Genomic DNA, 72,089 nt, shown 5'->3' with positions numbered 1-72,089 from the left:
GATGATTTTTTTCAAAATTGGGTAAAAACCATAAACCTGCGGTTGCAAGCATGAAACACATGAAGAAAATTATATTAAGGTACGTCATCATCACCAAATATAAAACAGTAAAAAAGGGAAAAACTTAAATACAGCTAGATTAAAAAAACACATTATGAACAGAGGAACAAGATAAGGATTAAAACAGACTTATCACTGGAAATAACCCAAGTGAAAAGATAATGCAACACTATCTTTAAATACTTAAAGAAAAAAAAAACTGTCAAGTTGGAATTCTGTAGCTCAAAGCAAATCTGAAATAAAGCGCACACAAGAGCTGGATGAATTTATCAACAGTAGACCTGCACTACAAAAAATATTTTAAAAAAGAGAAAAAAGGCAGGCAGAAAATAGCACCTGGAAAGCTGTTCTACAAAAGAGGTGAAGAGCACTGGGGATGGAACTCTGTGCTCTTACCTGACGTAACCACATGATTAGCGCGATAGAAACGATTAACTGGCACCAAACATTCTTCCTCCCCCTCTGTAGTGAGGATAACTGCTGGCAAACTGCCATTAGCCAAGGACGGTATTTTCCCCACCCCTTCTGCATCTAGCTATGACTGTGTGGCTAGCAGCGTGATGTGTGTCACTCTAGGCCTATCAAAGATACCACGTCCTCCCTCATTCTTCTTCTGTGGCAAACTTGGCCACATGTTGATGATGGCAGGTACACTATGGAAGGAACTTGTGTAAGAAGGAATTTGGTTTGCTTCTGTTCTTTGTTCCTAGGAGGTAGCCTCTGAACCCTTGGAATTTCCAGAGTGATACGAGTATCTTTGTTATTCATGGTAGATCCCCTGTTTATACTAATGAAGACTCAGGATGGGGGCTGGTCACGCCGGAAATACCAACTGCGTGAATAAAGAGTCTGGCCTTTGAGCCATGTGATATCAGTCTAACGTCCATGAAGGGAAGGAGTGTTGGACGTTGAGTAACATGGCCAGTGGTTCCATCTATCATGCTGACATAATGAAACCCCAATCAAAACTGTGGGCCACAAGGATTGGGGGAGCATCCCTGCTTGGCAGTAGTCTGTGGAATGTCACTCATCCTTAGGCCAGGACCCTTCCAAATCTTGCCCTATGCATCTCTTCTTTATATCCTTTGGCAAAAATAAAATTGTAATTGTAAGTATAGCACTTTCCTGTGTACTGTGAGTTTTCTAGTGAATTATCAAACCTAAGAGGGGTAGTGAGAACCCCTGAGTTTGTAGCCAGCTGGTCAGAAGTAAGTGTGGCCTAGGGACCCCCAAACTTGCAGCTGGTATCTGAAATGAAAGTAGTCATGTGGGGGGACTGTCCCCTTAATCTACGAAATTCAGCTTGACTCCAGATAGTTGACGTCAAACCTATATTTTAAATGACCCCATGGAAACCTAGGCGCCTCTTCACATCGAACTGTTGTATGAATAAGAGACACACATTTTTAAAAAATTAAGCCAGTGAGTTTGGGGGATTTATGTGTTATAGCGTCTATAGTTGCCCCAACTGCATTCCAGTTAGCTCCCTCTTTCCTTCAGGTTTGTCTCAAAATTCCTCTCCTACTTCGTCTTTCTCCCTTCACCCTACAAATAATTTCAGACCCCCCACCTAACATTTCATGTCCCCCTTCACTGTTTTATTGTTTCCTTTAACCCTTATTACTATAGCAGTCCCTATAGTTTACATGCTTATCGTCTTTATTTTCTGTCTCCCTTCGGAGAATGGAAGCCCCAAGAAGGCAGAGATTTATGCCCCCATTTGTCCATGGCTTTATCGGCCGGGATTCTGACAGCACAGCCTGTAGTAGATGCTTACTGCATAAACGCATGGATCAGGAGGCAGAATGTGTTAGATGGATAAACAGGATGCAATGAGAACAGCTCACAGACTCTATTAAATTGCAATTAGCTCAAGGAGAGAAAATAAAACTTCAGATAGACTAGTGACAATAGGAATTGAAAGAAAATGGTACATGCCTGAATTAATAAGAGATAGAAACCATGGGGTTAGGTACCCATTGAGGAACCAACCACGTGTTGAGGAAGATACTAATGAAATCTTCATCTTCAACAACCAGGGGGACTGAGGAAATTGTGAAGCAGCCGATTTAGAGATGTCCAGAAATCCACTTAAGAAGAGATGATAAGCTCACTTTGGGACAAGGCATTTAAACGCCTTCCAAAATCACCTGAGCAAACCAACCAGTCCAAGAACGCTGTAGTCCTAAGGATAAAACACAGGAGTTAAAGCAGAGGAGTGTCGTGGAGGAAATGTCTAAATTAATCAGGAATATCACAGGTTTATGCCGATGAGATATGTTTTCTAACTCTTTGTGGAACAAAAAAGAAATTGGTAAACCAAACAGTTTTAATTCAGGTCCAATTTATTTCTCTGGTTTATGTCTTTTAGAGACCCACAAGCGAACACTTAGAGAGTATTAGAATGTTACTGAAACTATTATGTTAGAATATCTCAAGCATAGAAATTCACGTATTATAGACCAGCAGGGATATTTACTACCTTCAGCATCTTCAAAACTCTTGAGAATTGAATGGATCTTATCTTTATGGCTGAAAATAAACTTAGAGTACTTCATTATTGCTTCTTAATAACAAAGCCCTTTTGCAAACAAGCAGGCCGTGAGCAGAACTTAAGATGAGTAATCACATCCAAACAGTTTAGGTGATCAATCATCTTATGTATGCATAAAATATTAAACATAATGAACATGTTAGGGAGCTATCGATCTATTCCAGTCCAAGTCACAACAAAACACGAATGGCTTCTTAGTGATTGAGAGCATTGATTAGACCCTAGGGTTTATATACATGAATAAGTCGAAGGCCTTCAGTGTATGACTTCCAGTAGAGACCAGGCAACTGAACTCCTGACTGCCCAAAGATTGCAATTAGCTCTTTTTATCAAATTAATATGGAAAGACTTTTCTATAGTAGGCCATATCTTTACAACTGTCTCTATTTGCAGTGTCAATTTTATGACCTCAAAATTTATTCCATTTGCAGATCTCCACAACTATGGATAGTCTGGTTTCCATTCCAGAAATCAGTCCACCATCCAGCTTCTTTCCTCAACTTCCTTGCTCTTTTCTTTTCTCCCTTACCTTTTTTTTTTTAAAAGATTTTATTTATTTATTTGACAGAGAGAGAGACAGCCAGTGAGAGAGGGATAACAAGCAGGGGGAGCAGGAGAGGAAGAAGCAGGGTCCCAGCAGAGGAGCCTGATGCGGGGCTCGATCCCAGAACACCAGGATCACGCCCTGAGCTGAAGGCGGACACTTAACAACTGAGCCACCAGGCGCCCCTCTCCCTTACCTTTTTCTTCATCCACCTTGCCCCTTCCCTCCATGTCCCCAGGGCCATGTTGTTCACTATCTTTATCATTTCATTCATTCATGCTGTATCCTAGTCTCTCCATGTGGATGCCCCTCCTTCCTTTTCACCCAGAGAATGCCTACCCATACTTGAAAGCAGAGTTTCTCCAAGTGTGTCAGAATTACCTAAAGCACTTGAATTAAATAATTTAGGGAAAATGTCAGTTTTTACCCAAGAATTTTCATTTTTAACAAACACCCAACCAAGATCTTTCTGGGCAGGTGATGACTGCACACCCCACCCCCCGCACTGTGTTGCAGCAGATAAGCACTTGCTCATGCCATTGGCTGGTCTCAGGTACACACCTACAGTCTGACCACACACATGGGATGCTCAGTAATTGTTACATACATATTGTTAAACTTGCAAGCACGGATTTTGTGCTTTTGTAGTTAATTATCTCAGAATGGAGATGGGGGACAAAAATGCCTTGGAATTATTTGGGTTCCCCAGACCTGGTGGCTCCTTGCTCCGCATAGATAGCTGACTGTTGCCACTACCTCCATGTGCTTTTATAAGCACTGAAAACAAGCACCAGGGAGCTTCTCCACTCAACTGGGTTCTTAATTTAGAGTTTATCCTTTTACTCTTCAATGCTGATTCTACATTCAAACATAATGAAAACTACTTCATTCAGGTCTAATTATCATTTTTGTCAATACTTGAACCAGATAAGTCTGTCATATTAGCACCTCTGGTGATTCTTATGCACACAAAAGTTCAAGAATTTTTTAGGACTCCGTAGATTGTTGCAGTAATGGGCATGCATGTATTCATACCTCCCTGTAAGCATGTCTCTTTGCCGTGTGACTTTGCCATTTCTCCATCAATAATGGGATCTATTTCTCCATTTCTTGAATCTGGTCTTAGCTATGTGATTTGCTTCGGCCAATAGATAACAATAAGTGGTGCAGATTGAGGCCTTGTATATTGGAACTCACCCTCTTTTGCTTCTGGAAGTCCTTTCCCCACAGGAATCAACCCAATCTAGCCTATTAGATGAAGACAGACCACCTCAGAGAGGTTCTATCCATTTCCCAGTTGTCCCAAACCCCTACGCTTCACAGGCCCCAACTAAGGAAACTATGGCCCCAGACATAGTAGTGAGCTCATTTTAGATCATCCATTCACAGCCGAGTCAACCTAGGCCAAAAGAGCCATAGGGCTAAACCACGGATTTGTTAAGTATAATAAATATTCATTATTTTAAGCCACTGTGCTTTGAGGTGGTTTGTTTCAGAGTAAAACCAAACTGATCCAAAGGTTTAGCTCAAAAGAATTTATTTCTTCACTTATCTCCACACCAGAGCACACTCCCCCTCTCTTGGTTCTTCCAGAGTAGTATACTGACAACACTAACGAGAGATTTGAGCTGCATATTAAGGCCAGAACTGCACCAATATTCAATGTATCTGTAGGAAATATAACAGTACCCCATTTTATAGACATGGATACTGAGACTTAAAGAGGTTATATGAATTGCTCAAGGTCTTGCAGGTAGTACTCACAGTAGATACAGTATTTGAATCCACTGTAGATTCTGGGTACCTTGACATTCAAGACAATTTCCATTTGTCTTTTCAACCAGATAGTTGGGCATAATTCTGGGAGTAACACAGCTGCTTAATAAATACTTATTTAAATGAATTGACCTTTAATATTATGCCTACCTTCCTAAGCCCTGGTTTGTCTTTGTTCAATTTTTACTTACCTCCTCAACAAAACAAAACAAAAACAAATGAACAAACAGAAGAAAACCCAGTCAACCAACTAAACAAACAAAAAACCAAGAAGTTTGAAAATGACACTTTTATGGTCCTAAGTATTCTGAACTATAGTTTTCTTTCAAATGGCTTCCACACGTCCATTCCACTTTTAGGTTGTTTTTACTTTGGTTTTATACCCTTCCCATAATAGTCACACTGTAATGCATTTTGAATGACCAGACATTTCTATGACTCACTTAGATATACGATATTGATATTTATTTAAAAAGAATATTTCAAGAACAAGATACAGGTAGAAACTATAAATACCAGTCTCTCCCTTACATAGGACTTACTAAGTTTCTAATCCTGGCCCAGTCTTTTTAGGTTATATCAACCAAACTAATCACTTAGAAACCATTCATGTTTTGTTGTCATTCCATTTAATGGAGGACAATGGCACAATGCCTGACTTAAGTATAAGACATTTAAGACTGATTTCTGGTTTTTTTCTCCCACACTCACATTGCTGACAAGCGTTAACTAGTTAATTCTCAGCGTGTCCTATGTGCATGTATGTATGTGTGTGTATTTGGAGGAGAAAGAACCCATGACGTCACTAACGTGAGAGATGAAGAAACAAGGGTCTGGAAGGATGGGAGTGGCAAAACAGGACAAAAGTCACAACTCCCTTGAGTAAAGTTTTATTTTTCTTCCAAGCAGTTCTGGCCTTGATTTAAGATTGTCAAGATCTACAAACCTTTCCCCAGGCATTTGGAGTTTCCAAAAGATAGATATTGTTCCCAGGCAGTTTTCCTTCATTTTAGGAGAAATTTAAACAAATACAGCATTTCTCATTCAAAGAAGCTTAAATCATTAAAAAAAAAAATTAAACATATTCAATGCCCAAATGTGTTTAAGAATTTTAATCTGTCTTTTGTCCATTCCTTAGAATTACTTTTCAAATGGTTTGGATTTAGCCAAACCTAAAATAGATTTTTGCCAAGAGTCTTTCCCTCCCTTAATTTTTAAACCCATGTGTATTTTAAGGGAAATTTAATACATATGCTTCTAATTCATGTGCACTTAACTCATCAGAATGTTGTTTTGTAAGACCTGTTTGAAGTTTAAGAAGTCTTTCTGGAGCCTTCCTTTAATAAGTCTTTTCAAGCCTTTATTCTTAGAAGCAGGAAGTCACATTTTGCCAGGAATAAATGAATTTCAACCCCCAAAGGTTCACATTTGGTCCAAAACTGACGGCCAGGACACTTTGTGAGTTACTTGCAAAAATGAGTTCCCTTGCCTCCTAGCATAAAGTTGTTTGATTTTTTAAGCCCCAGACTCAGAAAACCTAGAGGTGCTTTCATCCATCTCATTTGAACATATGAAAATTGTCAAGGATATTTGTGATTGAATATAGCGTTCCAACAACTATTCTAAACACATCCTACAATTCCTAAAGATCTGCTAATGGATTTTGCTAATAAGCTGATAAGATCATTTCCTCAAAATAAAAGCACAAAAAGTAGTAGATATCGAGCCAGAAATAAATGATAATTGAGGGGGGTTGGTGAAGTGAGATATGGAGAGAGATCACTTACAGAGTAACAGATGACAACAGCTCAGTGATCTAAACACAGCATAACAAGGACTTTGATAAGTTTTTATCACAGGTCCGTGTGTCAGAGAATCTGACATAGATGAAATATGAGGATTAAAGAAGAACAAAGGGGCTCAAGACAAAATGCTGAGCAAATTGCCATTAGTGAGTTATGAAGACAAGAAAGACAACAGAGAAAGCTGTGCGTTTAAAAAAGTTACCACTTGGGCTAGGATAATATCCCATCAGATTTATTTTTCACTTCCTGCTGACGGCCACAGCTGTTCTTCCTGATTTTCTCAGCGCAGGTCTCCCGAGTCTGGAGTCCACCGACACCCAGGGAGGAGGCCTGCCCTGGAACTGGCTGGTCAAAAGAAGGGCTAGTGAGAAGCACACGAGACAGGAAATCGGAGTTACCTTGGCTTCTTTACAATTAATTCATCCCTGTCAACCAGAACGAGTAACCCTCATTACTGTAAACAGGATAATGAACACTCCACTTCTGATTTTGTTTTCTATTGAACAGCACGTGTGTGCAACCCAGTGACCCTCCGTGAGGAGACTATGTGCGCTCTGGCCTGGAAGGATAACCAGAGGCTAAGAAATAGTGACTCGTAAAAAGTGAAGCGTATATGAGGAAGATTTTTGCCTGACTTGGAGGAAGTTCTCAGTCTCTCTCTCCCTGAGGAAGCGGAGGGAAGGAGACGACGAGACCCCACAGGGGACCGGGCGGCCTGCTGGGCCGAGCCCATCTGGAACTGCCTGCATTGTGTCGTTTTGGAGGGAGCGCCCGCCAAGCAACAAGCCTTCTCCTCCGGCTCTGTCCCCCACTCGGGAATGAAGACCCTCAATGGAAACCAAACTGTTACTTCATAAACTGTGTTTGTTCCTCCTTGCTTTGCACTTTTGCTTTTTTGTTTTCCATGATCTCCCTCTGATTTTATCTCATCGTTTCCTTGGGTTCTATTGTGGTTTTTTTCACTTGTCTTCCCCTCCAGTCTCCTTATTACTTTGCATTTCCTTCGTCCCGTTTGTATTTCTCACAAATCTGTTTCTCTGTGCCCTCATCACATTCCATCTGTTCTTTGTCCCCGGGTTCACCTCTTCCCCTGCCTTTGACTGGTCTGGCCTGCTTTTTCTCTGTGCCTAGGAGCACAAAGGCAGCTGCTCCTTTTTTTTTTTTTCCCTTCTTTTTCTAACATCCCTTCCATCCCAAGCCTCAGCTCTGCAGAGTAAATTGGCAATGGCAGTAGGGAAAATCCACATTAACTCTTGCTTGACAGCAGAGAAGAAGGGGAGAAATGTATGCATCATCCAGAACTGGCTCCATGTAGAGGCAAAGACGGACTTGACAAGCCAGTGGGTCAATTGTGACGTAACCCTTACGTTCTCACCTGTTAATGATGCTGCAGTCCTGCTGAGGCATCTGACCATCCCATGGACACGAGGTTGGATGCCACCACAGGTCACCCAGCCCAGCTTCCCATCCTGTGTGGGCATCAGGCCTGCTGCATCCAGGGATGACCTTATGATTTCAGAAGTTCCCCTCTTCTGTAATTAGAAAGCACTTACGTTTAGAGCATCCTCTTACAAAACTCAAAACAGCCTCACTGTAATTCCACTTACTGCTCACAGGTCTCACCTTTCGAGGAGGAAAGTAGCAGAATCTTCACCATACAAACAGATCGCTTACCCTTGACGGTTCTATGTTTTCTCAGCACAGGTAACGCTGGCCATCTTTACCACACTGTCAGCTCTGTGAGGACAGGTACTGTGTGTCTCTTGTTCATCTCAGTATCCCCAACCCTCGACAAGGTGCCTGGCATATAGCAGGCACTAAATGAGCCCTTCTTAGAGAAGAGACCATGGAGCTGGGGGAGTTTAAGTAAGATGCTCAAGTTGACCCAGCTGGAAAGTGAAGGAGCCCAGATACACATCCATCTTATTCTCTCAGGAGCCTCAAGCCATCCATTTAGCCTCCGCACTATTTTGCTAACGGTATTCTTTGCATAAGTTGTCATGGCCACGCTCTGTGGATGTTAAGATCACGAGTGGAGCAGAAGAGGCCCAGTGTTGGAAACGATGGCCATGGGAAGAAAATGCCTCTCAAGCAGAGAGAGGCAGGGATGCAGCCAGTCCCACATGGCAGCCAACATGACGAGCTCTACTTAAGGAGCACCAGGGCAAGATGCTCAGAGGCAAGACCCACGCAAGCGCACCGGATCACATGGGAAACTGTCATATTCAAAGGAGAACACCTGGGCCGGGGAACTCGTCTAAAGTCATTCACATACGGAAGTCATTAGCATGCAAAATTGGACCAGATACCAACTTGAGAAAGAGGGGAACAGAAAAACTTTTTAGAGATACAACAAACACCTCTAATAGTGAGCTTGGAGTTTGAATTAGTTGAATATTAATCCAGGAGAGTGGGTTAACCTGCAAGAAGAGGCTCCTGAGTTTATGAAGTTTAATATTCTCTCCCATTACCCTACTAAAGACGATAGGGCTTCCAGAGCAAGACATTTTCTTTCTCTTTGGGCACATTTGTGCATCGTTGAAATTTTGTAATTCTTCTGTTATTCAACTAGTTGCTAGAGCATATTATTACTCACCCGATATCTCTGTAATCCATAAGGTATTGTTAAATTCCTTGCTGAATATATATATTTGTTGGAGTGAAAAAATCATCTATATTTTGTGTACATGTCTATGGTATATATTTCTATAGTATAGAAATATGAAAGTCTTTCATTCAAATGCTTGTTCTCTTTTTTCTTGACTAATTCTTTCTCATACGGTTTTATAAACTATGTAATATTAACATCTGGATATTCATCCCCTGGTACATATCTATCTTTATTTTTTTAAGATTTTATTTATTTATTTGAGAGAGAGTGAGAGAGAGAGAGCACAAGCAGGGAAGGAGCAGAGGCAGAGGGTGAGGGAGAAGCAGACTCTTCACTGAGCAGGGAGCCAGATGCAGGGCTCAGTCCCAGGACTCTGGGATCATGATCTGAGCCGAAGGCAGATGCTTAACCAACGGAGCCACACAGGCGCCCCTGTCTTTATTTGAGTGACGAAGTGTCTGCTGATCTTCATTTGCCTACTCCTGAGTGTCACAGATCATATTAATAATTATTAAAAAGACATAAAACCATGCCTTTAGTTTTAGTTTCTCAGGCAACTTCTTCGAGCATTAAATTCAAATTCAAATACATGTCATGATTTTTGTCAACATAAAAATACTGCAGGTCTTTATTCCATATTGTTGACTGTCCAGGAAAAGGGGATTATGGCCAACTTATATTTCTTTTCATCTTTGTGTCAAAGAAACTGGTAATGAGTCATGATTGCTGGTCATTCACTCTGGGGGAAATACAAGACTCTTCCCCTCTTCTCTCATTTTTTCCCATCCTCGTTATGCCACACCTCAAGAGAAAAAGACAAAACAGAATCTTCCATATTTCAAAGTGGGGTACTAATGCAGGGAATAGAGCTCTTAGTGTTCTTTGTCTTCATGACTGTCTGTAGAACCTCAGTTAGGCTTAAACACTAGATACCCAAATGTTCCCAAATGAGTGGGAACAGCCATCTGTTTCCCAGTATCCCAAATCTTCCTTCATATCAAAAGAGGTGTTGGGCGTGAGATTCTCTATCCCCGTTGGGAGTCTCAGAAACTCCTCCAGATATTTTGGAGTGTGATTCTTCATTGGCCCCATATGACTTTTTCAAATGTATATTGTTTATATATAGTTTACCAAGTTCCAAAAGTACTTGAAGTTCTTTTTACTTACCACATAAATGTATGAGGACGTGTTTAACCAGAACGATGGAATGCTATTAAAAAACTAATTCATAACTTCTACATGTGCTAGCCACTATTCTTTTTTACTAGTCTGCTTATTATTTTCATTGCTCAAAAAACAGAAGTTCCCTACTTGATTATCATATCTTCAAGGATCATTATATATCTGCAGAGATCAAGGTTATACAAAGTCAAGGGTAAAGTTGTTAATGAACTTTCTGGAAGGGATTCAAGGCTTTATTTGTCTTGGGGACTTGAATGAGACAGGATGTTTCTGGGTTTTGTGGTTATCTCAGGATGCAAAGTTGCTTTTGTTTTCCCCTCCGTGTATGAAATGTATACACTTACTGATAATGGCGGCATGACAGGGTGCCAGTTTTCTTCATGCATAATCTTTCAGTTCTTTGTAGTCGCCCTGAGTCTTTTCTTTACAGGATCCTTGTATGTACCTCTCCTACTGTGCTGCATGTGCTCCCCCATCTTTTTCCCCAACCAACTAACGTTTCTTCTGCAGATTATAGCTCAGTTATCACTACAATAGAGAAGCCTTCTAGATCAGATTCCCACTAACCAATATTCTTGATTTCCCTTAATTGCACAGCTTTGCAAATTTCCTCTTCTCCTTGTATTAAGTAGCAGCTACCTCATGGTAATGACTAACTTTTGTTTAGCACTTTTCTGTTTACAAAGGATTGCCACATATTTTTATCTCGTATGAACCTCAAAACCAACCCTTCTGATACATGGGAGAAGGCTATCACTTCCACTGAATGGAAGATAAAGCTGAACTTGAAAGCGAGGGAGACTTGCCTATGACCAAACCTTGAGTGGTGGCTGCCCTAAGACTTGGACATGGAGCTTCTGGACAGATTCCATTATATGTGCATGCTACTACCTCCAACCTGTTGGAGAAAGAACATTGTGTGTGATTTTTCTTTCTTCTCCAGTGTATATTTTCACCAGATTTTTAAAAGTTTTTTTATTATTTAATCTCCAGTGTGGTTTATGACATGAGATTTTCATATTGTTAGGGTAACTGTCACAGTATTTGATATTCATATTATAGTATTTGAGTATTTGTCATAAAACAAATAAATACTCAGCCAGTTTTCAATTTTCATAACAGCCAGAGGCAGTGATAGCTGAGTTAGCAATAAGGAAGATAAGAAGTCTAGAGGGGAGAGCAAGAATCTAGAACAACTGCAAAGAACGGTAAGCAAAGATTCTGATAAAAAAATTTTTTTTCCCTCAAAACTCCCTCTATTTTTTTTTAAGATTTTATTTATTTATTCAACAGAGATAGAGACAGCCAGCGAGAGAGGGAACACAAGCAGGGGGAGTGGGAGAGGAAGAAGCAGGCTCATAGCGGAGGAGCCCGATGTGGGGCTCGATCCCACAACGCCAGGATCACGCCCGGAGCCGAAGGCGGACGCTTAACCGCTGTGCCACCCAGGTGCCCCCAAAACTCCCTCTATTGTGTTTAAATATTCTTTGATGTTTCAGTGCTCTGTTGGAGCCAGTCCGCACCAGCTCTCGGAAGCCAGTTGATCAATATTCAGAAGTTTTGTGAATTGGTAGCTTCAAAATTGGCCACAATGAGACTATTTACACCTTAGATATTAGCAGCACGTTCATGAGCACACCACTAGATATTAACCACCTTTATTACCAGAGATGATTTTTCGTAAGTGACATGGCAAGCACAATTAAAAACAACAAACTTACGAATAATAAATGTTCCTTATATATTTTATAACTTAGAGGTTCTCATATATTATCTCATTTAAACATCACAAAAAGATATTATTTTTTATTTTATAGATAACCTGGGGTGCCAGATACTGGTAATGGCAGTGCTGAGGCCGCAATCAAGTATTCCTGTGGCTTTGTCTGATATCTTTCCCATGTTATATAGCCTTAACCCCTGCTCACTGGGGTGCTTTACCGGGGTAACAATTTGTGCTTTTGAGAGAACAAGGCAGAAACACACAAGTTTTATGCAGACTTTGCCGTACTTGAAAATGGATGGGAATTCTGTTTTTGTTTTTCCACCGACAATCTGTGGAATCTGGAATGTTTTTCCTGAAAAAAGAACCCACATGACCATGTGCTAATGTGCGTTTTTTTAGCCCTGGTTTGCCACAACCCTCTGTTTGTTTTCTCTTAAATGTTAATTTCTAATTTGAAAAACCTGCTCAGAGAATAAACACTGAACTCTTCAAGACTATTTTTAAATATCTTCTTGGTTGCTTGGTTAATTGCAGCATGTATATGCTGGATTGACAGTTCTAACGATTGAATCTATTTATTTATCCCTAGCTTAGAAATATTACTGAGATTGTTCCAGGGTGAAGGAAGAATGAGGGCAGCAAGATGGTGGGATAGAAAGTCCCGGCCCTCGTTCTCCCACAGAAACACAGATTTAATGATGATATAAGTAACACAATACCTTTAAGAGAAGTCCAAAATCCACTTAAGAATTCGAAGTACATCAGATTACACAGATCCGAGATCACATTGAAATGGTAAGAAGAACAATTTCTCTTTACCCATGTCAGCCCCTTCCCTGCGTGGACACGGTTCAGTGCCAAGAGGAATTGTGACTTCTCTCTGTGGTGGGGTGGGTAGAAGCAGATCGCTTCCCTGGGCTTTCAGTTTACTCTCTGACGGGCTGGTTTCTGTCTCAGCTTACACAGAGTGCAAAGAGCTGCCATGGTTGGGAGAACAGTTAGGGAAATGGGCACCTTCCCGCAGCCAGCCGGGCTTGGCAAGTCTTGTAGAAAGTGCAGAACTGAGGCCTCTCCTGCAGGATGATGGGAGGAGTGGAGTATGGTTTCAATGTCCCCAGCCTTTCAGTACCCTCTCCCAGGGATTAGTACTATAGACTAAACATTTGTATCCCGCCCCCCATTCATATGTTGCAATCCTAACCCCCTATGTGATGGTATTAGGAAATGGGACTAGTGACTGTGTATTAGGAATTGGGAGGTGATTAGATAATGAGGGCAGATCTGTCATGAATGGGATTCATACCTTTGTAAAAGAAACCTCAAAGAACTCCCTCAGCCCTTTCACCATGTGAGGACACAGTGACATGAAGGCCGTCTATGAATCAGGAAGCAGGTTCTCACCAGACACCAAGTCTGCAAACACTTTGACCTTGCAATTCCCAGCCTCTAGAACTGTGAGAAATAAACTTCTATTGTTTATAAGTCACCAGTCTATGGTATTTTGCTATAATAGGGTCAAACTTATTTTATGAAGCCAGCATTAGTCTGATACCAAAGCCAGATAAAGACACTACAAGAAAAGAAAACTTCAGACCAATATCCCTGATGAATATACATGCAAAAGTCCTCAACAAAGTACTACCAAACTGCATTCAACCACACGTTAAAAGGATTATATACTATGACCAAGTGGGATTTATTCCTGGGATGCAAGAACGATTCAACATATAAAAATCAGGGGGCGCCTGGGTGGCTCAGTCGGTTAAGCATCTGCCTTCAGCTGGGGTCATGATCCCAGGATCCTGGGATCAAGCCCCATGTGGGGCTCCCTGCTCAGTGGGAGCCTGCTTCTCTCTCTCCCCCTCCCCCTGCTTGTGTGATCTCTCTCTCTCTCTCTGTGTCTAATAAATAAATAAAATCTTAAAATAACTGCCTAAATAAAAATCGATGAATGTGATTCACCAGATTAGCAGAAGGAAGGCTAAAAGTCACATGATCATCTCAATAGATGCAGGAAAAGCATTTGAAAAATTCAACATCTTTTCACGATAAAAATTCTGAATAATCTAGGTATAGAAGAAATTTACCTCCATAGAGTAAAATCTGTATATGAACAACAGTGCAGCTAACATTGTAATTAATGGTGAAAAACTGAAAACTTTTCCTCTAAGATCAGCAATAAGGCAAGGATGCTTACCCTCACTCCTTAAATTCTCTATAGTCCCGGATCTATATTAGTATATAAATATACTATAAATATATGCCAACTTTAGTACTGGAAACCCTAGACAGAGCAACTAGGCAAGAAAATAAAAGGCCTACAAATTGGAAAGGAAGAAGTGAAGCCGTCCATTTCCAGATGACAGAATCTTATCAGCAGAAATCCTAAAGATTTCACAAATTGTTAGAATTAATAAATTCAGTAAAGTTACAGGATACAAAATCATCATATAAAAATTAGTTGCATTTCTATACACTAACAGTAAACTATCCAAGAGGGAAATACCCAAGAAAACAATCCCATTTGTAATAACACTGAAAAGAATCAAATACTAAGGAATAAACTTAACCAAGGAGGTGAAAGACTTGTATGCTCAAAACTACAAATCACTGATGAAACGAATTGAGGAAGACACAAATGAATGGAAAGACATTCCATGTCCACAGATTGAAAGACTTAATATTGATAAAAATTTCCACACTGCCCCCAAACTATCTACAGATTCAATGGTTGAATCCATTGCATTCTTATTAAAATCCCAATGGTATTTTTATAAAAAAAGAAAAAAAATGCTAGAATTCATATGGAACCACGAAAGACTCCAAGTAGCCAAAGCAATCACAGGAAAGAAGAACATTGTGGAGGTGTCACACTTTCTAATTTCAAACTTTATTACAAAGCTATAGTAATCAAAACAGTATGGTACTGGTATAAAAACAGGCAAAGAGACAACAGAACTGAGTAGAAAGCTCAGAAGGAAATCCAGGCATATGTGGTCAACTTATCTTCTACAGGGATGCTGAGAATACAGAATGAGGAAAGAATAGTCTCTTCATTAAATGGTGTTGAGAAAATTGAATATCCACATGCAAGAGAACAAAAGGGTCCCCTTATCTTACACCATACACAAAAATCAACTCAAAATTAATTAAAGATTCAAAGTAAGACCTGGAACTGTAAAACCCTTAGAAGAAAACATGGGAGGTAAGCTCCTTGACATTGGTCTTGTCAATGACTTTTTGGATATGACACCAAAAGCACAAGCAACAAAAGCAAAAATAAGCAAGGAGGATTATACCAAACTAAAAAAACTACTATACAGCTAAAGAAATAATAGAGTGAAAAAGCAACCTACATATTGGAAGAAAATATTTGCAAAAACTATATATCTGATAAGAGATTAATATCCAAAATAGATAAGGAACTCATACAACTCAATAGAAAAAAAAAACCAAATTTTTAAAAATAGGCAAAGGACTTGTATATATACTTTTCCAAAGAAGACATAAATGGCCAAAAATTATATGAAAATATCAATGTCACTAACCATCAGGGAAAAGCAAATCAGAATTACAATGAGATATCACCTGACACCTGCTAGGATGACTATAACTAAAAACACAAAAGATAACAAATGTTGGCAAGGAAGTGGAGAGATTTGAACCCTTGCACATTGTTGGTGGGAAAGTAAAGTAATACAGCTACTATGGAAAACAGTACAGTAGTTCTTCAAAAAATTAAAAATAGAACTATCATATGATTCAGCAACCCCACTTCTGGGTATAGAGCGAAAAGAAGTGAAATAGGGATTTTGAAGAGATATATGCACCCCATGTTCACTGCAGCATTATTCACAATAGCTATGATATGGAGACAGCTTATATGTTCATTGACAGATGAATGGATAAAAATGTGGTATATACATACAATGTAATATTATTCAGTCTTAAAAAAGGAAATCCTGCCATATGTTACAACATACATGAACAGGGAGGACTTTATGTTACGTTGAATGAAATAAGACAATCACAGAATGACAAATACTGCATGATTCCATTTGCATGAGGTATTTAAAATAGTTAATTTCATAGAAACAGAAAGTAGAAAGGGGGTTGCCAAGGGCTGGAGAGAGGGGGAAACAGAGTTGCTATTCAATAGGTAGAAAGTTTCAGTTATGCACGATGAATAATTCTAGAGATCTGCTATACAACATTGTGCCTATAGTCGACAATGCAGTGTCGTGTACTTAAAAATTTGTTAGGAGGATAAATCTCAGGTTAAGTGTTCATAACACAATTTAAAAAAATCACATTATAAAAAAAAAAAGACAGTTTATGGTACTGTGTTACTGAAGCCCCAGCAAACCGATGCAGATATATAAACATAAACAACATTATTAACCAACTTCATCTAATTGACATTTATAAAACATTCCACCCAATAATAACAGAATACGCATTTTTTTTTTTTATTGCAGACAAAACACTTACTAGGATAGACCATATTCTGGACCATAAAACCAAGGACGCAGGTCATACAAAGTCTGTTCTCTGACCACAATAGAATTAAAGTAGAAATCAGTAACAGAAAGTAATTTTTTTCTCTTTCCTTTTTTCTTCTTTTTTCTTTTTTGATACATAAATTAATTATGTGTCAGTATTTGCATGTATTGTGGAATGTGAAGCTCAGATTATTGTTTCATAGACTTGAAATTATTATAATTATAGAAGAATTTGGCAGAGGCCAAAGAAAGGGTCTTCCATTTTAACCCAGACAGGTTGTGGGCAAAAGACTTCATATTCCAACCAGAAGATTTGCGATTAAATCATACAAATATTTAAAGCCATGTACAGTCAAATATGTATTATTGCCTGGCTTATCACCACACACACAAAAATAGAAGCAATGTAAGTATCAACATTAATTATTTTGGTAATAAGAAAAAAATGAAGATGAAAAGGAAAACGCAGTTGAAATAAATGTTGGAATGTGGAGCAGTTATGAGTGCCGTAGTGCAAGTCTGAGTGGCTCACCTTGTGCTCCAGGAAGTTCTGCATTAGCTAAAAACAACCACAGAAGGTGAAGGTTATCCAAAACCATCAATTTGCAGAGAAGGTATAAAGTTTATAAAACGTTGACCCATTAAGCCATTACAATAGGAAGAAAAACATTGACATAGGAATCCCAACCTACAAAGTGACTTCTACATGTTACCTTATCAAAGTTTCGATCTGTCCATGAAATAAACAAGACGTGGATTTGTTTTCAGAGGAAGAAATCAAGGCACAGCCACATTACAAAGATATAAAAGTTGGAGCTAGGAACCAGTTTTTTGAGTGCCTAAGTTATTGAATGACTCAATTATGTGTGATTCATGATGAACATTTTCCTTGATCTGAGAACTAGAGTTTTTATACGAAAATAAGTGAATTTGTTAACATATTTTATCCTACCAGTAAAAATGTGTCAAAAGAAAAAAAATTCTTCCAAATTACATCTGGAAAAGCCTGATCTATGTTGCTTATCATGGTCCTCAAGAAGATGAATTACAAAGCTCACAAAAAAAATCACAATGACGGGTTAGAACGCTGGACAAATGGCCCTAGAGTTTTCTCTCACGTGCACCCATCCAAATTTCTCTTCCATTATCGGAATCCCTGGATCCCATAACAGTGCCATCAATGTAATGAATGCAAAAATCGATAAATAAAACAATATAATATAGAGTTGTGAGACTCTAAGTATTTTTATCTGTATTGAAAAAATAATGAATGAAACTATATGTCTTGGGGGGGGGGAAGAACAACACTGAAAAGAGTTTTTTCAGGTACGCATGCCCAGGCTGTCTCATGGGATTGCTTACACAGGGCGCCACGGTGGTTACCTCATTGTAGGAAGGCAAAAAACATAGTGTACTTCCCTAGAGCCACCTTTAGCCTTCTTGGTTTAGTGTCCATAAGATGAAATGCATACAAATAGCTTTCATGGTTGGTGTCCCCGACTGTTAGGGTTTGCGCCACCTGTTGAACAAAGGAGGTGCCAGTGCCCTAATGAAAATATAACTTGTGCTTTAAGAAAACGTGAGTAAACTTGCAATGATCCAATCCCCCCCCAGTTTTCCTACCACATTTTCTTCCACTGCTGTGTTTTCCCACCCAAATAGGACAAGCCTAATGCAATTGTTTGAACCATATAAATATGGTATCATATGAATGTTTGTTTTCATACCTAAGTAATAGGATGATATTTCTATCACAATGGATAAAAATTCACCATGGATCCTTTCTCAGATAGGTTGGTCATACAGCCCTATTTATTTAATACACAGTGGCCATTTTCCAAGAAAACATAGTAATCTATTAACCATTGGACTCTATTTATCAAAAAGAACCAGTTGTGTATTCACTGGTAATTGGTGTCTACATTTGCACATTGTTGAATTTAAATGTAAAGCTATGTCACTAGATACCTAATACATTACATTAGGTTGTGCAAGTTCCTTTTTTTTTTCTTCAGTTCCTTCAATTGGCAACAATTAATTTATAGTGTGTATGTGTTTTTAGCATCTGTGAAGTTCTCCTGTGGGTTACCCCATTGAGATTAAGGCTTACAAGCTGAAATGTGAATGAAGTAAAGCAGTTGTTAAGAAGAGATGGAAAACATTATGTCCTTAATTATGTTCCCACACCTGCATTTATGAATTCCATTTTTGGAGAGAGAGGGAGATGCGGAGTCAATTAAAGAAGTTGCTGTATGGACCCTATCGGCGATGAGTCATTACGGAGTTCACAGGGGCATTGCAGCACTGAAGGAAACCCAAGTGCCTAGAGAGAGAGAAAAGCACCAAGTACTTAATTACTGGTTGCGGAGTTAGAGTTAAAAGAAAATCATGACATTAAGTTAATAAAATCCACATTAATATTGCTGCTGATGGACACACGTCTATGTTCGAAAAGCTACTTCTATAAAGAAATGAACACAATTTCATTTTGTTTTAAATAGTCATTTGGGTTTCTGCTAAGTGCGTTATGCAATGGTATAAAGGTGATTAGAGGTTAGGTTTCACAAGCGAGCTTGCTTAATTAGCCTTTACAGTTCCCAACACTTCTCTTAGTCCGGGCAGCAAATACTGGGCGCCATACATTTGCTGAGGACCTACTGTATGCTGTGGCATGTCTGTGGCTGTGCGACGGGCATCTAGGCAGAGAATTTCTTCTTGCAGGCACTTGCCCTACTGTTCAAGTGACTGAGAAACCAGTCTGCCTCCGACTCCTGGCTCCTCTTCGTGCTCCCAGAGCAGATGCCAGCTGACTGTGTAACACTGTCTGTATCAAGGCTGTTTAACACTAGGCCTGCTAAGTCCCTAGGGCTCCAGTCCATACGGCAGTGAATGAGTTTCAGGCAAAATAGAAAGAGTGTTGTGATTCTTTTGTGAAAGAAAGAGCTGTTCTCGTAGTACTCAATAAAAACTTTTGTGGTCATGCTTACCAAAACAAGACACGGATGGCAGCAGAGGAAAAGACCACCAGCGGCATTTCCCCCTGCCCCTCATACACGTTAGACCCGAAGACCCTCGTGAATGTGGGTATTCTGGACGTGGAGCTATCCTATAAAAAATGCATGGTATGTAAATTTCTACTTGCCATATTTTAAATCCTATAGTATCATATAGGACATTTAAATTGTTTTTCTTTCATTACAAAAAATGAGTGATAGGAGATACCATAAGACAGATGGTTAGGTCCCATTTTTTATATCATTAAAAGAAAATTGCATGTATTTTGCTCAGTGCAATATGAGAGATCATTTAGTGAAAAGCACATTTACTAAATAAACATTCTCTGCGGAAGTGTTTCAGCATAAATATTTTCAGTGTAATTGAATTTTTCTGCTATTTATGGTGCTCATATTTTTAAAACCCAACTAGCTCACCTTGGTCTAGGTGGCTTTCATTATTGTTATAATTGCTGAAATGCATAGGATAACAGTTTTACTGGTACCAATTACGGGCCACAAATTTCTTCTCATGCTTGACTCTTGCCAGCATCTTAAGAAATTGTGCTTCATGTTTCTTTTCAGTGACCATCGCTCCCAAATTTGCATGAACCAGTATATTCACTTATTTCTGAAACCTGTTACCTCTTAACTAAAATGCACGACTTCTTTGGTTTTATGTTTAAGGAACATTTATAGGCTTTCCGGTCATTTATAACATTTTAGATCATTGTCAATTGGACAATTCATTTCAAACTTATTAGTGGAGAATTTCTCTTGGATTTTCTGGTAGCACCAGACTCTATTTTGGCTAACTTAGCATCTGTGTCTTCCCCAGTGTAGAAGATATCAGCCATGCACAGTCTGTGGGTTTTTGTTTCTAGAACTGACTTCATAGGACTATAATAAGAATTAAGTAAAATGATCCATATCTAATGCTTAGCAAAGTGCCTGACACATTGTAAACTCTCAATAAATGCCAGTTTAATACATACACAGAGAGAGAGAGAGAGAATATGGTAATGCTATTTGGCTTTAGATAGACAAGACTTTCCCAAAGGGATTTTAGGAGGCTGTGAATTGTTTACTGGGCAAAGCACACTGACATTAGGTTTTTACTTTTCAGTTCTTCCTGACTCATCGATCAAATATTTGTTGACTCCCTACAATGTGTACAGAACTCTTCTGGGTGCTTAGAAAGATGCAAAGTGGTATAAAATAGTTCATTTCTTTCAAGAAGTTACAACATAGCCACAGAGCTATGCACTCAAGAAAAAGTAATTACCAATTGCTTTCTTTCTCTGAAGTCCTCAGTTATAATAATGGCACTATGTCCAATTGTCACCAAAGAATTTAATCAAGGCTCCTAAATTCTGAAAACTGTCATTCATTAATTCTGATTTCAAAAACTGTGAAGTATTTTCCCCTACTAAATAGCGCTCAAGTTCTAGAACTCTTTAGTTCCTGATCATGGAGGAAATAGACTAAACAGGGCAAATCGTGAATTAATTCTTGGCAGGGTCACTACCCAGTTCTGTGATCATACATAACATATTCCACTTTTTTGAATGTCAGTTCTTATTTTTAAAACCAGGAAGCCAAATAACATCACAGAGCTCTCTGGTCGCTTCAGTAGACCGCAGCAGCTCTGCTGCCCAGGATGGAACGGTGCTCCTGGAGAAGTTTATCTCCATTGTGTTAATGTGGTCCCAATGCTCTTGATTCCTCAATAACAGATGCCTTAAAACTATCCTTAGAAGGATAATCGCAGCCACAATTTCACTTGGAAATTTCTTGGCTAAGTTGTGAAAATCATGAGTTATTTTTAAAACTGAAGCAGATAGTAGGTAGAATGGTTCAACAGACTCATACATTTCCTGTCTTTGTCATTAGAGACTTTCGATGTTTGGGAAAATAGAAAAAATAAATATAAATATATGCTAAATATGCTTAAATGAAAACATGCGTGCATCAAGCTTAAAAGCTTTCTATATATTTAGTGTAGAGAAAACACCCCTATAAATCTTAGAAGCTATTGTCCTGGGTAATATAAATATAGGGAGAACTAGCAATCTTTAAAGGTCTTGATGAAGAGACAGTAAAAGTTTTCTCCACGAGCGACTTGAAATGCTTATTTGGATCACCAAATAGTCGTACTTTCATCTTCTACTGCGTTAGATTAATGCAAAGATAGTATCCATTGTCATCTCAAGACCAAACATCACGTACGTTTTATCCACGCTCACATACGACTAGAACAAAGTCAGTTACATTTTAAATCAATTTTCACTACATTGGCTGTCTTTGGATCTAAATAAAAATAAATTTTAAGAAATGAGAAGATACCTGTAAAATAGAAACTATTCCTTTTAATATTCCAATTTTTTTTTCCTCTCAGGAACTCGGGCCCCACCAAGAACCCAGCAATCCTACTAAGATATGGAGAGGCTGTGAAGAAGAGCAATTGATTTTCTTGCTGAGAAGCACTTCCTACGGACTCTCTAAGTTTTAGACAACAATGACCAAAAAACCCCAAAGCATTGCTTAAGTTCTCCAAGCCACCGGCGGCTCGTGCATGTAGGTCCTGCCCCAGCGGGGAGCACGTGGGAGAGGGTGACCATAATGTGCGGCAGCTCCTCATGTGCAGGTCTCCTGTGAGCGCAGCAAGACTGCACGGGCGCCTGGGTGGCTCAGTCGGTTAAGTGTCTGCCTTCGGCTCAGGTCATGATCCCAGGGTCCTGGGATCGAGTCCCTCATAGGGTTCCCTGCTCAGCGGGGAGCCTGCTTCTCTCTCTCCCTCTGCTTCTACCCCCTGCTCCTGCTCTCTCTCTCTCTCTCTAAGAGAAAAAAAAAAAAAAAGAATGACAGGACTGTATTCTTGAGCAAAATAGTGAGGACACTACTCACCAGAGCAACTTCTAGAATAGGATTCTTTTTTTTTTTTTTAAGATTTTATTTATTTATTTGACAGAGATAGAGACAGCCAGTGAGAGAGGGAACACAGCAGGGGAGTGGGAGAGGAAGAAGCAGGCTCACAGCGGAGGAGCCTGATGTGGGGCTCGATCGCGGTACGCCGGGATCACGCCCTGAGCCGAAGGCAGACACTTTAACGACTGCGCTACCCAGGCGCCCCACTAGAATAGGATTCTATCAGTGGTATCCACCCTGATCGAGAACACTTTGGGATAATGGGGGATACTTGTACACTGTTCTTCAGAGCCTGCTTCTGGTCCTTGATTTTGCCTCATGTTTGCCACTTACTAGCAAGTTTCAGGTTAGAATTGAAAGAAAAACTTAACAAATGAGCATCTCACATTTCTCAGGGGAACCAAATTACTTCAGTCTTATTTCCAGCTCTAGTGCAGTAGTAGCTGAAGGGTTTATACCTTCCCCCCAGCCCGTCCCCCGTACCTGTGAACTTCAGCCAGGTACACGTTAGATGGCACAGTCACTCATGAAGTGCCTGGTCTCCTTTGCACTGAAGGCTTAGGCATGTCTTCTGTTGATGTAGCGTTAGTGTTCCTTATCTGCTTGGGCTCGCCCTCTGATTTGAAATAATCGGTGTTGAGCCTTTGGATACCTGAGAACTTGACTCAGGCTTGTGACTATCCTGCCTCCTCAGCCACAAGTATCACGCACCCGTGCACGGGCTGCCTGCCTTTCATTCCTCGGTTAAAAACTGGTACATGCAGACTGAAAAGACGCAGATGAGGGACCCCTTATACAAAAAAAGGCAAAAAGGTAATATATGGAAGTACAAATGATAAAATAAGGAGACTAGCATTTAGCTAATAATAATAGCAATAATACTAATAGTAATATTAAATTAATAAGATAAAGAATGACTACCCCTTAGTCATTGTGTAATGCTAACACATTAAAGTACTTAAGCTTAGGACAGTCCTATGAGGAGATATGTTATCCCAGATTTACAGGTGGTTGTATGTTTGAGATAGGGAGGTTGGGTAGGTAAAAAGAGACAAGGAGAGATTTTTGAAAAGCCTTCAGGTTAGAATTGAAAGAAAAACTTAACAGATGAGTTATGCCTGGCAACTGGCTAATGTCCAAGACCAATCAGCAAATTAGTAAAGCTTTCCCATGTCAACCAACCTAATGTGTGTTCACAGGGGAATGGTTTACACATTTCTTTGATGATATCTTTATCAGAGCCAACTGCTACGCTGAAACAGTCCCCACAAGTCCACAGAATTGAGGAACATCTGCCAGTTCTGCACAATTGTGACTCCTGGAGGACAGTGACTATGAATTGTTTACACCTATGTCTCTCACGGTGCTTTAAATTGAGGCTCATCCAGGGTAAGTTCAGGCAGATTGTTGGAAAGGATTAGCATACATCATAAAAGATCTCAAACTATCCATTAGCATCAGGACTGATAAAATGAAGACCACTCAACTCTCGAATCTGGAAAGTTGGGGTATCTAGGGCAAAACTTAATAAAATTACTCTTTCATGATTTGGTGAACTGGATTTCTTTTCACAATTTAGAAGGCAGAACTTCTGCCAAGAAAGATATATTTTGTAGACGTGTTAGAATAGAAAGCCAAATATGAGTTTTTATGAAGATGATAATTTATTGGAAATGATAGAGACTATCTTTCACATCACCAGAGTTCCTGTGACTTCTGGCTACTGAAGAAGGCCAAGGGGGAGCACTAGTAGGAGACCAGAGGAGGGAGAAGTAGGAGGGTTGTGTATGTATGCATTTGGTTCTCTCCATTGAAAGATTGTCTTGGGCTGCCTATGTCCCTTGACGGAAGGTCTTTGTCCTTTCAGGTTAGGCAACTGGTTCTTCTCTCTCATTCCTTCAGGCCTAGGAATGTAATAGTCACCTCCAAGCTCCAACATTTTCCCCTGTGGTAATCTACATTTAGACACTTGAAAACAACCCACTATAAAGAAACCCTCACTGAATTATCCCTCTTGAATGCGCCATTTGTTTTCTCCTAGAATGCTGACTGAAAGAAACTTCACCTACCCTCAACCCCACCACCAGACATATCACAGCCCTAGATTTATTATGTGTCTGCCTTCTCCACCATCCTTTTTTGGAAACGTTTTTTGTTTGTTTGTTTAATTCTCAGGTTAAACCTACTAATCTTTACCTTTCTGCCTTTAACATTTTCCCACTTTCCAAAAGGCTATGGTCACCTTTCTTTTTATCCATTGCTTAATGTTAGCATTGAGTCACACTATTCCTGCTCTTACTATAATCGTAGCTGAGTTTTCTGGATATAAAAAGCTAATACAGCCAGAGGAATTACAAAGAGTCAAAATTCTCTGTGAACATAAACTGCGAATGGCATAAATGACTTTTGCTAGTTGAAGTGGCCTTGGTAACACAAGTAGTGCTGTATGCAAATGAGTGCTAATGTGAGAGTGGCTTTGTCACTTGAGTCTAATGTGTTTTAGGTGAAAAACATGACTTATGGTACAGAAATTTTTGATAATTCTTATCTCTGTCTGTTGCTTTGAATCTCTCAACTGACCCTGGAGTAGTCATGGCAATGGCCTTTGTAGCTACAGAATATAAAAACAAACCTTCAAAGTTAAAGAGAGAAATTCCTCTATTGATTCATTTGTCAAACATGTATTCTGTGCCTACCACATGTCAGGCCCTATGTTTGGTTTATAGATTTCAAAAATGAATAGGACACAATCTCCGTCTTTGAGAAACCCACAAACAGCAGCAGAGGCAGAAACATAAGCAGAAAAGGGAATACTATATGGTGAAAGCAGTAATAGAGAAACAAAGTATTGTAGGAACACAAAGAAGGAGCAATCCACTTATATTGGGTGATTATAGAATACTTTCAAGAGGAGACAATTTCTAAACGAAATCAACGAGAATGGACATGTACAACTGCCTGTCGATATATCCTCTTGAACGTCTGTAGAAACTTCAAACTCATCAAGGTCCAAAGGAAACACGTCATCATTTATCTTAAATATGCTCTCCTGTACTTTTTTTCTATTTTCAGGTGTCATTCAGTCACCTAAGATACAAACCAGGGCATCAGCCATATCCAATCAATCAATTACAAATGGCTGCCAATTTAACTCCTTCAAGGGAATGGAAAGAGAACACTGACCAAGCACAAGAGACAGAACAGATAACAATGCTGACAGCTCTACTGTGGTTGGAGATGAGGATGTGCTAATCTTCATGTCTACAGGTATTCCTCCAATAATACACAAACAACAAAGGCAATCATTGAATGATTTAACTCTTCAGAGACAACTAATGAGATTCTTATACTAGACTTCCTGGGATTTCGTTTTCACACAGACGTCCTTGGAAATTTAGATATTCTCCCTTGAGGTGAGGGTGGGGAATATAAAACACTAAAGAATTCAAACACACACTAAAGAATTACTACTTTTCCTGCAAGATGTTACATATGGAGTATATTTCACATATGAATATTTTTTAAGCCAAAAAGAAGTTGCGACTCACTGAGCAATGCCAAAAGAATAAAAGGAAATAGAGTGTCTCTGGATGCCTAGCACTGGTCATGATACTAATCTGCCCCTCAAGAGAGATTATTTCTCTTTAATTTAGAATTTTATGATAAAGCCTTTCTTAAGATTTGAGTAAACATAGGATATAATGTAATTTCATTTGAAATAGATTTTTATCAAGACCAAAGATTCATTGAAATGCTTACAAAACATTAAGGGAGCCTATTTGGAAGTGACAGCAATTCAAAAAAAAAAAACAAAACAACAACAACAACAATCCATCAAGAGCATGTTATCAGTAATGGAAAGGTAATGCAATTTGAAAACAGCATTAGGGTAAAATAAATGAAATTCACAAATTACTTAGACTACAGCATGGAATTTTGATGTTTTATGCAAACTGAATAGTATTTCTGCTCTTCAATTTTTGTTCATTTTACAAAGTAACTAACCTTAAATGTGAATATTGTGAAATTGCTTATGCTAAATAAAATAGATTCTGCATTCCCTTCACATCAGCAGCAAGTGCTTAGTAATTATTGCTGTCACTGGGATGTTATACTGCATCAATCCAGGCATTGAACTCTGATGATGTCGATTTGTGCTTAAAGCTTGAATGGAGTTCAGTGAACAGTTTCATGTTCCCAAGAGGAGATACTCCTTGCTTTGTATGTTTCCATCATCCCATAAAAATGTCACATGACTGGGGAACTGTGAATAGATCATGACTTTATTTATTTTAGTTTAATATGTAATAATGCCTTATATATGCAACAATTTTTCCTTAGGGCCATTAAAGAACTCACTAATATTATTAATCTTAAGCATGCTCATGTCCTAGTGCAGAAGGACAAACTTAATATTAAATCTTCAGCTGGAAAAAGTTGAAGCATAAAAATAAAACATTGTCCAAGATCTATTTCTCTCTCTCTCTCTCCACCCCCGTTCTCCCTCCCTCCCTCCCTCTCTGTCTTTCTCACACATGCACACATACCACACACACACACACACACACACACACATAGAAAGTAGAACACCTACAGAAAATTATTTTACTTTAGGCTCGAATTGTCACATTGCTTTCTTGTTCCCCTCTTATACCTCAAAAAAAAAAAAAACCCACTATTTCTCTTTTTTTTTTCTTGCTATTTATATTACCTTTCCTTATATGTTTATAAAACTTTTTCTTTAATGTTTAGCAACATCAGACAAAAAACTTTTGGATAAGAACACTTTATGCCACTAAAACAGCCTTTTATGTAGTGCCACCATTAGAACACCGTAACTACAGGAAGACTATTAATTATTCTCTGAGAAAATGGGAAAATACAAACCTCATTCCCTTTGGACATAACAATTCCCAAACTTACTTCAAATGGTAGGTTTTTTATCAAAGATGGAAGACACAACTGAAGAAGAATTTTAATCCAGAAACATAACCTCAGCACATGTAATCCAGCCAATGGGGTCCAACAGTAAGTCAGTACCAAAGTGTAATAACAAAGAGCCTTCGCGGAGCCTAGAAGTTCTGACGGCTGAGGCACTTACATCAAAGACTTCGTTGTTGTTTTGCTGGGATGAACAATATGCAATATTTGATGTGATTCAAGTTTATCAGGAAACATTTACTTTGATGCTTTTGAAGACTCCAGAACGATTGTTAATTCCTTGAATTTTGGAACTGAAGTCCCAATTTCCAATACTTCTTGAATCTTCTGCTTTCTAGGGATGGATCCTGCTTTCAAGGATTCTAGGGGTGATCCTATGTTGAAGATGTTCTCGTAATGGTATCAGAAGATAAAATGATAGATATATGTAAAAACCCTACAACATTTTAATATATCCATGCCAGTGAACCAAAATAAATGAAAAGTTGGAAGTTTTCCGATGCTGTTCCTTGGTTACCACATCAATTGTTCCTGGCTAGCACCCCAACTATAGTAAAGTTAGTACACACCCTGATTTGGCTAAATGGGAAGCAAAGCAAACTCTCCTGGGGCAACTTAAGGTCCATCAGGTTTTTCTCCCAGTGAAGAAAACCCATGTGGAGTTACTTCATCACCTACTAGGGAAAACAAAACAAAACAAAACAGTATTCCATGTTATGCAGCTTCAAGCCCAACGTGAGAAACCCAGTTACTCTCCTCAGTCCTCAACTCAAATAATCTTGTTTCATATTCGTACATTTGGCTTATTATAGAAGCACCTTCTGAAAGTAAATGCATTAGTGATTAAAAAGTCATATTTGTTGTTTTCAAAGAGGAAAAGTAGTAACATTGCAGTGGAGAAGTCTATCGATGGACAAAGTGCCATCGTGCACCTCCTAGACTCTGGGGAAGACACGCATAACTTATGAGGCATTCCTGCCCCAAATGCATAACCCGAATCCACTCATGGGGATGCGTCAGACAAATACAAATTGAGGGACAGTCTACAAAAGCAGTGGCATATGGTATTCAAAAACCAATGTCATGAGAGCAAAGACACAAAAACTAAATGCAGTGCACACCCCAGGACTGGGTGCTAAACCAAAAGAAAACAAAATGAAAGAAAACACCAAAGAACCATAACAACTAGAAAATTTTGAATAAGTTCTCTAGATAATTATATCAATGTTAAGTCTCCTGTTTTTGACCAATGTACTGTGGTTAAATAAATGAGTATCCTTGATGTTAGGGAATATACCTTGAAATATTTAAGAGTAAAGGAGCATCACCTGCAAGTTATTCTCAAATGGCTTAGAAAAGTAACACACGCAAGGAGGTGTGCACATACGCACAGGAAGAAGGAAGGCAGAGATGAGATATAGCAAATGTGCCAAAATGCTAACAATTGGTGAATCTGGAAAAAAAAAATATATATATATATGTGTATATATATGAGTTCTTCATTCTGTTCTTCCAACTTTTCTATACATTTCAAATTATTTGAAAATAAATTTTTGAAAAATTATATAGGTCAAGTGTAAAGAGGGTTATTAATGCTTGAAAATTTTGTTAGCTCATTTGCATTTCTCATGATATATACTGCACGGATATAGGATGGGATCAGATGAAAACAACTTTTTGCCCCAGCCCGTGATTATTTGTTGAAGGTTTGATAGTTTCTTGTCTGTGAATGACACTGTGTCTAGTAAGTGTACACCACAATGAAATGGTGTTTGTCTTAATTATTTTCATAGGAAAAAAAAATGCTCTTATTCTAATTATATCCCAAGTAAATGGTTGGCAGCTATTAGCACTTGGAAAACATCTTTCGATATAGGCTCAAACAAAAGCATTAACAACTTGACATTCACTCCCACATCCACTGTAGTTACTGTCTTGGAGATACCAAAACAAATATGGGACACACACAGCACTGAAACCAAAAACTGGCCTGCATTTTCTGGGCTGTTGGGAAGTGAGGGACAGAGCTAGAGGCCCTGAGGCTCTCCAGGCTCTCTCCAACTAGCTCAGGACAAGTCTTAGTCATAGACACACAAACCAATTCAGAGAAGGAGTAGAACAATATTTTTGCACGTCAGTATCTTTGGCTAAATCTCATGTTCATTCTTTTGGGTTCCTTTTATGAAAATCAAGACTCTCAAGCTAATATAACATTACATGTAAATTATATTTCAATAATAAAAAAAGTGGAAAAAATTGAGAATCTCTTAGTTGCTGGGTACAGGTGAACCATGTCTGAAAGTAGAAATAAACATTTCTGTAACAATCAAATGGATCATACCTATGATAATTCATAGCTGCACAGATAACAGGACAGTATGAATCAGAGATAATGAAAATTAAAAATATTTAATGTGGTCTGATTGTGGCTGACACCAAACAGTAATGTCAGATTATAAAGGGCTCACAACAGATTGTCTGGATAAAGTTGTTCAGCTTCCCTACTTGAACTGTTCCTTGCACCAGGATAACTGTTTAAGATAAGGAAACCCTATAGACGGAGGCAAAATATCACCTAAAATAATGCCCCTGAAAATTTGTGCTATTGTGAATATGAAGCACTTTGGTCTAAAATGTTCAACATGAGAGTAGATTTACTGCCTATAACTGTCAGAGGACAATACAGTCTTTCATAAAGTTAAAATTAAGTTTACCCTCAGAAAAAAAAACCCTTGACCATGAGAGCTGAACTGTTTCCAATACCCTCCTAAGAAGCCGTCCATATAGGAAGATTAATTATTCCTTTTGGCCACTGGAGTATCAGTAGCTATATAATATTCTCATTCATAGATGCATAATGTCTTCATGAATTAAGAGCTTTGGAAGAGAACAATCCATGTTCCAGAGCTCTCTGTTCTAATTACAGGCTGCGTACGCTTTGCCCAAGCTTACTTGAGCTCTCTTTCTCAGTTTCCTCATCTATAAAATGGGTATAAAAAATAAAATGGGTATAAAAATAGCACATACGTAATAGGACTGTTGAGAGGCTTAACGGGATCAACAGTTACAATATCTTTAGCACCATGTGCACTATTTAATTATTGTTAAATAGATATCAGTTAATTTTCTACACACAGGAATGTAAGTGGAAATATCAGGGCATTCCCATAATCTATACAATTTCGAGTCTCTGGACTAGGGTTACCAAATTGAGGTATGACAAAAGGGAAGATCTTAACATCACTAACTCCTTTATCTGTTTATTTTGATTTTCATAAGGTCTGAGTTCTCTTATGTGTATTCATACATTTTGGCATATGAAGTCTTAAAAATGGTTTTAATATAAGTCAATTGGTTTATACCCCATGTTGCTTTGCCTCTCCTTTCTGCATCCTTGCCTACCTGCCCCTCCCCCCCCCCAATTCCAGGACAAAAGAGAAGTTGGAATGAATTGGTGCCTTGGCAGCCTGCCTTCCCTCCCCGGGTAGTGGCTAACAAGACAAATAAAGGTTGTGTTGTTTGTCTCAAGATAGCATCAACACAGCCTGCAGCAGCATTGTCAGCACCAGCCCCACGATGCCAGGGAATCACTGGGAGTGCCACTGTGCTCCTGCCAATTTGCTGCCTGGGCTGCTTCAAAAGCCACATCAAAGTATTTGCCAGTTTCTAAACTTCTTCCCCAGGCTCATGAGAGAGAGCCACCAGGACCTCTGCATGGGATCAGATACGTCTCCACCTTCCCGACTGCAAACCTTGGTGAGCCCCTTTTATTCTCTGTGCCCACAGGACTCTTCGGCCACCTTAAAATGGTATTTGTAATAATATTTGAAAGCTGTGATAGTTTTTAAGAAACATCCAATGGATTATCTAATTTGTTTATTTAACCTATTATGGAGAATTTGATTCCCATGAATATTTCAAAATGTAATAATACATACTGTCCCGGGGATTCAAAAGCACACAATTTATTTGGGAGTTGTAGAGGACAACATTACTGAAGTGATACAGTGACAAAGGTAAGAGAAGGAAGCCGGTAAACAGTGTGCTAAGTCACCACGGGGCATAATTAAGGCTAAATCCTAACAGGGAATGCTGTGAAACAGTGTCACCTTGCCTAGGCTATGGTATCCAGCTGTTTGGTCAGCACTAGTCTAGATGTTGCTGTGTAGGTGTATTTTACATGTGATTATCATTTAGAATTAGACTTTCAGTAAGCAGATTACCCTTTGTAATGTGCAGGGACTTCATCCAATCCGTTGAAAGCCTTAAAAGCAAAGACTGAGGTTTCCCAAAGAAGATAGAGTTTGCCTCAAGAAAGAAACCCTGCCTGAGTTTCTCGCCTGCTGGCCTGCCCTGCCAATTTTGGACTCAAAACTTAAACATCAACTCATCCGAATTTCCAGGCTGCCTTGTAAATTACATATCTTCCAGCCCCTACATGAGCCAATTGTTTGTTTTTTAATCTCAATCTCTCTCTCTCGTTCTCAAAGTATATCATACAGAAGTTAAAAATGATGAGTCAGTGATAACCATTGTATCATTGATTGAGAGCTGTACGTAGGGTAAAGCCCTGGTACTTACAGACTATTACATACACAGCAGAACATCCTTTTTCTTCCATACATATATACTTTTTTAGCTTTATCGAAATATAACTGACATATAACATTGTGTAACCATAAAGTGTACATTGTGATGATTTGAGACACATATATATTGTAAAATGTTTACCACAATAAGATTAATTAACACTTCCTTTACTTCACATAATTACTGTTTTGTTATTGTTGTTGTTATGATGAGAACATTAAAGCTCCACTCTCTTGACAACTTTTAAGCACACACTACAGCTCTGGAAAATAGCCTGAAAAATCTTCAGGCACAGAAATGAAGACATTGATGACTGCAAGTGGGCTGGAGCACACCCAGGTGGTGAGATCCAAAGGATATGAAAGAAGCATTAACTTACATGTTCAGTCCACCCCTTGTACCTGCTTGTTCAAACTGGTAGGTCATCACAAGTTCTAAAACAAAAACAAAATGTAAAAGAGATCCAGAAGATTTAGTGGGTTAAACTCCAGGCCATGTTGTAGCAGTCAGTCTCTTCTTACTATCTCTCCTCTATTCTTTCTCTCTCAGCCTGCACTTCTGCTAGTCTTGGTGGCTTGCCTGGTGAGGAAGCCCAGACTATCATGTCTGTGCCCCTAGTTGCCAAGCCCTTGTCAGGTCATAGCTGCATCAATTACCCACTTGTAGTTTTTACTGAATGTGGAAGCAGCGAGAGATGTCCCACTGAATCCCCAGAGTTTCACACATACTCCACCCTGACATCATTATTAGAGGAAACCCTATCTCTTAGAATCAGGGTCTTTTCTCTGTTTGCTGACCTACTGGCATGAAGGTCCCAAAATGACTACACAGAAGCTGTAAGTTTAGGTTTACTAAAATCCTTGCTTTCTTTGTTTGCAGATGATGTGATCTTATATATAGAAAATCCTACAGACTCTACCAAAAAAAAATGATTAAAACTGATCAACAAATTCAATAAAATTTTAGGATACAAGTTCAAGGTATAGAAATCAGTTGGGTTTGGGGCACCTGGGTGGCTCATTCGTTAAGCGTCTGCCTTTGGCTCAGGGTGTGATCCCGGCATTCTGGGATCGAGCCCCATATCAGGCTCCTCTGCTGGGAGCCTGCTTCTTCCTCTCCCACTCCCCCTGCTTGTCTCTCTCTCACTGGCTTTCTCTCTCACTGGCTGTCTCTGTGTCAAATAAATAAATAAAATCTTAAAAAAAAAAACCAACATGAAATCAGTTGGGCTTATATTCACTAACAACAAACACCTGAAAAAGAAATAAAGAAAGCAATCTCATTCAAAATAACATCAAAAACAAAAAAAAATACTTAGGAATATATTTAATCAAGGAGGTAAAAGAGCTGTACACTGAAAACTACAAGGCATTGATGAAAGAAATTGAAGAAGACACAAACAAATATTCATGGATCAGAAGATATAATATTATTAAAATTCCATACCACCCAAAGCCATCTATATATTCAATGCAATCCCTATCAAAATGCTGATGGCACTTTTCACAGAAATAGAAAAAAACTCTTCTAAAATCTGTGTGGAACCACAATAGACCCCTAATAGCCAAAGCAATTTTGAAAAGGAAGAACAAACCTGGAAGCATCACAATTCCTGATTTTAAACTATACTTCAAAGCTATAGTAATCAAAACAGGATGGTGCAGGCATTAAAAATAAACACATAGACCAAAGGGAGAGAATCGAGGGCCCAGAAATAAACCTGAGCATATGTGGTCAACTAATATTTGACAAGAAAGCCAAGAATACTCAATGGGGAAAGAATAGTGTCCTCAATAAATGGTATCAGGAAGACATGCAAACGAATGAAATTGGATGGACTGCTATCTTACCCCACTCACAAAAATTAAATTGAAATGGATTAAAGATTTATACATAAGGAATGGAACTGTAAAACCCCTAGAAGAAAAGAGCAAAAAATCTCCTTGATGCCGTTCTTGGCAAAATTTTTTTGGATATGACAAAAGCCCAAATAACAAAAACAAAAATCAATACATCAAACAAAAATGCTTCTGCATGCCAAAAAAAAAAAAAAATCAACAAAATGAAAAGATAACCTAGAGAATGGGAAAAAAAACATTTGCAAATTATATATCTGTAAAGAAACTAATATTCAAAATATGTGAAGAACTCATGAAATTCCGTAGCAAAAAAACATCATCTGATTTTGAAAAGGGGAAAGAGCTGAATAGGCATTTTCCCAAAGAAGGCCTACAAATGATCAACAGGTACAAGAAAAGGTGCTTGACTTTACTAATCACAGGGAAATGAGAATCAAAACCACAATGAGATATCACCTCGCATCTGTTGGAATGACTATCATAAAAAAGACAAAACTAAGTGTTGGTGAGGATGTGGAGAAAAGAGAACCCCTTGTGCACTGTCGATGGGAGTGTGAGTTGGTGCAACCACTACAGAAAACAGTATGGAGGTTCCTCAAAAAACTAAAAACAAAGCTACCACATGGTCCATCAAACCCAGTTCTGGGTATACAGCCAAAGGAAATAAAAACAGAATCCCAAAGAGATATGTGTACCCCATGTTCATTGGAGCATTTTATACAATAGCCAAGATATAGAAAGAACTGAAGTGTCTGTCACTGGGTGAATGGATAAAGAAGATGTGATACACACACACACACACACACACACACACACACACACACTGAAACATTATTCAGCCGCGAGAAAGAAGGAAATTCTGCAGTTTACAACAAATTGGATGAATCTTGACATTGTGCTAAATGAAATAAGTCAGACTGCGAAAGACAAATACTGTACGATATCACGTATACATGGGATCTAAAAAAGTGGAACTCTGAGAAACAAAGAGTACAGTGGTAGTTACCAGGGGCTGGGAGTTGGGGGAAATGGAGAAACACAGGTCAAAGGGTACAACTTCCATTTATAAGATCAGCAGGTTCTGGGGTTCAAATGCACAGGATGGTGATTATAAGACTGTATTATATATTTCAAAGTTGCTAAGAAAGTAGATCTTGAATGTTCTCATCACACGCACACAAAAGAAATGGTAATTACAGGAGGTGATGGAGGTGTTAGCTAATGCTAGGGAGGTAATCCTTTTACAATATATAAATGTGTTAAATCAACATGTTGTGCACCTTATGCTTACACAATGTACATGTCAAGTATATGTCCAAAAAGCTGGAAAAAATGGAAAAATTATTTTAAAAGGGTAAAAAAAGATCTTAAATGTTCTCACTAAATAATAATAATAAAATAAAATAATACTTGTTTTGTTCCCAGTACACGGAATCCTCTCAAGAACCAGGATCTCTAGTCTAGCAGACAAGAAGTTGAGGGGACAGGAAACGAAATCACTATGAGGGTCACTGAGTAGGCAAGGCCACTCTTACTTCTACCCCTGTGTTCCTAGGTCCATGTATCCCACTGAGCAGAGAGACAGCATTATATAACAGCTAGGGCTTCAACATATGTACCACACCTTAAAGGACAACACCCCAAATCACAGGTTGTCATTGCCAAGTTGGTGCCTTAGCTGAGCCTTCACGAGGCCAGTTCGATGTTCTATCAGGCTGACAGTTTGAGACATACAATATACGTCTGTATCATAGAACTAGTGGCTTCTGTAATCATGTGCCCATTGTTGCATCTTCTTTACCATAAAGTGGTTTCCTTGGTCCGAGACAACAGGTTCTCATGACAATAAATCGGACACTCCGTGCACGCTTGAATACTGGTGCTGGACAAAGCACTGTGGCTGACAAAGCAAGCCATGGTGTTGAATGACTCCCCCTCCAGGGCAGAAGGATGATGGTATGAACCTGCCAAGTGGCTGGCTGATTTTCTTGAGGGATTATATCACACCTCCACAGTGAAAAGGGTCTCATATAATCAGCTGTCATCACAGGATTTCATGTCCTAAAGGGACGATACTTCAAAGGAAGGGCATAAATATGAGCTCCCCAGCTGCAGCAAATGTAGATGAGCAGGAGCTCTGGGACTCCCAAGTCTGCAACTTCTTTGTACCCCCAGGTCTGTCTGGGTTTGATCCCAAATGTACATTTCTATCTGTGCAGTGGACTATTGCTGCACCCACTCTACCTTAGGACTGTCAGTCTGACAATATTCGGAACAGGATAAGCATTTCTGATCACATCATTTAATGTTCCAAAGTCAGGCATTCAGTATTCTGGAAGCAGATGAACAACATGTAATGGCTATTGTAATGTACACACCACATTCTTAAAGGAGTTACCCCAAAAGTGCAGGATATCCTCTCCAAGTTAGTGCCTTAAATGAGCCTTTCTGAGACCACTGCAGTCAGAACATGGCACGGCCTTCTACTGATTCACTTGATATATTTACTGGTTCTCAGGCAGGGGGCAGTTTCAGGTTCTTCCACCTGCTTTTTTTCCTGATATTACAGTTCTTATTCTACTAGTCTGAGAATCAGTGTGAGAGAACTGCTTACTGCCAAGTGTATCCCTCCCAATTATGCTTATAAGGAACTGTGCAAATGATCATGGGGTCAACTATAAAGTATACTTGGGCCAAGATTTCACCATGTCACATCTTAACAAGGAACCGTGATGGAACCGATTCACTGCTGTATATTGAATGAGTGGGGGAAGGGAGCATTTTCTAAAATTTATTTTTATTTATTTTGACATTTTTTGACATTTTAATTTGCTTTCTATTTTAATTTCTTTACTATTTATTTTATGTGCTTTTATTTACACCACAAGGAGCCATATCTGAACCTAATGAGAAGACTGTATGTCACCTTGACTTTGAACTAGACACAGTGGTTGGAGGGGATTTGGGAATGTGTCCCTTGGAGAATGGTATATTCTTTGTAAGGAAGGAAAAATGAAATAGATACACTGTGACATAAGAAAGACCATGGAATCTAGTCTCAGTACTAGATGGTGTTCAATTCCATTTGCTTTTCCTGAACACACAGAAGAGTACAACTCCCAGCAAACCTTTGGAGTAGGTTAGGACCACCAGATTAGGTGAAATGGACACTGGTAAAATGTACACCACTTCCCGGCCTAGCACTAACCATGTCACATGACCCTCCCGTCTCTCACTGTGCTTGCTGGCCAGCAGAACGCAGACTCTCCAGGAACATCTCTGAGGAGGCCTTGGGAGGTTGCAGTGCAACAACATGGAAGGAGCTGGAGTCCCTGTCACGAAGATGTGAACAGTTATATAAGCAATAAATAAACTTTTATTGTGTTAAGCCATTGAAGTTTTGGGGAAGATATTTGTTGTAGCAAATAACATTGGTTATATGAACACAAACCCTTTTTTGAAGTCTTTCTATTTATTACCTGTCTGGCTGAAGTCCTCTGTCTAATACTTTATTCAAGGAAGTTTAACACAAACTATATTACTTGTTCTCTGTCCTATTTAAAAGTATTTATGATCTCACAGGTAGATTTTAAGAAACAAAACAGAGGATCATAGATGAAGAGAGGAAAAATAAAACAAGACCAAACCAGAGAGGAAGACAAACCATGAGAGACTCTTAATCATAGGAAACAAACTGAGGGCTGCTGGAGGAGAGGGGTTGGAGGGTTGGGGTAACTGGGTGATGGACATTAAGGAGGGCATGTGATCTAATGAGCCCTGGATATTATAAGACTAATGAATCACAGGCCTGTACCTCTGAAACCAATAATACATTATAAGCTAATTTATTGAATTTAAATAAAAAATGTTTAAAAATGTCACAGTTGATCTCACAATAAGAAATTTAGGGTCAAAATTTAGGGTCAAAATCACATGAGCCCTTTTAAAAGTAGAGAGTTTTCTCAGGTGGATAGCAGATGCCAAAAAGATTAGAAAAATCACAAGAAAAATTGGATGTGCTGTTACTGGCTTTGAAGATGGTTGGGACTCCATGACGAGGAATGCAGGCAGCCCCCGCAAAGGTGAGAGTGACCCACAGTTATCAGCCAGGAAGAAGAGACATCAGTCCTATAGCTGCAAAAAAACCCTGAACTTTACCATCAACCGGAGTAAGTTCAGAAGCATATTCTTTCCTGGGTCCTTCAGATAAGAGCACAGTTGGTCAATCCCTTGTGAAGCCCCAAGCAGAGAAATCAGTTGAGCTATGTTCGATTTCTAATCTGCAGAAACTATGAGATAATAAATGAGTATTGTTTTAAGCTGCGAAATTTGTTTTAAAAATTGTTATACAGAATGGAAAATGACAATTTTAAAATATTTCTCCTATGTTTTATTCTTTTCTTCAAAACCACTTATTACACTTGGGTTGAGTTTTCTTTCTGCCCAATATCTATTTTTTTGTCTATCCTTTGTTCATTACCACTTCATTTAGAATGGTTTTCTCAATCCTGTCTTTACACCTAACTGCATTTTGAGCAGTGCCTTGTTTCTCCTATGTTACTTACCGAATGGTCTTTATAACCATTTTTTTCTTTTCCTCCATTCTTGGATTATAGCTGCTTCTGTTTATCTCCTTTGGTTGTCATCATATCTTCCCTACACTCCCAAATTTCTACTCTACACTTATTCTTATAAAATATTTATATCCGTTTTATAAGTCACAACAGTACATTTGATCTCAATTTTTTGTATACTCCTTAGTAACATTTTTCTAGTGAATGTTCATCTGTCATTTGTTTTCCCTGTTCCTTTCTTCTCTTTTAGTTGTAATACCTTTATATGGACCCAATGCTTTTATCTTGTTTATATCCTTTTTTAATGACAGTAGTTCTCCCTGGACCAGCCATTTGGGAGAGATCTGTAGAAAGAGAATTCAAGTCAGAGTCCCAGTACAGCAGAAATCGTACTTGGTATACCCCAGGGTTTCTTTGAATAAAGGGCTGTGCATGTGAGTGAACGGCTATAGTTTTCACGTTTCCCCCACAGTGTATTGTCAGCGTAGGGCTGCTATCAACTCAAAGATGTCCTCTTCCACTATGGACTATGAGAAACAAACTGAGGGCCTCAGAGGGGAGGGGGGTGGGGGAATGGGATAGACCGGTGATGGGTAGTAAGGAGGGCACGTATTGCATGGTGCACTGGGTGTTATACGCAACTAATGAATCATCGAGCCTTACATCGGAAACCGGGGATGTACTATATGGTGACTAACATAATATAAAAAAAAAAAAATCATAAAAAAAAAAAGATGTCCTCTTCCACTCTGCCTCAACCACGAATTCCCTGCAAATATTCAATGTCTGTTTTCCTCACCATCCTCACTGCACCATCCCCCTTCCCTCATTTCATCACCCTACCCAAACAATGATGGAAGCTCTGACCACCACCCTACATACCCTGTTTTCATTGTTCCAAAGAAAGCATTCTTTTTTTTCCCTTCTCAGATTGTGCCTCCTACTTGGGAGAGCTGTTCTCAACCAGTTTTTCTGAGACCTACACCTTCTTGTATTCCTTCTAGGTATTTTTCCAAGCCCTCTTCAATCTGAGCTTTATTAAGCACATATTGTGGTTTGAGCCAAACTTATAAATGCCATATGTATGAATAGGAAGAGGCTTTGACCAGGTTAGACAAATTTCAGACTATTAGAGTTTTATGGGGTTTGATTAAAAAAATTTTTTTTAGGCAGGAGATGCAAGGGATGGTCAAATAAAAGAGTATCTTTTTTTAAAAAAAGTATTTTATTTATTTATTTTAGAGAGAGAGAGTGAGGGTAGGGGCAGGGGAAGAGGGAGATTCTCAAACAGACTCCCCGCTGAGTACAGAGCCTGATGTCGGGCTTGACATGGGGCTCAATCTCACGACCCTGAGATCATGACTCTGAGTGGAAACCAAGAGTCCTGTGCTCAACGGACTAAGCCACCAAGGTGTCCTAAAGAAAACACTATCTTTAAGATGTTAAAACTGTACTGGGTTAGGTATGTTTGTATGTGAGTGCACATTTCTATAGGATGAAGAGAAAAGGAGAAATGGTTTGGCTGTCTACTTGACTGGCCCAAAGTTTTCTGGATGACAGACAATCTGGCTACATATGCTTTTAACTATGTGACTCATTACGATATGCAAAGTCTTAAACATTAACATTTTACCCTTTTACAAATACACAATATGAAGTAGTCATTAATGGACATCTGAAAACTCTTCTATGGTAGAGGATAAGCAGAATACGAATGGGGATAAGACAGGCAATTCAAAAAATGTACATAAAGTCATCAGAAGAATAATTCGTTAAGTATTATATTATAGACAGAATTTATTGGCAAAAACTGTAGATGTCATCTAGGCTATTTTCATGACTCTCAGAAAAATTACTCTTGAATGTTAAATTCAGGAAAACCAATGTGATAGGGATGGTAGCATTGCTTTCCCACTTTTGGAAATCACAAATACACTCCAAAATAAAGTTTGAGCCAAAAGTTGTCACCCCAATCAAACATTTGTTATCACAAAGAACCAAATAACTGCTTTCTTTCCCCTTCCTACATAAGAGTAAATGAATCAATGGAAAGGGAAGGTACAGAAACATGCAGAACTGTATACAACAGAATCTGAGTGTCAAATACTGTCATGTCACTGGCCTGGAAGAACCCTGACCCAAATTGGTTCAAAGTAGAATTGATACTAAAAACCTAAAGGTTCTGTTTATTTTATTATTATTTCTCAAAGAAGATCTTCCTTTGTGAACTTTTGAACAAAATGTTTTAAAACCTCAAGTACCTGTATTCTTGACACAAAAACATCTCTGCAGTTTCCTCCAGCAGTCGCACTGATCCAGTCGCCGACAGCACGGAAGCTATTTGAAAAGTCATTTTTTTTCTTTTTATCCTTTTGCGTTTTGCAATTTTTTAAAGAGTTTAACTGTTCACTAAAGGCTACCCAGATGTTCTTTAGACTATCTATAAGCTCATTTTAGAATTATGTCTTAAAATCTTTTTCTTTTTGCTTTCATTTTCTTTCTCTAAACAATCTTCTCTTTTCTCTGTTAGTTTTTGTCTTGAATGAATATATCAGTAATAATCTCATTCTTAGTTTTACGAGCAGCAGAATTTATTAAATAATTCTTTGGGAAACTTCCAATGGCTTCCCACAGCCTTAGAAATAGTATTCTCCCTGACACATCTGCTACAGTATGTTTTAATCACATTTTTTTAACACTATGAGTGCAATGCAATGTATCTCATTAAGTTAGGCAGTAGTAAGAACTCAAATAATGTGATGATCTGGTTGAGCAGGGTGAAGAAAACTAAAGATAACAGAGTGAAGGGCAGAGAGTAAGCATGTGTGTGGCAAACATACAGATAAAAATCAACGCACTCCCAGTCTTACGGAAGAAGCCCCTTTTATTTTTTTTAAATCTTTATTTAAAGTCCAGTTAGTTAATATACAGTGTGGCATTAGTTTCAGGTGTACAGTTTAGTAACTGAACACTTGTATACATCATCCTGTGCTCATCACAAGTGTACTCCTTAATTCTCGTCACCTGCTTCACCCATCCCCCATCCACCTCTCCTCTGGTAATCATCAGTGTGTTCTCTAGTTAAGAGTCTGTAGGAAGAAGCCGCTTTTAGATTATCCAAGGACTAGAATCAATGGAGACAGGAGGCTTAAATGAAAAGACACAGCAAGTTCTAGAATGGGGCCCTCTCTTGCTTAGTGAAGTGGCTCACTGACTTCACTCCTTCTTGCCAGAAGCCCTTTTAGAAGAAACAACAATCATAATCGACATACCAAAAATGCTCCATAAGAGTAACCATAATTGACGGCCAAAAATGTTCTATCCAACGGAGTTCTCTCCCTAGATAGGTCAGAGGTTAAACGAGGTGATTTTTAGATTCATTACTTCCCAGAATTATACAATTATTTAGACTCTAGGGCAAGTTGTGGCACAGATCAAGAAATAATAACAAAGGACATGAGTCTGACTTTGTCAAATAAACGTTCTCTGTATTAGCCACTTGTAGTAAGAATTTATTAAGAGAATTTGAAGGGACACCTAAGTGGCTTAGTCAGTTGGGCATCCAACTCTTGGTTTGTTGTTTTTTTTTTAAAGATTTTATTTATTTATTTAACACAGATAGAGACAGCCAGCGAGAGAGGGAACACAAGCAGGGGGAATGGGAGAGGAAGAAGCAGGCTCACAGCGGAGGAGCCTGATGTGGGGCTCGATCCCGTAACGCTGGGATCACGCCCTGAGCCGAAGGCAGACGCTCAACCGCTGTGCCACCCAGGCGCCCCCCAACTCTTGGTTTTAAAACGTCAACTATCAAAGGTCTTTTATCTCTTTCTCGTTATAATATTAACCTTGTTTTGTCATTTGCGGTGTCTCCCTGCCTAGTGCCAAGACTCCTTCACCTCCATAACTTCGGGCTAACAGATAATCCCTTCTACTCAAGGAGGTTCATCTATGTTGTCCGCGTTGGATTCAGCTGCCTCCCCTTTCATAACTCCCCTGTATGTTCCCCAACTGAACGATGTTGACCTGTAGGTAGGGACATCTCTATGCTCCTATTCAGCAGGAAGACGTTACAGAAGATGAGACCTTCCACCATCAACGACCTTAAAGATTTAAGGGTCAAACTTGTTCAGGGAGGAAATGATGAGGGAACAGAAGGCAAGCTGAGGACCAAAGCAGAAACTGACACCCCCCCCCCCCCATGGGATGTATGTGACATTCCTCAGGCACTCCTGGCTGCCCTAAAGGACAAAGAAATAGTTAACTTATAGATACCACAATCCTGCAAGACTTAAGTCTCCCTCAGTTTACAAATGTCTTAGCTATCTACAAGAACGAAGCATTTCTATCAATAACCTAGCTTCCAGAAGGAAATGTAGATACAATTAAATGTCCTTATAATCTGCAGCCTTCAGGAAGTTCCCAACCATCTTAATATTAATGCCTTGCTAGAGGGAAAAACAACCTTAACTTGACAAAGGCAAGGCCTCATATCCTGTGAGTCTTTAATATATGAAAGTACTCTCTTGAGGCCTCCCTTTTTCCTTACCTCCCCCAACCCCATAGTATATAATCAGCCACCCCTCACAACCCAGGGCAGCAGCTCTTTCTGCCCATGGATCCCATCCCCGTGCTTTAATAAACCACTAATTTTGCACCAAAGACATCTCAAGAATTCTTTCTTGGTCGTTGGCTCTGGACTCCACCCCCACTGAACCTCACGTATATTCCACAACCTCATCATATGGCGCCCAATGTTTAGTTCAGATCATGGTCTTGGGGTTCTGGGTTGGAGCTTTGCAGGGTTTCTGCACTCAGTGGGGAGACTGCTTGAGGATTCTCTCTCTCTGATCCTCCCCTCTGCTCATGCTCTCTCTGTCTTTCTCTCTCTCTCTCTCTCTAAAATAAAAAAAAGATAAATCTTAAAAAAGAGAGAGAATTTGAAGTGAGAACCCCAGCAGTGAGATTAAAAATTATTTAAAAATGGGGGAGGGAATTAAACACACATTAAAATAGCAAAACTATTCAAAATCACCTTACTATAACCCTAGTTTAGCAAGTGTCATCAGCTTATATATTCTAATGAACCATGGTAACAGTAACAAATTGTATATCATAGGTTTGTCACTAAGTACTCTTTATAGGACCTTAGGTTTCCTGGGGAGACCCCACCACCCCAATAAGAGTCCCCAGAGTATCATATATGTCCTTTCACCAAGAAGTGTTTCCTTCTAAGCATTGCTCCTATTTCAACAGCTTTCCAACATCTGTCTCTGGGTTGATTCTCTTTGGAGTCATTGTCTCATTGGAGGCATTTAGATCCTGGATAGCACCAAAGTTCTCTGTGGAAGAGCACTGCACCATGGTCCCCCACCATGTACCATTATGCTCTCAGTCCCTTACAGGGCATCTGTCTGCCCCTCCCACATAAAGTGCCTGATAAAAAATAATAATAATTTAAAAAATAAAATAAATAAAAATAAATAAAAACAACTACAGCAACAACAACAACAACATTCTCCAGAGGATAACCAGTCCCAGAGTCTACAAAGTCTAAGAGTCATAATGCTATGTATGCTACCATTAACACACCAAAAGGATTATTTCGATATGAAAGAGTCTCAAATAGAAATGATCCCACATGAAAAACAGAGGAGAAAAAAGATTGGAAAAAATGGACAGAATTTAAATTATCTGTAGGAAAATATTGCAAGTTCTAATATGAATGTAATCAGAGGTTCATGTGAAAAAGTGAGACAGAAAAAGTATTTGAAAAGATAATGACGGAAATCATCTCAGATTTATTAAAAGCCATAAATTTACAGATTCAAGATATACAACAAACCCTAAATGGAATTAGTTCAAAGAAAATCACACCTCAACATGTCATAAACAAACTGTTAGAAAACTAAGATAATGAAACGAATCTTAAAAGTAGCTAGAGAAAAATTATAAGGTATCTACAGGGGAATAACAACAATTAAGATGACCCTGGATTTCTCATTAAAAACCCTGGAAAATAAGATAGAATATCTTTAAAGTGAAGAGATAAAGACACTGCCAACTTATGTTTGCATATCCAATGAAACTACTTTTTAAGAATGAAAGTAAAATACGGACATTTTCAGATAAAGTAAAATTAAAGGCACTTCTTGCCTATGAATTGCTCTACAAAAGAAATTCTTTGAGATGAAGGAAAATGATACCAGAAAAAAATTGGATCTCTAGGAATGAAGAACAATAGAAGTGGTAAATAGTGAGGTGTTGTGGGTTGAATTATGTTCTCTCAAAAGATACGGTGAAGTCCTAACCCCTGGTACCTGTGAGTGTTGGTAATCAGGTCTTTGCAGATATGTTAAATTAGAGTCACGATGGAGTTGAGGGGGTGCTTAATCTATAGGACTCATGTCCTTACAAGAAGAGGAGAAGGAACACCAAGGAAGACACATGCAGAGGGGAGAATGCCATGTGAAGACATAGACGCAAGGAGAGAAGATGACCATGTGACAATAGAGCCCTTAAATAATCTAAAAACTCTAGTTAAAATGCTGAGATTGACAGAATAGACTTTTCAAAAGCAAGATACTATTTTGGGGGGGGGGTTGTTAATTGGAATTAGAATTTTATTTTTTTTAATAATTTTTATTTTGTTATATTAGTCACCATACAGTACATCCCCAGTTTTTGATGCAATGTTCCATGATTCATTATTTGCATATAACACCCAGTGCACCATGCAATATGTGCCCTCCTTGATACCCATCACTGGCCTATCCCAATCCCCCACCCCCCTCCCCTCTGAAGCCCTCAGTTTGTTTCCCAGGGTCCACAGTCTCTCATGGTTCATTCCCCCTTCTGTTTACCCCCCCTCATTCTTCCCTTCCTTCTCCTACTGATCTTCCTATTTCTTATGTTCCGTAAATGAGTGAAACCATATGATAGTTGTCTTTCTCTGCAAAAGCAAGATACTATTAAATGCTACCTATGGGTAAAACACATAAAATGTAAAGACACAGATAAGTTGAAAGTAAATGGACAGAGTAAAATATACCAGGTAATCAGTAAGCATAACAAAGATGGGGTGGCTATTTTGATATCAGTATAAAGGGACTTTGAAACAAAAAATATTACCACACATAAAGAAAGATAATTTTTAATGTAAAAAGGACAGTTCATCAGAAAAAAATCAATGTGTATACAATTAAAAATGGTGCCTCAAAATATTTAAAGCATAAATTGACAGAATTAAAGGGGACAATAGACAATACCAAGATCATAGTAGGAGATTTTAACACTCCTCTTTAGACATTGAAACAACTAAACAAAAACTAAAAAAAAATACATAAAAAACTTGAACAGCACTATCAACTACTTGACCTAATTGACATTTATAGAGAGATGAGTATTATTATCAGTTCTTCCAGGAAGTTAAATGGCTTAGAGTTATAGGACAAATTAGCACAGCTATTAAGTAGCAGAGCTGGAAATCAAATGCAAGTCCAGCTTCAGAGTCTATATCCTGATCTGCCCTTCCTAGTCATTGTCGGTCCAGCTATTAAATAAGATAACAATCATGAGATTCTAAAAATTCCCTGAAGAAAATGCCAGGCTTAGAAAATATGTCAGAAGTTATTACATATATTTAACATCATTAGTTGAGTTCATTGAGGTGTAATATAAGGGGGATTAAAAAGATTATTCCTACTCTCAAAATATCAACACATCCATTCCTTGATTCTTAGAAACGATAATCAGAGAATCATTACAAATAGCCATAAGATTTCTGGTGCTTGATTATAAGATAAGTGTTCTTGAGAATAACAAAACATTGATTTTATACTTTGTATTCTGTTATGAATGATTCTGTAAAACCCTCTCCTGAATTTTGATTTTGATTAAGAATGTGAAGGACTGTAGACAGTTTTGATAGAGGGGCAAGTGAAGTGGATTAGGAAATTGAGAATACTGTTGGGTAGGAGAAGTGAAGAAAAAATAAGTTAGGGATTTCTAGAAGTCCTTCTCTACTCATCAATTTATCCTAGGACCAACTTTGAAGAAAGTAATTTTTTAAATTAAACATAGCAAATGAATATATAAGCATCTTGTTTGCCATATACATTCTGATTTTATTGCTTGATAAAAACACTAAAAGCAGGTCCCAGCTGGGGTCAGCAGGAGCTGCTAAGGATGCATAGAATGATAATTACAATAGGTATACAATTTGCTCTGGACACTACCTGCTCCCCATGACCTGCCTCCAACCTATTATCTCTCTTTTATCTTTTATAAATCTTAGAAAAGTATGCAAGGTGCATGCAGCATTTATACGTCATTCACACTTCTACCAATCACAGTTTTGCCAAGCTAATCATTACCTGAATATTGATTTAGACCCCAAGAACTTTACCATTCCAATGATTTTTATTAAAATACATATTCTAGTGCTTCAAAGAGCAACAATATTTATGGCTTACTAATAAAGCAATCAAATTTACCACTATTTGATGGCTATTCAAAGCTACCCTTTAACAAACCACAATTTTACAGCCATCTGTCTTATAATGTGACAGTCTAAGAAGCAGAAATATGGCGAGAGGACTTTCAATTTCCTACAGCAAGGTTGTATGTAGGCTGGTCACACTCTTCCACAGTCTCTATCCATACTCCATAAAGTAACAATTTGATTTGCACTTTTATCAAACATTTACTGAACAGATAGAATGTGTCCAGCTCATATAGAATACAAGGAACAAGACAATGAATAAGAAGTGGCATCTCCCTTTGAAGAACTTACAGACTAGTTTCTACTAGATCCCTGAGCATACATTCTAGTCCCATGTCACTGGTGCTGTGAAGAAAAGCGTAGATGATGCTCAGAGTTTGTAGAAGAGGTTACCCTGGAGGTAACATTCTTAGTAGAGACTTTACAGAGAAAAAGATGTTATCCGGGTGAGTTAGGAGGAGGACTGTTGGGGCGCCTGGGTGGCACAGCGGTTAAGCGTCTGCCTTCGGCTCAGGGCGTGATCCCGGCGTTACGGGATCGAGTCCCACATCAGGCTCTTCCGCTATGAGCCTGCTTCTTCCTCTCCCACTCCCCCTGCTTGTGTTCCCTCTCTCGCTGGCTGTCTCTCTCTGTCGAATAAATAAATAAAATCTTAAAAAAAAAAAAAAAAAAAAAAGGAGGAAGACTGTTCTGGGCACGACACATCGCTTGCGCAGACCTGAGGAAAAAGTAGAATGTATGGAGTATAGACTTTAAATGACCAGTTTATTAGAAACCAGCAAAGCAAGACCTTCAAATCTATGCCCCCAAAACATAGGACAATACCAAGGATGTACTTTTCTCCCAAATGACGTGGAGCTTGGAGGAGGAGTAGTTAAATTTCAGTCAATTGAATTCCATTCAAAAATGTTTGAGTATCCCCATATACCAAGCAGCACAGTGGTAAGCAACTTGGAAATGTCTTGTGATCAGTGTTTTCCTCTAAAGAATATGTGATATCTCTATCTCTATGTCTCTCTCTCTCTCTCTATCTATCCATCTATCTCTCCACAATGGAATATTACTCAGCCATCAGAAAGGATGAAATCTTAACCATTTACATTGACGTGGATAGAGCTGGAGGGTATTACGCTGAGTGAAATAAGTCAATCAGAGAAAGACGATTATCATATGGTTTCACTCATATGTGGAATATAAGAAACAGCACAGAAGATCATAGGGAAAAGAAAGGAAAACTGAATGGAAGGTCATCAGAGAGGGAGACAAACCATGAGAGACCCTTAACTATAGGGAACAAACTGAGGGTTGCTGGAGGGGAGGAGGGAGGAGGGATGGGGTCACTGGGAGATGGGCATTAAGGATGTAATTAGCACTTGGTGTTATACGCAACTGATGAATTACTGAACTCTACATCAGAAACTAACGATGCACCATATGTTGGCTAATTGAATTTAAATTAAAAAAAAAAAAAGAAAACACCTGTATGTGAAACATTCCAAGAGAGATACATGACACATGACATAATACAGACCACAATGAAGTGCCAAAGGTCGAGGCTTAGAAAATCCCGTGCAGTGACACTAGAAAAGGAGGGAGTTTGGGCACCTGGGTGGTGCAGTCGGTTAAGCTCCGGACTCTTGGTTTTGGCTGAGGTCCTGATCTCATGGTTGTGATCTCAGGGTCGTGAGAACCCCACTTCAGGCTCCGCACTGAGCACAGAGTCTGCTGAAGACTGTATCTCCCTCTCCCTCTGCCCCCCTCCCTCCTCTCTTTCTCTCTCTCAAATAAATAAATCAATCAAAAAAAAAAAAAAAGAAAAAGAAAAAAAAGGAAGGAAGAAAGGAAGGAGGGAGGGAGGGAGGGAGGAAAAGCAAGGAGTCATTCTGTGCCGATACCCTTAGGGCTGGCTGTGCAGAGGATAGGCAGTGTCTTCCAGGCTCCGGAGGAGGCACTGGGGCTGGTCCAAGCCCAGAAGGAGAGTACACCAGAATATCAGCTAACGAGCGTGAGACTAGAAAGCCATGTTTAGCTTTTCTTGGAGAAACAGGTTTGTACAGGTTTTCAAACAAATCACGATCACAAGAGGACAAAACCAAAGGGCTATCCGTGCAGTTATGGAGAGGGTGCTGAACCAAGATTGGGAATGTGGGTCCTACCCTTCATGCAGTCACTAATGCGCTGTGTGACCCCAGTCCGAGGACTTAAGCCTTGTAGTGGGGGCAGGGGTCAAAGTTTCCTCACCAGTCACATAGAGGCCTAGAGCTAAATGGATTTGAGGGGTTCCTTCTCACTTCTAAGTGGGCCGTTCTCATCTAAATTGAATGCTCAGCTGTATCATTTTATACTAGGCTCCTCTGACTTATGTTAACACCTGAATGCTAAATTTATGCAGACTGGGTGGGAAATAGTTGGTAGTCCTTTCAGTAGATTTCGAACAGATTAAAATATCCATCTCAATGTTCTACAAAATGTAGAAGACGGCTGCTTTTCCAAAAAGTCTAAATCACTTTATCATAGAACAATTCATACTCTTGTCATACTGTCTAGTTATGTGTCTGCTTTCCAGCAAATTATGAAATTTTGATGGCAGAAACTTTGTTTTATGCATTTTCATGTCTTCACCATCTAAGCTTAAAGCTTGGCTCACACCAATAGTTGATCAGTATTATTATTATTAATTATTATTATTATTATCATCACATGGCCAAATATTTTGAATTATTAATATAGAGAGATATTTCTAAAGGTATCGTTTCATGTGATCTTCCCTCAAACCCTGTAGGATAGGTATTATGATTATCTTGATTTCACAGATGAGGAAGCCGGAACATATTTAGAAGTTAAGCCAATTGCCCAAGTTCATATAACCAAGTTCATAGATTAGGCAAAACATACTCAAACCAAAGCATCTAGCCCTGAACTCATACTCGTAAGTACTTGGAGATGTTTGACAGATGCTTGTTGAATAAATGAATGCAGTACATTGATTACAAAGGGGAGGAGGGGCATGTGACCCAGAGGTGGGAGGAGGTAGACGGAGGATGATACCCAAAAGAAAGCCTAGGTCAGTCCGAGGGGAGCGCCATAAATAAAGGCAAGGAGCAAACACCCCGCACCATGGTAGGGAAGACACAACAAGCGGTTTGGTGGTGTTGGAGAGGTTGGGCAGAAGGTTGTGGCTAACGAGCTAAGCAAGGATCCTATATGGCTTGTGCACAGTCTGGGAAACCAGGACCTTGATGGCTCTGAACAGTCCAAGGGTTCTGATGGGGACGAAGAGACAAAATATTTGAGAACAGCGCTGTTCTGAAAAATCCTGGCTATGTCCAAGTCCTTGCCCCTGAAACTCTTTAGAATCCTTCCTTTACTTTGTGTCTTTGCTATTTCTTTTGCCTCCCTTCTCTTCTTATTTCTCATTACTCATTACTCCTGGGTCTTTGAAATGCAGCTTAAATGTCATCTCCTTCATGAAATTTTCTCTCTCCGGTTCCCCAGTATCTGCCCAACACGGCACTCTGTCATCACAGGACATTTGGTTGTAATCACAAAAATGTTTAGTCCTTTCTCCCAGGCTGTGGACACTTTGCAGCCAGCCCCCCCTTCATTCTCTTGTTGGCCAGTTTTAGGAACATGACAAGAAGTAAGTAAATGGGTTCACTCAGTAAATTGTTAATCTGGTTTTTAACCAACTGTTCATTTACTTGCTAATTTGCAGTTGCTTCCCTATGGCGTTTCTGTGTAGTCTTGATACAAGACATTGAAAGTAACTTCCCCGCATTACCTCTACCTCCAGACTACTACTTGTGATATCAAAATGTCTACACAGTACAAAATAAAGTGCAAAGGTAAGCGACTATATGGCAAATGCATGGAACAACCACACTCAGTTTAACCAATTTAGCACAAAGGAAAATAGCCCAGCCATCTAAGGTTTACTGCCCGATCTTTTCTTCCTTTGTTTCCAATAAAGGCTTATTTCCTGTCAACACACCACAGTTTCAAAACACCGCACCGCTCTTCCTTCTTTATTCAGCCTCCAGCTGTGTCTGCCACTCAGTTGTCCTCAGCTCATCAGTGAGAAACGCCTCCCAGGAGCTGAGCGATCTGAAGGCATCCCCTGTAGTCCCCTTTTCGTCCTGTGATCATCCCAGCCATTTTTCCAGGCTGTTCTTTATTTTCTGTCCCCCTCATGAATTCAATGTTCAGCAAGTATCTACCACCCAGTGTGCCAGACACCATGCTGAGAACTGAAGATACGAAGTGGACAAGAGAGCCACAGACCCGACCCGCACAGAACGTACGCTCCCCAAGGGAACAAAAAAAATATCAGACAGGAGAAATACAGGAGCTACAAGGTCAGAGACAAGGACACTTGGCCCCATATTTGGTTATCAGGGGAAGTTCTGGCGTCCAAATGATAAATTCAGTTTAGCTAGGAAAAGGGAAGGGATGAGATGTGGGTTTTGGAGAAAATGTGAGTAAAGGCAACCAATCCTGGAAGGTTCCCAGGTGGCTAGGGGTTGGCAAACTAAGGAACTGGGGGGAGTCCAGTAATGAGGGCCCAGAGGCAGGGGGTGTGATCGGAGTGACCAGAACATTCTGAGCCTTATGCACCAAACTGAGGGGTTGGCTTTTGCTGTAGGGCAAGCATAGCACAGGATTTAAACGAGGGTGACAGGTCAGTTTTTGTTTAGAAAGATCACTCTGGTCTCCTTCCTCTGGGGAGGGACTGGAGGGGGACAAAGCCGAGGCAGAGGCAGCAGCGAGGAGCCTGGGGTGGTGATACCAGTCAAAAATTTTCGGTTTTCTGCAGTTATGTTCATAAAGATGGACTGAAGATCAAATGGCAGATATTGAACATATGGGACATGCTGAAGTAGTGAATAATTGGGAATAAAAAAACAGAGGCTGGAGATGATGCGCTGGACCCCAGTAAAATCCCTCCTGTCTGGTCAACCCAGTCCAACACGAGTCTTCTCACTTCTGGGCTTCTATAAACACCCCTCAGGCTGTTCTCACGTGGTATGTGCCCTGAATTCTGGGCTCTAACTACAGTTACCCGCCTATGTGTACATTGCTAGTTCCACCGTTGATATCATATGAAATATGAAGAGACCTGTGGTTGGGCTTGTTGGTTATGTGTATTTCCTGTGTGCTGAGATGTTCCGGAAGTTCTCTTTGTGCTGGTGCCTTCCTCTGTGCAAGCAGCCCTGAGCGCCCTGGCAGGTGTAGGAGGTACTTTCTGCAACCCTGATTGTCCCATGCATCCCTCCACCACGACATTCCATTGCCATTGTACCAGTTCCCACTCCATCGCAAAGATTAAAGAACGGTGTCTCATTACCTCTACAACTCCAGTGCCCGGCAGAAGGCTGGAGAACATGGTGCGAATTGAGTATGCATTGATTTAGCATATGACTTTGTTTCACCCGGACTGCCATTGTAGCTTAGCAAATCTTTTTTTCCTGACAACAGTGAGGACTTGGCCAGAACAAATAGACGCTCTGTGTCTCTTACGTCTATTAAGCATTTGTATTAATTGAAAACGAGAAAAACTATCCTGGGAAATAATCCTAAACTGTTTCCCCAGCTATTTATTCTGCATGTTGATGGAAGCAATAATAGGAAGGGCAAGGAGTATGAGTAGGTTATGGTTTCCTAATGCGCCACGCACCAGTCGGATGACTCCGTGCAAGCCATTTGTAACGTCCTTCGCTTCGTATTCAGGCACCGACCATCAGAAACCGAAGCCGAAATGCAATGATTCATTCAAAGTAGACCTGACATCCAAACCTTTCCGAGGTGCTCATCTGCATAATTGTATGTGTTATTCATTTTCTCCCTTGCTCAGTCACTCCTCACTCTCTACCATGAAAATGCCACAAGAACGCATTCCCCACCACGGCCCCCAATGCCTGAGAAATCAGAGCTGGGGGAGAGAGAATGACACAAATAAAAAGACCCTGGTGGCAGCATTCCCATCGTCATGTCGTTTCCTGCCAGTCTGGCCTTCCATTTATGTCTGGGTGCTGGTTCTATCAAACTTCTGTCTTGTATCAATTTTTAGCAGCATGGATAATTTATTGCATCTAGGATGATAGAAAACCAGCTTTATACATCATTCAGCTTGCAAAAGACGTGTAGCTTCAGTTCCTTAATGGTGTCATTTTGGCTGAATGCTATTAACAGATTACCCCTGCCTGGGGCAGCGGAGCATGTGCGCCAGAAAGATAACCTTGTGTTCGTAATTTAATATTAACTGTTTTCTCCATAGTACCTCTTTCCAGTACATTAACAACAAACCAATATGGCCTTGTCCCCTGCGGTCGTATTCTTCAGCAAAAAAATGGATTACATGATAGCAAGTTTCTGAAGATTTCCAATGAAGTATTACAAATCACTCAACACCCGCTCTGCAGAAATGAAAAATAAACAGGCTTAGATTCAATCAAATTTAATTCCTCCAATTTAGCTTTACCGCACTTCAAAGGGTGCTCTTATTAATGTCTTGGTGAACAAATTTAACAGTCATTTTTCCTCCTTCTTAGGCGAAAGCCTCCAGTTGTGTTCAACATAGAGTGAGATCAAGAAACTGTTTTATTTTATTTTATTTTTTTTAGCGACTACTCTGTCACAGTTTGATATAAAAGTGTAAGCCATTTACAGAAAACTCTTTATGGAATTTGTATCCTATGCCATTTCCGGGAGCTCAATTTATATCCTGCCTTAGCTATCATAGCACTGGAGTATTAGTCTGCTCCCCTTGCGAGCAGCTCAGGGCGGTCGGAGGGCCCTATCAGTCTCCACCACTCACATACACAGGCATTACGAGTTTATCTCATCTTCTGCAGCAAGTGCCAGGCCCGATTCATTCCTTTAGGCTACTTTACTAATAACCTATTCCTTATCAGGGCCTCTCCACCTCAGCTTGTGATCAAAGACCCAATTAATGGAATGGAGAAAGGTGAAGCATTCAAATAATGGAGACAGCTGTTTTTCTCTGTTAGAGAAAATCCATTTGTATTGTTATCACACTTGCAAGTTCTGCGGCTCCTGTTTAATTCCGTCTCCCTCTATTTCTGCTGATGATAAAAAAAAAAAAAAAAAAAAGTCACAATGAACTCCGAAGAGAATGGCAGAACCATCACCGTGTTTCAACTCAGTCTGGGCGTTATCGACTCGAAAGTGAAAATACAAGCAGATAAAGGGAGGAAATGTCCAACAAAGACCATATCAAAAAAAAATTTTTTGTAGGTTTTTTTTCAAGCAGCATTCTCTATTCATCATTCTGATTTTTTTGTTCCTTTTCGGCCCTATGCTGTATTGCTCGACAGTTTACCTCAGCAAAGCAGAGGCTAATAATATCTTGAGTTTCACATCAGTTGAAAAGTAATTAAAGGCAGAGAGTAATCATGATTGGTTAGTGGGGACATTTTTATGAACTTTATGCACTCATGGGCCCAGGAAACCTGATGAGAGCTCCGACTTGAACTTGGATATTTTTCCATGAGTCACACCATTTTCCCCTAAACTGGTTTTTAAACTGTTTATTTTTTTCCCTTTAAACATTTTAAGAATTTCCTGCCCTCAGTGACACGCATACTTTTCTTCACTGAGCCCCAACATGAAAAGATGCTATCAGTGATTCTCAGACACAGAGTATGACCATGGCCCCATCATTCCTCCGCTGAAAAAACTGTACTTCTCTGTAAATGCTCTGTCCCTCCTGCCTGGAGTAGAGCAGGGAAGACCTTCTGGTTTTAGAGCTAATGCTCTGCTGTCTATATTGTCTCTTAATAAAAGTGGGCCGGATTCAAAAGCTGGAAGAGAAACAAAGACAGTCCTTTGCTCTTACTTTGTGTGACACATATTTCCTTGTAAGGGTCTAAATCCAGGATTGTTTTTGGTTTTGTCAAATAAGAAGAGAAACATGTACATTGTTTTTCTTCCCTCAGGAGAATTCTCTTGGAAAGCAAGAATGAGAATCACATATTTGAATTCCTGCCTGAACACATATAACTAGCAAAATAAACACGTACGAAGCTACAGTATATGCAATGAATAGAGACAGCAAAATCTTCAAGGGCTGTTCTCCCAGGCTGATAGCTCACAGGGGATTCCAGGATGTGTGTGAGACAGAGTGGAAAAAAAAAAAAAAAGCATTATGCATTTGCATGTGAGATGAACATTTAAAAGAAGATTTTATGAAAATAAAAAATACTGTGGACCAGTAAACAGGTTGGTCTTCCTAGCATTTTTCCTTGACTTCAACCTTTAGAAACAAAAATTTTAAATTGGCTTTTGGCTTCTATATTGGAATAAAGCAAACCTTTTATTTTCATACCATAGATCTTTATATCCTTTTCTTAATGTTGAACCCAGAGCAAATAAATATAAAATAAAAACCAATCACCTTTCTCAAGAAGACATAAAATAGTAAAAGCAGAACTATCAATAATTTCCCTTAGGCATACTAAAAATATAGAGACACTGTTGGTGTTGATGGAGTAGGAAAACCAAATTATGAAATGCAGCTTTAATCCCTCAGCTTCGAAGAAAAAGATTTAAAACCTTTTAGTTTTAGTGTGTTTTAACTTTATATAAAGGCAATAACATCGTCATACAGTATCCTTTCTCTAACAGTCTCAGAATGATAGGGAGAAATATCTTTTTTTTTTTCTTATAGAAGGACTTTGTCGGTCACGATATGCTAGATTATACTGTGGTCGCAAACAACCACAAAAATCTCAGTGGTTTAAAACATTTATTTTTCATTCACACTGTCCAATAGGGGTCAGCAGGGTGCGCAGTCACCATTGATGTTCAGGGACACAGAGTGACAAAGGCTCCATATCTTGTGACGCCACCTTCTCAACAGGATGCTTCCGAATCGACCAGGGCAGGAATGAGGGCATGGGGAGCACACCCACCGTCCATAAGGTACTGTGACCTGGAAGCGATCTTCATCACCTCCACTCAATGTCATTGACCCAACAAGTCACACGGCCACACCTAATTCCAGGGGGGCTTGTTCCCAGAAGGAGATCCATGTATCTTGGTGAGCCCCCATGTCTACCACAGGAACTATCTATATTCGTTCCAGGGATTAAGAAAGGAGAGGATACTTAGGGTTTAAGCTTAACGGTTTTTGTCCAATCCCTCGTTCTTAAAGATGCTATGTAATAACATGATGCCGGGAAGCCCACGTTCCAAGTTTGCTTTTCTATTTTTTTAAGATAGATGTTATGCGTTCCATGATTGCGAAACACGATCCTACCCAAAGTATGACTGAGTCTGTGATATCGAAAACCCATGCTGGACTTTTACCTCATTATATAACCTCAAGTCCTTTAAGGTAAGGCACATATGCAGAATTTTCCCAATTCAGAGCTAGCAGGTTTACTGAGTAAAAGCACTTTATGTTACATTGTAGTTAGGTTATGTCATCTGGCTGAATAGATGGAGTATTTCTAAGATGGAGCATTCTGGCCTAAAATATATAAATCTACGTTCTTTTCCTTTCTTTCTTCCTCCATTCATTCACATTTCATTATTTCACTCATGGATTTATATCTTTTCTGTAAATGTCATTGAGGACCTAGTATAACCAGGCACTTATTAATTTTTTTCATAGCCAAGGATCAGGGAAAAAGAGCCTTCCTAGCCATCAAGAAACCCACTTTAGGGAAGGATTCAGAATATAAACTGTAACTATAGCATATAAGAAGAAAAGAAGGGAACGATTACTTTATATATATATATATATATATATATATATATATATATATATATATATAACCTAATACTACTTCTAATAATAATAGCGACAAATTGTAAACATTTAATGAGAGGCACTGCTTGGTGCTACTCAGTTTATTTTTATTATATAAGTGACAGCAACTTTGAGAAAACATGCATAGCCACCTCTTCCGCCTGCGGTCTGATTGCTCTTTTTCCCACCTTCCCTGTTTCTCTGGCTTGCTCTACGCCCAACCACACGCCAAAGGCTCCCTCACCTGCCGCCAACACTCCCTCTCCCAGGGCTTGTCTCAGGTGCTCATCTTCCTTTGACTCTGAATTTCTCCTTGTTTCTCCACTGCAGTGCTCTATTCCATGACCCCCTCTCTTCAGTGGCATTAGGAACTCTGAGCCCCATAGGCTCTAAGGTTTATTAAAACTACACTATGTGACTATTACATGCATAAACATGTCTCTATCCACTCATCAGCCTTTATAATAATCTTTGTTAATTATGGAAGAGCAAAGGCACTTTGTCTCTTACCCTCACCAAGGCATAGCACTCAATCATGGTTTCATAGCCAGGTTCTGTACCTCTAGTTACCTAAATTTGCACTTGAATACAAGAAAATCTGTACGCCAAATTAGTCCTAATCATCCTTCTTGAAACCAGATTCTTCCCTCAAAATTTTTACTTTTGCTAAAGGTACATCCAGACATAAAATGTTTGACTCACCTATTCACCTCCAGGTCAGTCGCCAAATACTGCACAATTCCTCCTATAAAATAAACCTGTGACTTGTCTTCCCTCTGGCATTATTCCTATCCAGCCTTTATAACTTCATTTCTATATTCCTGTAAGAGCCTAGTTATGTCTGAAGGCTTCTCATCTGTCTTGCTTCTGACCACCTACCCCATTAGCACAAGTCAATTTTCCTAAAGGGAAGTTTTTCATTTGTTGTTCCGAATTATGTTACTCCCCTATTCAAAAACTATAATGGTTAGTTTTATATGTTAACTTGACTGGAGTCCAGGATGCTGGGATATCTGGTTAAACAATATTTCTGAGTGTGTCTGTGAAGATGTTTTTCATAAGAGATTAGCATCCGAATAGTAGACTGAGTAAAGCAAATGGTCCTCCTGAATGTGGGTAGGCATCATTCCATCCGCTGAACAGAAGATAAAGGTGGAGGAAGAGGGAATAGCCTTTCTCTGTCTGATGTTGAGCTGAGACATCAGTCATCTGTGCTTGGATGACCGGGACTTACCCCACCAGCTTTCCCGCTTCTCCAGCTCTCAAATAGCAATCATGGGACTCCTCAGCTTCCATAATCACGTGAGCCAATTCCTTATAATAAATCTCATTACATATAGATATATAGCATTATATATATATAAAATAAAATTTTATAGATAATGATAGACATACATGTATACAAATGACTTTCTCATTGTCTGCGAAGTTAAAATCAAGTCCATGCCCAGATTTGAAGGCATTCCTTAATCTGGCACCTCCAGCGCTCCCTCCCTGTCCTCCCTCCCAGCTATCTAGACTTCACAACACATGAATCCTCTGCTCCATTTGAGTCACTCGTTGTAGAAATGAACCCCATGCTTCGTTCAGCCTGCAAGTCATTGCTCATACTGTTTAATGAATTGAAAAATCCAACCTAGTCTAAACTACAGCTCAAATTCTACATCTTCCAAGAGATCTTCTCTACACTTCAATTCACGTTTGTTTCTTCTATACTGCTTGTAGACCGTCTCACTCACTGTGGCCCAAGCAATGCACTGGTGCTTCGTTATTTGACGCCTCACTTTCTTGTTGGTTCCACAAAAGCATGCCACATCTTTCCTATTGCACTGTAAGTTTCTCTATTTTTTTTTAATTTAAATTCAATTAGCCAACATATAGTTCATCATTAGTTTCAGATGTAGTGTTCAATAATTTTCAGTTGCGTACAACACCCAGTGTTCATCATATCACATGCCCATCACATAATTACCCCATCCCCCACCTACCTCCCCTCCAGCAACCCTCAATTTGTTTCCTATAGTTAAGAGTCTCCTGTGGTTTGTCTCCCTCTCTGATGATTTCCCATTCAGTTTTCCCTCCCTTCCCCTCTGATCCTCTGCACTGTTTCTTATATTCCACATGAGTGAAACCATATGATAATTGTCTTTCTCTGATTGACTTATTTCTCACTGTAAGTTTCAAGTCAACTTGGGGCCATATTTCCTGTTTCTTTTCAACCTTTTACAGTAGCTTGCAAAATGTTTCACATATGAGGTGCTTAATAAATCGCTGTTGGATGAATGAGTAAAAAGATCTAAGAATTTTTTCAGTACTTGATCCATATTCTCTTGAGTCTTAAATTCATATTATGCCTTTAAATCATTTTATAATCCTCTTGCACATTTTCCTAAGTAGTCTTTAACAACACAATTGTGTTTTATAATGTTAGATGAGAGCATTAAATGAGAATAACAAATAAAAAATACAACTATGATATGGTCTTGAAACATTCTTAGAGACAATAGTAGTATCATTAACAACATCTTTAGGCAGAGAAACATGTTCCAAAGTACATATTAATAAGGGAGTCAGTCTGTTCTGGAAATAACCAAAAGTTGAGAAAGTTTGTTCCTATGGGATTGGTTCAAGTATTTAGAGGTTTAAAGTTCCCCAAACACCGCCCCTTTCCTATTGAGATGAGTCTCCTCACCCTAGTATAGCATCAAGCAGGAATTTGTACAGAAAGTACAAGCTGGGGGGGCTTGGAGATGCAGACAGTAAGGCCCATTTTGACCTAAAAAATGGGAATATGTGTTCTCTGGTAATCTTCATTCCATTCTGACTCAACTTTTTTTTCCCTACTTATTACATAATTATTCTGCTTTTCCTATCTAAGCAGTCTTTTTCTGTTTTTAAAGATTTTATCTACTTATTTGGGAGAGAGAGCATGAGAGGGATGGGGGTCAGAGGGAAAGAGAGAAGCTGGCTCCCCACAAAGCAGGGAGCCCAATGCAGGGCTTGGTCCCAGGACCCCGGGATCATGACCTGAGCTGAAGGCAGAGGCTTAAGTAACTACTGAGCCACCCAGGCACACCTAAGCAATCTTTTTTTTTTAAAAGCTTGAATTTGTTCTAAAGAATTCTGTACTTGGATTATATTTCCACACACTCATCCAGAGTAATACGTGTATAAAGATACCGTGCATTTACAATTGCTTGAATATACTAAACAATACTGTGTCCTTCGTGTATGTCCATCCTACCTCACTTGGTAACAGGTGCTGGGACGCTCCTTCCCACGCCACCATCTCTCTGGTGTCAAAGAAACCACACTCTGTTTAAAGAGGCTTGCTCTGGGCAGATAAAGCATTAGACTTCAACAAATCCCAGAGCTTGGGCAGGTCTCACTTCTTCCAGATGATCTTTTGCTGTCAACTGACAGGCAGATGTCAATGGCTGGTCATCTCCAGACTGCAGTGAGAAAACTGAGCTCGTAGCTCATTAGCCCAGACCACATACAGAGCTCACTCTAATGGCATCAATGTTCCATTGGCAACTTGGCTCCACTCAGCTCCTGACATAGTGGATGGGCTGAGCCGGGCCATCCTCTGATGCTGTCTTTCAGAGCCAACACTAGACCATTTTGTACCTCTGAGCAAATTAGAATAAGGCACTCTTCTTCAAGACAGTTTCCTTTCATCTGTCAGAAAATTGTCATAATATCCTGATTTTGTTGGAACAAGATGGTCTTCTGCTATCTCCAGGAAATTGTCATATCGAATACACAAATCTGTGCTGTCTATCATGTGAATGGCACTGTCTTAGATGTGCCCCCTTGTGCAGTGTCTGCCTGCACATCCGTCCGTGCAATGCCCTGTTGATCCCATCACCCAACCCTTTATCTCATGCCTCTCGGCTTCTCCAAAGTCCTGCTCCCTCCAACCTTTTGTCTTTGGTGAGCGTCTTTATCTTATTCTTAATAGGAACGGAAATTCTTCTAGTGTTTCTTCATGAATCCTGACGCCGGCTTTTGGTTTGAAGTACCTGTATTTTTCATCATAAATTTGAAATATCCATCTAGGCCTATTTGTAATCAGGGTTCTTTTTCTTTATTCAAAATAGGATTTTTGAAACGATGTTTTTAATCTTAAAAGAGTACAAACTTGTATTGCTCCTTTAGGGGGCATTTTGGTAATAATTACTGAATTTTAAATATATATTCTTTAACTCAACAATTCTAGTTCTAGGTATTTAACCTACAGATATGCAAGTGCATAAAAATGTCCATATAAGCATATTCAATATAAGAAGAAACACTCAAAGTAATCTAAGTATCCTTCAATAGGATATTGATTAAGCAAACTGTGGTACATACCTATGAGAGAGTATTAAACAGACCTTAAGAAGAACAGGTTCCGACAATATGTGTGAATCAGAAAAGATTTTTAAGATTCATTCACACATTTATTCATCCATTTGTTATTTCAACAAATACTTAGCAATACTTATCACTTGCGTGATAGTCACTATTCTAGATATGGCAATTCCACAAGGAATGAGATAAATGTGATCCCTGCCCCGTGGAGCTTACAGCAGGGAGAAACAGAAAATAAACAAATTAATAAATAATATAATATTATACAGTAGTCAGTGCCAGAAGGAAAAAATAATACTGCACAAGGAATAGAGAGTGGCGGAGGCAGTACTATTTTGGATTGCATTGTCTGGGAAGTCCTCTCTGAAAGGATAAGGGGCCAGAGTGAAAGGAGGAGGTAGGCATGCAAATATCAATGGGAAAATAGTGTAGGAGGGAGAATAGTAGGTGCAAAGACCAGAAGCAGGCATCATACCTGTCCATGTTTGAGAAATAGCAGAAAGGACCGTATGCTCAGAACTGGTAAGAGAGGAGAAAGGCAGAGGATGAAGTTGAAGATTTAATTGATGGTATGGGGCTTGACATCTTTTTTTAACCCAAAAAATATCATTTAGAAAAAGTATAACAAAAATATTACATTACAAAAGGACATGAAATTTGTCAAGGTTCTTGGTAAAAGCTGTCAAATTGTTCTCTATGAAATCTATAGCAATTTGAATATCCCCCTGCAGCGTGTAAGTATTCTCACCAACGTGAAGGATTATAGCTTTTGAAATAACTGATCATTTCCCATGTGCTGCCTTCATTGTTATAATTTGCACTTTGAAATTAAAAACAGTTAAATTTTTGTGATACTCAATGTTCTCTTTTACATATTTTCCAGATCCCAAACCATAGTGGGACCATATTCATGACTATTTTTTCTGTGGCACTGCAAGCCCTTTGGCACTGTCATACAGTGAATTGACGAACTGATTCAGTGATGTGCTCAGGCCAACTCATACTGGCTCACAAGACCCAATTGTGAAATTTTCAGGAGTTTTGCAAGCCAGTTGCTAAACAATTGGTAGCATGAAATTGACCATGGTGGAAGTATTCACACCATGTAAATTGACAAATGCTACAAATCAGGACTTCTTTTTCTTTTTTTTTTTTTTTAGTAGAACCAGCTTACCAGCACAACACTGGTTTAAGCAATCTCTTAAGTTACAAAATAACTAAGACAAAAGTATTGCCTCTGGGAATTATTTGAGGCATCCAAACCTCTACCAAGAGCTTAGTGCTTCCCTCTAATCCCTCTGAAAGGGATCCAGCCCGTAATTAGCCATGGTAGAAGTAGGATTTTCCACAGGGGAAGCAAAGAGGTAAAGAGGTTAAAAGAACCTGGTTCAGTATGTAATTCCCTTTTGAGAAATTTTCTCTCTCTTTCTCTCTGCCATTGCCATTTGGGAGATATGCTGCCTTTTTGAATTTTGTCTCTTACTTTCTAAGAGATGGGGCTCAAAGCAAGAGAAAGGAGAAAGAAAGAAAGAAAGAAAGAAAGAAAGAAAGAAAGAAAGAAAGAAAGAAAGAAAGAAGAAAGAAAGAGAAAGAAAGAAAGAAAGAAAGAAAGAAAGAAAGAAAGAAAGAAAGAAAGAAAAAAAGGAAGGAAGGAAGGAAGGAAGGAAGGAAGGAAGGAAGGAAGGAAGGAAGAAAGAAAGAAAAGTGAGCAAGACACTGGGCCTGCCTTTGATCTAGGTGCAATGGAGGGGCACTGAGTAGAAGAGCAAAGACTGAGAACCACTGCCCAGATTTTCCTTGTTACGTTTGGAGGTTTGTATTCCCCCACATTCATGGGTTGAAACCCTAACCAATGTGATGGTATTAGGAGGTGGGGCTTTGGGAGGAGATTAGGTCATGAGGGTGGAGCCTTCATGAATGGAGTTAGTGTCTTTGCGGAAGGGGTTCCCCAAGGCTCCTAGCCCCTTCTGCCACATGAGCACACAGTGTGAAGGGGCCCCCTGTGAACCAAGAAGTGGGCCCTCGCCAGACATTTGATCTTGCAACAACTTGATCTTGGTCTTCTCAGCCTCCAGAACCGTGAGAAATAAATGTTAGCTGTTTAAGCCTTCCCGTCTACGGCATTTTGTTATCGTAGCAGCCCAAATGGACTGAGACAGTTCTCCTGGTATATTTTCGTGTGGTGACTGGCCAGTGATTCCAAGCTTGGGGAACTTGGCTGTCTTGAGTGGAATTTTGTCCACCAGACAAATAACTTCCAACCTCTGGTAACTGCGAATGTAACTTTTTGGAGGTGTCGGGTGTTTGCAGATGTAATCACGCTTAGATGAGGTCATATTGAATTAGGGAGGACCCTAAATCCAAGGACTGGTTTCTTTACGAGAGACAGGAGAGGGATGCTTAAATAGAGAGATACAAAGGAGACACAGAGAGGCAGGCCGTGTGATGGTAGAGGCAGAGAGTGTATGGGGGCAGTTGTAAGCCAGCAATGGCCGGCAACCACTGGAAATTAGGAAAAGGCAAGAAAAGACTTTTTCTTAGGGACTTCAGAGGAGCATGGCCCTGTAACACCTTGGTTTTGGACTTCAGGTTTCCAGAACTAGGAAAGAATAAATTTCTGTTGTTTTAAGCCACGAAATTACTCTAGCAGCCTAGGAAGCTCATACATTGACATCTCTGTGTCTCTTCTTCATGATGAAACTGGTAGATGAGCAAATCTAAAACCATGGTTTATAACTATCCCCTTCCCTAGATTCTATAAACAGAACATTCTGTTCTAGAGGAATACTTATGTAAGATGGTATTTTTATGAGTAAATTATTTGGAAAACTTAATATATTAGAAGTAAGTAAAAGTGTGGCTACACATCCCCTCGTCAGGAGAACTGTTTAATCACGTTGTGTTAAATGCCATTTTAAAATCAGGAAGAACTGAGATAGAAGAAAGAAATATGAAAATGTAAACCCAGTATTGATTTCCCAAAACAAAGAAAAAAACGCTGTGATTTAGGTTTAATAATAACCTACCAAAGTAGTGGAAGCATACTGAAAAATGTTTCTGTAAAATCCAGAGGAACTCAGACTAAGCAATAAACAGCATGAGTTTATAACAACCAACCCATGCCAGAGGAACTTGATTGATTTCCTTTCAGTTTCATTACAAAATTAGAGCACAAAGGGAATCCTGTAGTAGACACTGTATATTTGAGCATTAGAAAAATACTTAATTGGATCTCATGAAATCCTGCTTTAAAATTGAAGTAAAATTGGCCTACACACAAACACATTCGCACAAATGGAAACGGGTGAGAGGAATATAAACAAGGAATAATGATAAACAGCAACAGACTGAGTGTATGAAAGAGGCATCCAGTGGTGAGTCAAAAGAATCAGGCTTAGACTGAGTTCCATTTAACATCAAGTATAATAATCTAGAAAAATGGATTGCATTCCATGTGGTCATTAAAATAGTACAGGATACTGATTAATGGAGTCCTTGAACCCCATGGAGACTAGTAATCCAATGGGGTCAACACAGCACAAAAATGTAGGCCAGCTGTAAAATGAATTTTGCCATATAAAAAGACAGAGGGAGAGAGAGAATGATGAAGGCCTAGGGGGTAGGGGTGGTGGTGGGAGGGGTTAGAGCATCCAGAGACTAACTACACAATGATGAGTAAAACATAACACAACGGTGTTAAAGCCTAAACAAAAGACTTCATATTGACTTAGACTGGCGTGTGCTGCATTGTAGAAAAGCTCACTTGGGTCTGAGACTGTAAATAAACGAAGCCAACAAAAAAATAAGGAAGTCATTTTCCCCCTATTTCCCCCCACATGACATAATTCGTGTCATGAAATTAAATATCAGTGAGGCCCTTTCTCATCTCCCTGGTAGAGATTCCTCAGCAGATTACAAAAGTAATTCTTAGTGCCATATGTCTTAAAGTAATAGATCTCCCTCCGGGGATATCATAAAGTATGATAAGAAAGATTGTGTGGGTTGACTGACACGTAGGTAAATATCCATTCGTTCAGCAAATATTTACTAAGCACTTACTATGTGATAAATTCTTGTCTCGGTGCATGTCATGTATTAGTGAACGAAACTAAGGTCTGCTCTCGTACAGCTTACATTCTAACGGAGTGAACCAGAAAACAAACAAACACGATGCAGAAAAATAAATGAGAGTAAGACGGAGTCAGATGGTCAGGGATGGCATCTCTGAGAAGGCAACTCTTGAGTGGAAAACCAAACTGAGGGAGCAAACCATACAGATACACATGATGAGAATTTTCCAGGAAGAGGAAATAGCCAGTGCAAAGGCAGGAGAATATTCGATGTGTTCAGGAAGCAACAAGAAGGCCAGCAGGACGGGAGCTGGTAAGTCAGCAGGAAAGTGGCCAGCGACACAGCTCAGAAACAGTGGTAGTAGTTACATCTATTTAAGGCCAAAGTCTACATGTGCGAGCCTGAGGGAGAGCCTTGACCACCTGTACGTCGTGCTGACACCAGCTAACAGCCTTGCCGTGGCTTCACAGACTGGCTCAGTCCAGCTGAGCCAGCTCTCCGCTAAGCTACCAGAAGCAAGGAGACAATTAGCCTCCAGAGCCACTAGGTTTGTCCCTCAGCAGTACACGTAACCTCTAAATACAAGTGGACTACGACATCTGATAAACAATCCAAGAAAAAGCAATTTGATGGCTTTCCTTTCTGTCCCATTCGTTTGTTTGTCTTGAATCAAAATTACTTGCTTAGGTACTTTAATACTACGTATATGAAAACTATAATTTCTGGGACCCCTGAGTGGCTCAGTGTGTTAAGCATCTGCCTTCGGCTCAGGTCATGATCCCAGAGTCCTGGGATCGAGTCCCACATTGGGCTCCCTGCTCAGTGGGGATCCTGCTTCTCCCTCTGCCTGCCACTCCCCCTGCTTGTGTGCTCTCCGTGCCCCCACCTCTGACAAATAAATAAATAAAATCTTCAAAAAAAAAAAAAAAAACAACTGTAACTTCCATAGGTCTTGATATATATGCTAGGAAAGTGAATGGGTAGTAAGGAGGGCACATATTGCTTGGTGCACCGGGTGTTATACGCAAGTAATGAATCATGGAACTTTATATCAAAAACTAGGGATGTACTGTATGGTGACTAACATAAATAATAAAAAAATATTATTAAAAAAAAAGGAAAGTGAGACTCAGAAACGGATTGGTTTTTCCTAAATTGCTCCACTAATAAGTGGTAATATGTATAACAGGCAGCATTTTAGTCCCTCCTCTCTGTCAAGCTTTGTCATAAAAAAATATTTCATTTCATTATAGGAGTTGTTATTTTTCTCATTTCACCAATAAGGGAATTGTGAATAAAGTTATTAAATGATTTGTCCAAGATCCAAGAGGCAGAGCCAAGATTTGATTCCAGGAATGCCCGAACCCAAACCCAGACTCTTCACAAAGCCCAGAACAAGTCGCCAGCCCGCCTCACCCTGAAGCCCTCCTCCCTCCGAGCCAGAAGAACCTTGCTATTCTGCTTGAGATGAGAAAAGTTTATGAACCAGAAGGCATTCTTGAGCAAAGAGTTTGTCATCAACTCTCCCAAAGAAGGATCTCTACAGATATTTTTGGTAATGCAGGCTTTGCAAATCTATTTATTTTAATACTTATGTCGTGTGTGCTTGGTGTAAATGTTTTACAGAGATAAGCGCATTGAATTCAATTCCCATAATAAACCTTTGAGGTAGAAACCTTTATCTCCATTTTACAGAATCTCGCCTAAGGTCGAGAGCTCCGAGGCGGTGAGGGGAGGCTTCAGCCCAGGCGGTCCGGGCTCAGGGTCCGTGCTCTTTGCCAGGAGGTGCGCCGCCTCTCAGGGGCAGCCCGGCAGCAACTTTGCTGCAGACATCCCTTGGTGGGAAAATGACAGACGAGTCCCAGCGGAAGCGAGAAGAAGAGAGAGCCACTAGCAAGTTGTGTTGTCAAGAAGTATTCTTCAGCCCCCCTTCCCTCCACAAGGCCAGACCTGGGCCCCATCTCTGTGTTCCTTGACTGCAGACAGTGTAACAGAGAACTCAAATCACGGCCCGTGCAGCCACACAAAGCTGGGTTTGCATCTCCACTCTCCCCTCTATCCTCCGAGTAAGCTTAGGCACATATTTAGACTTTGGGGGCCTCAGTGTCTTCAGCTGTAAAATGGGGCAACAATAATAATTGTAAAAGACAGTAGTAATAGAAATAGTAAACTGCCAAAACAGCATAGGTTTTCATAAAGTTTAAATTAAATAAGATAGAAAAGCATTTAAGTGGTAGTAAGTACTCAATAAACTTAGCATTTTTTTATCATTGCTATCACACACCTTTGGGATTAAACCTCTTTACTATCTATACCCCCCCCCCATAGACAATAAGCGCCTTGTAGCCCCTGTGGTTGACACAGTAAATATTCAGAAAATATTCATTGAGTGAACCATGTCCTCATTCCTCCTTCTGAGATATTCCTTCTTTTAGAAATTCATCTCTCCCTCTGAGCTCACAAAGCCGCTCTTTACCCCCATGGAAACATCGACACAGAGCGGTCCCCAGTACGCATCACGCCATCGCTGATCACGCAGCACGCTCTGCGTCTGCACGTACGTGAACTCCAGGCTTGCTTTCTCCACAATTTCTCTCTAACCGTGCGGGTTTCCTGTACCACGTGCTTGTTGAGTACGGTCTGAAAATGGAGAGTGAATGGAGATAATTTGGTATACTATTTTGTGGAATATAAAAGATAATTCCTGCGTTCCATTCCAGATGTCTACACAAAGTGAAGTTCTTTCTTTTTTTTTCACGATCTGCTTGTCAATAAATGTAATTTTAGGGGAAAATGCTATTTTTTTCTGCATATATATTTAAATGTTTTCAAAGTTGTTTTTCAAAGAGGAGTGATATTGCCCTAGGGAAAATTATGTGAGATACTAGGTCTAGAGCTTTTTATAACAAGTCGAGAACAGTTAAATTCACCATCTTCATGTTACTTTTAAACCAAATCTCTAAAATGGGACAGGCTCTAAGAGAGACACCCCCCCCCTTTTTCCGGCCCTTGTGATTTCCTGTTTCTTTCCATTGACTCAGTGTCCTTTCCCATGGTTCAGTTACTCACAGGTCCTTGTGCTCTGATGCCCTCTAAGGAACCAGACAAGCAATCCGCTTAAACTCTGCTAGTTTGTGAATGGCCTTGGCCTCATTCCGGATCTCACAGAAGCACGGGGAACAAGGTGTTTGATAGAGCACAGATCATTCTCTTCGATGACTTCCCCTGCAGAAACCAACAAAGCTTCCAGTCCCCATTTCAATTTGCTCACTATCCTTACCATTTCTACCTATATGTATCCTAAGCTTTGTGGTGAAAATGTGTTGTTTTTTTTTTAAGAAGCCCTGTTCCTACTAATCATCTGAGTATTACTTCTTAAATAATTTTTACAGATAGCATTTGCAAGGTTCTCCTTTAAAATTGCATTGTTTCTGTCACGCTCTCCTTCTTTACTAAGTTAATATAAACCTTAAGCTTGTCATGATCTAATTTAATTATTTTGAACTTTTGGACCTCTTGTATGGCAGATGGACACTTAGTTACTGGTGTTTGATGTGCCTTTTGATAGGTAACTTAGCTAGAAGACTCTCGTCTCTACTGGGATGCGTTCCAAAGGAAGTTTTGATGTTTATACGACACTCAAATTCAAAGACAGAAATAACTTGTGGCAATAATAAACCAGAATATATATATTTTGGAAATTAGTTTGCAGAAGGACTTTGTAAAAGATATTAAACATTCACATTAGCATGTGAATTTGAAGAACACAGGAGGCACAAAGAAATCTGGCAACACACACACACACATGTTCTTAAAGAAAAATCTATAGTTCCTCCCTTAGTTACATAACTTATAACTTACATAAATAGTTCTTTCCACTGCATAGATGGTAAAAAAAGAAAAAAGAAAAAAGAAAAAAAAACCTCTTTTCCACCGCTGCTAATAACTGAAGATGAAGCTAAGACCCCAAGCCACTCCAGGAAAACCTACCTGCACCCGAAGATTTTCATTATCACTCTAGACCTTAAAGTCTGTACTAAATTCCGTCAGCAAGGTAGCATTTCCGTCCACAACTGCTCCAGTCAACAATTCCTGAGAACGTGGGAGTCAAAACACTGGGGTGAAGTGGCTGCAATCTATTTAAGCAACTAGAAACATTGCTGAAAAGTACTTCGGTAGAAAGATTCTTTGACATGACTGAGTTGAAATCACATCTATTCACATTACTGCTCTGCTCTTTCTCAGACCACACAGCGGCTCGTCATGGCACCTCATGTCAAACCTAGCCCCCCTACTTCCCTCTCCAAACTCATCTGGGTCTTTCTCTTCCAGCTCTTGAATGTCAGCCGTGACGGCCTTCTTTCAGTTCCCTGAGCACGTCGAGGGCTTTCCTTCAGTGCAGCTCCTACACGTGTTCTCGCCCCCACATAGACTATTTCTCTGCCCGTTCCCAAACACACATCTACACGCCACCACCAGACCCCACCTGACTGTAGACTTTATTACAATTGTTCTTTAATTTTAAGCTGAAGTATCACCCCCTTAGACTTTCCCTAGCCACCCTATAAAAGTAGGTCCCCTGAATTCATTATCACAGTATTCAACTTGTTTTCCTTACAGCGTTTATCATAATTTATAATTATATAATTATATACGCAGTTAAACAAATTTAAACAAAAAACATATATATTTCCTTTGTTTATTTATTATCTGCCCCTCCTCCCCAGCTTAAAAGGCTATGCCTGTTTCTCATTCTGCCTCCGAGTACAGCACATGGCATGTAATAGACACTTGGTAAAGGAATGTTTAAAGTACAACTAACGAGACAAATATGAAATAGGAACTAGAAAGGGGAAACAGAAAGAACGATATAACAATATGTCTGGTAGTAACCATCTCCTAAGTATTTAAAGATCTTATAATCAATGTCATTGTCCCCTACCAGAGTTCCTCAAGCTTCTCAGCTTATTAGAATCACAAGGGGATTTTTTTTTTTTAAGTACCAGGTGCATAGACTTCATCTCAAAGCAATTAAATCTGAATCTCCGGGAGATGCATCCCATGTTTCGGTAGTTTTAAAAGTTCTCTAGGTAATTCTAATGTTGCAACTAACTCCGGCTTATTCCAGGGGTTCTCAAACATGAACTGCATTGGAATCCTGGAAAGCTTGTTAAAATATATTTTAAAATTTTTTAGTAAATAAATAAAACATAAAGTTTTGGGTCCCACTCCCAGAGTTTCTAATAAGTGTGCATTTCTAATGGGTTCTCAGGTGATTCTGATGCTGCTGGGCTGGGAACCACACTTTGAGAACCACTAGTTTATACTTTCAGGTAGATTGCATTGGGCTTAACTCTTATGGAGGGAAACAAAAAAGGCCTGAAATGAAAATAACAGGATGTTTTAGGCACAGTTTCCAAGCTAATCACTTCCATGTTGCTCACAATTGAGTAGAGATGCCAGAAGTCACAGAATGCCATTCAGCTGAGGGATGGAGGCACTGGGAGAGCCAATACATTGGCAACATACGCTGCACTAATTGTATATAAAGAATCATGAGAAGAAAAGGCCCAAGGCATACTAATGAAGGAAGACGATGCCCTGTGTCTCCAAATAGCCTGTAACTTCTCTATCCGTGCGATCGTAAACTCAATTCTACTAATAACGCCGTCTTTGAATAGACGGACTTCGAGATGTGATTTTAAGAAATATCTTTACATCTGAGTACAGCATGCAGCCTGATGGTTTTTAGTAAGTTAACATGCACTTGGAGTAACAGTGAACTGTGCCATTGCTTTAAACTTTTCCTTAATGTTTCATATTTATGCTTCATTGTGAGTGTTCCAGCAGTCTGAGGGGGCAGTTGCCCGGGGAAAGGCAGGGGGTGCAAGGCATCTGTAAGTGCAGCCAAGCTGATCCACGCACTTAAGAGCTTCAGTACATCATTTTGCAATCACATATCTCAGAATAATTTATCCAATCAATTAAAGAGCATTATCAAGGGATGATTTGACAACTGTTGCCATGCCAACCAGTGAAGTAGACAGCGCCTCCGTGTTTAAAGGCTGCACCTGGTGATGGATGTAGCAGATTTTGAGGACTCAGACAGAATCACAGATGTCCAAAGGTGTGGAGGGAACATGATTTAAAGCTTTGATGTTGTGCCATTTTTACTGGCAAAAGGGTGTTGATGGCATGTTGTTCACTTTCTCATTAAAATTCTGTCATTTTTCACAGTGTTCTGCATTCAGAGCTGAAAACTGAAGTGAGAATGCACTTTACAGACTGATAAAATATGATCGCAAAATGGATGATGTTCATTTGCAGGCTGAATTAATTTTTTAAAAAAAGTTTGTGTCAGTGCATTTATGAAAAGCCCGTTAATCAGAGCAACTTTATCAGCCTTAATGGACATATCTTAAACACTTTTACATTAATAATTAAAATTTTGGATGACAAATGGCTTTCAGTGCACTGAGCTAAGAAGTATTTGCAGTGGGTCACGACAGAGCACAGCAGGAACAGAAAGTACACTTTTCCACGTCCATAGTGCCTGATGTCTTGAAGCCAGTGGCCATGATCGAATCAATAAACCTTAAGATTTTGCAAGACAGACTGGCCTTTCCCCTCACTGAGTTATTCTAGAAACCACGGGAGGTCCAAGGGCATTCCCAAGTATAGACCTTATATTGGTGAGCAACCGAGATGACATTAGAGTTTATATCTGTGGAATCAGCAAGCCAAT

Source organism: Ursus americanus, chromosome 9 (genome assembly GCF_024610735.1).
Source record: "Ursus americanus isolate L20-20 chromosome 9, mUrsAme1.1.p, whole genome shotgun sequence".
Taxonomy (NCBI): domain Eukaryota; kingdom Metazoa; phylum Chordata; class Mammalia; order Carnivora; family Ursidae; genus Ursus; species Ursus americanus.
The sequence above is the reverse complement of the archived record's forward strand: the minus strand, read 5'-3'. Positions refer to the sequence as shown.